This window comes from Apodemus sylvaticus, chromosome 1 (assembly GCF_947179515.1).
Source record: "Apodemus sylvaticus chromosome 1, mApoSyl1.1, whole genome shotgun sequence".
In the NCBI taxonomy this organism is placed as follows: domain Eukaryota; kingdom Metazoa; phylum Chordata; class Mammalia; order Rodentia; family Muridae; genus Apodemus; species Apodemus sylvaticus.
The window spans coordinates 172,912,341-172,984,429 of record NC_067472.1 but is presented as its reverse complement, the minus strand read 5'-3'; the positions used below and the strand labels follow the sequence as shown (position 1 = coordinate 172,984,429).

General features: G+C 37.7%; 1 protein-coding gene and 1 pseudogene across 1 annotated transcript; both read left to right on the top strand.

Annotated features, from left to right (window-relative positions):
* Positions 1-6,788: 6,788 nt before the first annotated feature.
* On the top strand, positions 6,789-7,218 carry LOC127670605 (ubiquitin-conjugating enzyme E2 D2-like; annotated as a pseudogene).
* Positions 7,219-22,358: 15,140 nt separating this feature from the next.
* LOC127694608 (vomeronasal type-2 receptor 116-like) lies at positions 22,359-63,498 on the top strand. The gene is made up of 6 exons (XM_052196178.1): positions 22,359-22,567; positions 31,380-31,671; positions 32,005-32,811; positions 35,552-35,780; positions 36,884-37,006; positions 62,567-63,498. The coding sequence occupies exons 1-6, from the start codon at positions 22,359-22,361 to the stop codon at positions 63,496-63,498; spliced, it is 2,592 nt and encodes an 863-aa protein (XP_052052138.1).
* Positions 63,499-72,089: the final 8,591 nt, after the last annotated feature.

Below are 72,089 nucleotides of genomic sequence, written 5' to 3'. Positions count from 1 at the left end.
TTGCAGCTTTTAATATTCTTTCTTTGTTCTGTGCATTTATTGTTTTGAATATTTTTTATTAGTTATTTTCTTTATTTACATTTCAAATTTTATCTCCTTTCCCCATTTCCCATCTGAAAACCCCCTATCCTAATCCCCCTCTCCCTGTTCACCAACCCACCCACTCCTGCTTCCCTGTCCTGGAATTTCTTTACACAGGGGGGATCAAGGGCCTTTCTTCTCATTGATGTCTGATAAGGCCATACTCTGCTACATATGCAGTTGGAGCTATGGGTCTCTCCATGTGTACTATTTGGTTGGTGATTTAGCCCCTGGAAGCTCTGAGGGTACTGGTTAGTTAATAATGTTGTTCCTCCTACATGGCTGTCAACCCCTCCATCTCCTTCATTACTTTATCTAGCTACTCTACAGGAGATTCTCTTCTCATTCTAATGGATGACTGAGAATATCCACTTCTGTATTTGTCTTTCATTGGCAGAGCTTCTCAGGAGACAGCTATATCAGATTCCTGTCAGCAAGGACTTATTGGCATCCGCAATAGTTTCTGGGTTTTGTAACTGTATATGTGATGGGTCCATAGGTTGGGCAGTCTTCTGATGGTGTTTTCTTCAATCTCTCTTCCACACTTTGTCTATGCATCCCCTCCCATGGGTACCTTGTTTCCCCTTCTAAGAAGCATTTAAGTATCTACAATTTGGTCTTCTTTCTTCTTGAGCTTCTCTTCTTCTTGAGAGTAGGTAAACTATCTAAGCAGGGACATAGCTCACAAGGCAATAGAAGTCATTAAAATCCTACCAACCAAAAATAGCCCAGGGCCAGATGTGTTAAGAGATTTTTTAATGACTGCTTTTATTTCTTAAAGGTTATAGGAATCTTTAGATACTGTATGCAATCTTGATTTAACATAGGCAAGTGGTATCTGTCTAGAAAATCATCCATTTAATTTAGATTTTAGAATTTTGTGGAGTAGAGCCTTTTGAAGTAAGATCTAATGATATTTTAAATTTTCTCAGTGTCTGTTTTTATGTTTCTCCTTCCATTTCTGGTTCAGTGAATTTAAACATGTTCTCTCTATCTTTTAGTTAGTTTGGCTAAGGTTTGTCTACATTGTTGATTTTCTCAGAGAACGAGTTATTTGTTTTGGTGATTCCTTATATTGTTCTCTTTGTTTTTGGTTGCTTTATTTCAGCCCTTAGTTTGATTGTTTCCTGATACCCATTTCTTTTGGGTGTGTTTTGTTTTCTTTTGTGCATTCATTCATTTGTTTGTTTGTTGGAGCTTTCAGGTATTCTGGTTAGGTACTAGTATGAGATCTCTGAAATTTCTTCATGAAGGCACTTAGAGCAATGAACTATTCCCTTAGCATAGATGCTTTCTATCCCATAAGTTTGACATCATTTTGCCTTCGTTTTCATTGATTTTTTAGGAAGTCTTTAATTTTTTCCTTCCTTCTTTTCTAATTTTTTAAAGATTTTATTTATTTAGTATATATAAGCACACTTCAGCTGTCTTCAGACCCACCAGAAGAGGGCATCAAATCTTACTGTAGATGGTTGTGAGCCACCATGTGGTTGCTGGGATTTGAACTCAGGACCTCTGAAAAGCAGTCAGTGCTCTTAACCACAAAGCCATCTCTCTAACCCTCCTTTCTTTCTTTCTTTCTTTCTTTCTTTCTTTCTTTCTTTCTTTCTTTCTTTCTTTCTTTCTTTCTTTCTTTCTTTCTTTCCTTCTTTTTCTTTCTTTCTTTCCTCATCAAGTGATCATTGAGTAGACAGCTGTTCAATTTCCATGATTATGTGAGGTTTCTGTTGTTTCTGTTGTTGTTGAAGTCCATCCTTAATCCACGGGGATCTGATTAGATATAGGGTATATGTCAATTTTCTTGTATATTCCAAAGGTTGTTTTATGATCAATTATATGCTCAACTTTGGAGAACATTCTCTGAGGTGCTGAGAAGGAAGTTATTCTTTTGTTTTGGGGATGAACTTCTGTAGATATCTGGCAGATCCATTTGTTGTACAACATGGGTTAGTTTCATGACTTCTCTCTTCAGTTTCTATTTTGCTGACCTATCCACTGGGAAGAGTGATGTATTGCTGTCCCTCACTATTAATGTATGTGATTCTATGTGTGATTTAAGCTTTAGCAAAATTTCTTTTATGAATGTGGGTACCCTTACATTTGTGTCATAGATGTTTATAATTGAGATGTCATGTTGGTAATTTTTTTCTTTAGTGAATGTGAAGTCTCTTTTCCCATCTCTTTTGATTATTTTTTATTGGAAGCCTATTTTATTTGATAATAGAATAGTTACTCCAGTGGATTTCTTGAATCTGCTTAAAATATCTCTACTTCCAACCCTTTACACTGTGATAGTGTTCATCTTTTTATGCAGGGAAATGATGGATCTTGTTTACATGTTCAGTCTTTTAGCCTGGGTCTTTTTAATGTTGAATTGAGTCCATTAAAATTGAGAAATATTAATACCCAATGATTGTTATTTAGTTCCTGTTATGTTGATGTTGGTTGTGGTGCTATATATGCTTCTATGTATGATTTTCTTTGGGTTTTGCTCTAAGTTGATGAATTTCTTATGTTATCCTGGGTGTAGTTACCTTCCTTGTGTTGGAGATTTCTTTCTAGTATCCTCTGTAGGGTTTGAATAGTAGAATGATACTGTATAAATTTGGTTCTGACATGGAATATCTTGGCTTTTCTATCTATAGTCATTTGAAGTCTTGCTGGTTGTAGCAGTGCAGACAGATATCTGTGGTTTCTTAGAGTCTGCAAAACATCTGTATAGGACCTTCTGGCCCTTAAAGTCTCTGTAGAGAAATCAGGTGTAATTCTGTTAGTTTGGCCTTTATATGTTACTTGAACTTTTTCCATTATAGCTCTGAATATCATTCTTTTTCTGTACACTTAGTGTTTTGATTATTCTGTGGAAAGAATATTTTATTTTGTTCCTGTGGTGTTTGTTAGGTTCTTTTACATTCATAAACATCTCTTTTTGTAGATTAGGAAAATTTTCTTCTATAAATTTGTTGAAAATATTTTATAGGAATTTGAAATGGCAATATTCTTCCTCAATTATATTCTTATTGTTCTTAGGTTTGGACTGTTCATAGTGTCCCAAATTTCCTGGCTGTTTTGTCTTAGAAAAATTTTCAGATTTAGCACTTACCTTGACTGATATATCAATTTCTTCTATTGTATCTTCCATGTCTGAGATTCTGTCTTCTATTTCTTGTATTCTGTTGGTGATGCTTGCATTCTTAGTTCCTGTTCTTTTTCCTAGGTTCCAATCTTCAGGTTTGCTTGCATTTGTGTTTTCTTTATTGTTTCTATTTTGATGTTTAGGTCTTGAAAACATTTACTCATGCCTTTACTTGCTTAATTGTATTACCCTGTATTTCTTTAAAGGATTTATTTGTCTCCTCTTTAAAAGTCCTCTACCTGTCTGAATGTAATTTTGGTCTTTTTAAGGCTTTGCTTATTTCTTCTTTAAAGACCCCATCACCTTCATGAGAAGAGATTTAGGGTCATTGTTTTGGTCTCTAGATATCTCAAGAAATCCATGGCTTATTGTAGCAGGAGAATCAGGTTCTGATGGTAACATACTGCGCTGGATTTTGTTGATTGTGTTCTTGTGCTTGCTTTTAGGCATCTAGTTATCTTTGGTGTTGACATGTCTAGTCACCTTTGGGACTATCAAGCTTCTGGAACTGGTTGTCCTATGTGGCAGCAGGCATCCCAAAACACAGGCAGAGCAGTGGGCTGGTTGTTCTGGGTGGAAGTAGGCTACCTTTGAGGCAGGAAAAGCAGTGGCTGGGATGTGGGATGCTGATTTTAGATTGCAGGTGGAGGTGAGGACCACAAGAAAGACAGAACTCAAAAAGGATGTTATAGAGCTCATAGCCGACGTGCTTGCTGATGGCCAATCAGGCAGGGAATTGGGGTATGGGTGTCTCATCTGATTGTCCCTGGTAGGAGCAGACCTCCAAGGAAGGAGACAGAGATATAAGCTGGGGAGTGAGGTGTTAATCCAGGATGATAATTAGAGATATGACTTAATAGCATTTCTTTATTGTGTTTCTAACATTATTATCGATAATACAAGAGGAAGATACTTTTTCTAATCCTGAGTGTTTGGTGTTCTGTCATCTTTTTGTACTTGGGTAGGCATCAGTTTTATTGAGTTAAAAAATTTTTTTGTGTAACTTAAGTGAAGATACTTTCAATGCCTTTGCTAATCTGTTTTCCTCTGTCTATGATCATAACGTAGAAATTTGGTCTTGTCCTGGTATCTCTACACTCTCATATTCCATTCATACACATTTTAAATTTTTTATTGCCTGTCACTAGGTGATCCAGTTCCTCTAGTTAATCTTCTCTCACCAACTCTGCATTTTCAACAATAAGATTTCCATTTGCATTATTGCATTTTGCTTCCCAGCACATCACAATGCAGAATACATTCATTGTCTTAAGCTCCTTATCACTAGGAAATAGAGCCTGCTCAGAAAAGCTTTCCCTCAGAGTATTAGGTGAAAACACACTCAGAGTATTAGGTGAAACACTGTGATACTTTTAAATAGATTTTGTAGAACATAGAAGGCATTCTTCCACACTCTAGTGTCTTCACAGCAAGGTGATCAGTGGGTGAATTTGCTCTTTTAGATACAAGAATAGCTCACAGTGATACCTCTACTCAGTGATTAATCCAGGATGAAAGCAAATAATAAGAATGGAGAAGTATGAATACCACAATATGAGCAGGGGACTTGATTTTTGCAATGAAATCAAACCGATACATTGGAAGTGAGGAATAGAGTGGAATATCAGTTTTTTTTCATACTGGGAAATGAACTGATTGTGTTGAGTGAAGATATAAATGTATCATACAAAAATTTGGAGACATATATATTCAGGAAGAAGAATAGACTCCACTGGTTATCTTTGATTTGAAAAGCATGGTTCACTTATTTTGCCTGTGCATGCATTGTCATGGGCATTTTTCCAGTCCTTCTCCATATTCACCTTCATGGTAATTTCTGATGTAGTATGATTCCAACAGCCAACACTGCTGGTTTCTGAAACGTTTCTTGCTTCAAAGTTGGGCAGAACAGCCCAATAAGGAAGCTAATTAGGGAGCTCTTGCTGTCTATCTTCTTGCCAGAAATCATGGTGTCTGGGGCTGTAAAAGATCCAAAACATATTCCTAACTTGTTTTTAAGCAGGACATGGTGCCTCATATGATAAACCTAAGGAAAGAAAGAGTTCCGGAACTCACACTGGCACTGGAGGAATGCCAGTAAGAATATGGGGGTAATTAGTGTGACAGCTGAACTCATTAACAAAGTTATTAGCATTTGTGATCACAGACTCTTGGACTCAATATCTACCTCCTGGTGTCATTAGATTTGTATCCATCAGTGTTATGGATGATCATGTACATGCGTTAATAGGTTATTGTGGATTTTTATCTTTGGGCTTCTTTATATTCCCAAATTGTGTTCATGCTTTACTGACAGTGACTCCGTTTTAAAAATCAAGGAATATTTTTGCCATGACAGAGATGTGATAGTTGGTACGCTTTTTCCTACTTCATATATTCTATGCATGGAACAAAATTCCCAACTTAAAGAAACCATAATATTGCAAGGACATTCACATAGTGTAATTACAACTATTCATTCTAAGAATTTAGAATTTTAGTGACTAAATGAACTTATGAATTAAAACTTCCTTGAGTATTTCACAATTACTCTTTTACATCATCAAATTTTCTTGCTGTTTTTTTTTATTTCCTTTATTTACAATTAAAATGTTTTCCCCTTTTCTGGTTTCCTCTCTGAAAACCCCCTAGCCCATCTGCTCAACAACCCACCCACTCCTACTTCTCTGTCCCGGCATTTCCCTATAATGCGCCATCGATCCTTCTCAGGACATCCTCGGTTTGATGTGCAACATGGCCCTCCTATGCTACATATGCAGCTGGAGCCATGGGTCCTTCCTGTGCACTCTTTAGTACATCAACAATTTTTTAAGGATAATTTCATGTGTACATCTTTTCCTCTTTACAAGGAAAAGTGATCATTTGGATGTTATTCATTTCACTTTCCTACATGATTCAGAACATCATGGTGTTCCACATTCATGAGTAAAATGAATCAAATTAAGATTTTTTTTTATGTATGGCGGGTAGGGTATTAGCAGGAGCAGACCATATCCCTCTGTCCCCAGCGCAGCCCTGCCCTGCCTCCCAGGCCAGCCAACCCTGGAGCCTCCTGACCTGCCCCTCAGACTGGGCCCACCCCATGCTCTGGCGGCCCCACCCCAGTGGTACCACCTGCCCGTGTGTCCCTCAGTCCACCTGCACCAGACAGGAACACAGGATCCTGTGGCTCCATGACCATAAGGCGCTCAGCAAGGCCAGAGCTTTGGGCTTTTCCTCCCAGGTGGAGGGATCAACAGGCGGTCTTGCAGCACTGAGCCTTTGAGGCAGGGGCAGCTATGGCAGCGGAGGCTGTGGCAGCAGTGCATAAAAAGGCCACTGCAGGGTAATGTGGTCACCTCTGCTGCAAGTCCATAAGCTGAGTGGGCCTCGTCCATAAGCTTGTTGGATCCATGCTCGTCATCTCCCCGTGTTCTCTCTAGCTCCCTATCTTCTCCCGTCGACTGGGGACCATTCAGGGGAGTCTCAAGCCCCCTTGTCCTTTTCCCCTCTCCCTCCCCTGTCCCCATCCTGGTCCCTGCCCCGGGGGCAGTTGCCCCCATTTCCCATCATGGCTCTGAAAAGAATCCAGCAGAAATTGAAAGACCTGGGCTGAGATCCTCCAGAAGTATTCAGAAGGTCCAGTTGGAGATATGTTTCATTGGCAGGGTACAATAATAGGGCCAAATGATAGCCCCTATCAGTGTAGAGTAATTTTCCTGATAATTCATTTCCCAACATATTACCCCTTCGAACCACCTAAGGCTGAATTTACAACAAGAATTTATCATGCAAAAATTAAGAGTAAAAGCAGCATTTGTCTTGATATTCTATGGTCACAGTGGACTCCAGCACTGTTTCAAAAATATTTTTGGCCATCTGTTCTCTGTTGTGTGATCCCAATCCAGTTGACCCTTTAGTTCCTGAGATTGCTCGGATCTATAAAACGGATAAAGTACAACAGAATAGCTCAGGAACGGACTCAGAAATATGCGATGTAATTAAAGAAATTATTAGATAACCTCTACAAATAAAGCTAGGAGAATTCTGAAAATGAAAGTTCTTTTGATTTCCATTTGACTGCTTTCTATGAGCCCAGACCTCATCTTCTTCTGTGCACATATTTACCTAACACAGCAGTGCTACGTGTTGTACATACTTGGAGCAACACAATAGAAATACTGTACTTCTGTACCAACATTGCCTCCTAGCAGAGAAATGTGTTTGTGTGTGAGAAGTCAGTCCTCTGGGCATAACCAAGGCATGAGACTAAAAGCTTTCCTTATTGACTTAACTTTGGATAATGGCAAAAAGTGAGGGGTAGTGGGTACACAGTGTATGCTTGAATGGGAGGAAAAAGCTCCAGTGACCCATGGGAGATTGTCCTTAAGTGGAATCCATTCAATCAGAAATACCGTCTGCAACAGCACACCGTCTCCAAGTGGTGCAGGAAGCCAGCTATACACCCAGCAACCAGTGAGGAGGAGGTAACCTGCACAAGTGAGACCAGCCCCGCAGATCAGAGGATCCAGTCCAGAGGACTCTGGCAAGATCCTTACAGTTTCCTCCTTCAGGATCAGCAACACCCTCAGCCACAGCATGCCATCTCTGAGCTGTGCAGGAAGGCAGCTATACACCCAGCAGCCAGCGATAAGGAGACAGCCAGCACAGCCTGCATCCAGAGCTGATTCAAGCCACAGAGCTACATACCTAAATACAACTACAAGAGGGTGAGTCTTGGCCGCCATCTTTGCTTCTGTGACTGTGCAACAGATTGGTAGTCAGGTTACACCAGTGTAGAGGATCACCTGGGATTCACCTCACCAGGACTCCAATTGCAACCAGGAACACAGCAGCACCACAACAATTTGTGTCAGGGGAAAGCAGCTCACCCAGGGTTGCAGAGATAGGCCTTCAGGCACACAGGAGGGGCAAGCTCCAGCCAATGACAGCAGGCCCAACTAACACCAGAGATAAACAGATGGCAAAAGGCAAATGTGGGAATATTGCTAACAGAAATCAAGGCAATGTGGCACAATCTAAGCCCTATTGTCCCACAACAACCAGTCCTGGATACCCCAACACACCACGAAAACAAGATTTGGGTTTAAAATCACAGGCCATGATGCTGATGGAAGGCATCATGGAGGGCATCAAGAATGACATAAATAACCCCCTTAAAAAATACTGGAGAACACAAGTAAACAGGGAACTTGAAGCCCTCTTCCCTTGAAGAACTAAGGGAAAACACAACGAAACAGTTGAAGGAATTAAACAAAGCCATCCATGATCAAAAGAAGGAGGTAGAAACAATAATGAAATCACAAAGGGAGACAACTTATGACATAGAAAACCTAGTAAAGAAGTCAGGAGTCATGGATCCAAGCATCAACAACAGAATACAAGAGACAGAAGAGAGAACCTCAGATGCATAAGATACCATAGAAAGCATTGAGACAAAGACAATAGTCAAAGAAAATGAAAAATGCAGGTCCTGACCCAAAATATCCAGGAAATCCAGGACAAAATGAAAAGACCAATCCTAAGGATTATAGGCATAGACGAGAGTGAAGATTTCCAACTTAAAGGGCCAGTAAATGTCTTCAACAAAATTATAGAAGAAAGCTTCCCTAACCTAAAGAAAGAGATGCCAATGAATGTACAAGAAGCCTACAGAACTCCAAATAGTTTTGACCAGAAAATAAATTCATCGATTAACATAATAATGAAGACACCAAATGTACTAAAGAAAGAATATCAAAGCACTAAGGGAAAAGGGTCAAGTAACATATAAAGGTAGACCTAACAGTATTACACTGGATTTCTCACCAGAGACTATGAAAGCCAGAAGAGCCTGGGCAGATATCATGCAGACCTTAAGTGAACACAAATGCCAACCCAAACTGCTATATCCAGCAAATCTCTCAATTACCATGAATGGAGAAACCAAGGTTTTTCATGACAAAAACAAATTTGCTGTTTCCACAAATCCGCTCCTTCAAAGGATAATGAATGGAAAACACCAACAAAGGGAAGAAAACTACACACAAGAGAAACCAAGAAAGTATTCTTCTTTCAACAAACCCAAAAGAAGAAAACCACAGAAACATAAAAATTAAATAAAAAACAACAGAAGGCTACAATCACTATTCCTTAATATCTGTCAACATCAATGGACTCAATTTTCCAATAAAATGACATAGGCTAACAGAATGGACTCATAAATAAGACCCAACATTTTGCTACATACAGGAAACACATCTCAGTGTCAAAGACAAACACTACCTAGGAGTAAAAGACTGGAAAACAGTTCTCCAAGCAAATGGTCCCAGGAAACAAGCTGGAGTAACCATTCTAATATCTAATAAAATAGACTTTCAAACAAAAGTTATCAAAAAAGGTACAGAAGGACACTTTATACTTATCAAAGGAAAAAAAAAAAACTACCAGGAAGAGTGCTCAGTTTTGAACATCTATGTCCCAAATACAAGGCCCAGGCATTCATAAAGGACAGTCTCTTGGTACATAGGACATAGGGCACAAAGGTGTTGCTGTTTGAAAAGTTAATTAATTGTAATTATAAAGAGTAACTGACCAAACATGGAAAATATGAGAACAATTTTGTATTGGAGAGTCTACATTATTACTTTGAACTAACATGTGTGGGATGTCCATTGGTTTTAAATTGTACTCTATGTGACAGTACAATTTTGAAGTCTTCCCTTGACTCTAGTAAAATGTAGTTTGAAATTTATAAACAACTGTTAATGCAGAAACATTCATTTGAACTAGGCAAGTTCCCACCTTATCCCTTCTCCTAACCTTGATGTGAGTCAGGCTAGCTTGAAGGCCATGGCTGATGCTCTCTGGTCCTCGTGACCTGTGAAAAGCTTCTTAAAACTCTTGCACAAAACTGAGAAATAAATGAACACTGCTTTTGGTTTTAAAAAAGATTCTGCTTGTAGAGAGAATCTGGAGACAGGATGCTTCCAGGCTCCACCTGTACTCTGGAACTAAGGCTATTCCACAGCCCTCCAAACCCAAATACCTCCCAGGAGTACTCTCACTCCTGAGCCAAAAGATTAGATCACCACTTTTGTTCCAATAGATGTCCAAAGAGGGGCCCACCAGAAGCAAAAGGACACAGGAACAGTGGAGAAGCTGGGTACAGGATAATCGCAGTCTCCATCTGGTAGCAGTGCTAAGGTTGTCTCACAGGCGTCTGCACTGAAATCACACCCAGGGGAGAGCTGGTCTCCCTAGGAGTGCTGAGAAAGCTAAGATCACAGGTTCACAGGCTCACAGGCTCACAGGCTCACAGGCTCACAGGCTCACAGGCTCACAGGCTCACAGGCTCACAGGCTCACAGGCTCACAGGCTCACAGGCCCATAGGAACTCCTGTCAGAGACAGCAAGACCAACTAACACCAGAGATAACCAGATGTTGAGAGACAAGTGCAAGAACCTGATCAGCATAACACAAGGGTATTTGGCATCATCAAAATCCAGTTTGCCTACCACAAGGCCTGGATACTTCATCATACCAGAAAAGCAAGATTCAGATTTAAAATCACATGCCATGATAATGATGATAGAGGACTTTACAAAGGAAATAAAAACCTCTCTTAAAGGAATACAGAAGAACACAGGTAAGCAGGTAAAAACTCTTAAAGAGAAAACAAAAATCTCTTAAAGAATTACAGGAAAGCACACCAAACACTTGATGGAATTGAACAAAACCACTTGGGATCTGAAAATGGAAATTGAATCAATAAAGAAATCAAATAGGGAAACAACCCTGGAGATAGAAAATCTAGGAAAGTGATATGGAGTGATAGATGCAATCATCACCAACAGAATACAAAAGATAGAAGAGATTATCACAGATGCAGAAGATGTCATACTAAACCTTGACACAACAATCAAAGAAAATGAAAATTCAAAAGGCTCCTAATCCAAAACATCCAGGATATCCAGGATATAATAAAAACACCAAACCTAAGGATAATAGGTATATAAGAGAGTGAAGATTCACAACCTAATGGGCAGTAAATATCTTCCACAAAATTATAGAAGAAAATTTCTGTAACCCAAAGAAAGAGATGACTTTGAGAACACAAGAAGCTTACAGAACTATAGACTGGACCAGAAAAGGAACTCCTCCCATCTCTTAATAATCAAAACACCAAATGAACAAAACAAAAGAAAAGAAAAGAATATTAAAAGCACTAAGGGAAAAGTTAGGTAACATATAACTGCATACCTATCACAATTTCTCCAGACTTCTAACAGAGCCTATGAAAGCTAGAAGATCCTGGCCAGATGTCTTAGAGACCTTCAGAGAATGCAGATGCCAGTCCAGGCTACTAGATTCAGTAAAACACTCAATTACCAAAGATGGTGAAACCAAGATATTCCATGGCAAAACCAAATTTACACAATATCTTTCCACAAATCCATCCCTACCAAAGATAATGGATGGAAAACTCCAAAACAAGGAGGGAAGCTACACCCTACAAAAAGCAAGAAAGTAATTTTCTGTCAGCAAAACCAAAAGAAGACATAAGTCCACCTCTAACAACAAAAGTTACAGGAAGCAACAATCACTACTCCTTAATATCTCTCAACAGCAACAGACTGAATTCCCCAATATAAAAGACATAGATTAACAGACTGGATATGTAAACGGTACCTAGAATTTTACTACATACAGGAAACACACATCAGGGACAAAGATAGGCACTTTCTCAAAGTAAAATCCTGGAAAAAATCCAAGCAAAAAGAAAGAAAGAAAAAGAAAGAAAGAATGAAGAAAAGAAGGAAGGAAGGAAGACAGACAGAAAAAAAAGAAAGAGAAAGAAAGAAAGAAAGAAAGAAAGAAAGAAAGAAAGAAAGAAAGAAAGAAAGAAAGAAAGAAGCTGGAGTAGCCATTCTAATATGTAATGAAACCAACTTTCAACCAAGTTATTAAAATAGATGAGGAAGGACACTTGATATTCTTCAAAGGAAACATATACTAAGATGAGGACACTATCAATAGGAAAAAATGGCAACAAACAGATTGGGAAAATATTTAATAAACCCTACAACCAATAGAGGGCTAATATCCAAAATATATAAATAAAACAAGTTAGACTCCAGGGAATCAAATAACCCTATTAAAGTTGGAGTACAGAGCTAGACAAAGAATTCTCAATGATGAATACTGAATGCCTGAGAAGTACCTAAAGAAATGTTCTACATCCTTAGTCATCAGGGAAACGTAAATCAAAACAACCCTGAGATTATGCCTCACACCAGTCAGAATAGCTAAGATAAAAGTCAGTGGAAAGCAGATGCTGGTTAGGATGTGGCTATAGAGGACTACTCCTCCATTGTTGGCGGGATTGCAAGCTGGTACAACCACTCTAGAAATCAATCTTTCAATTCCTCAGAAAATTGGACCTAATACTACCTGAGGTCCCAGCTATACCACTTCTAGCCATATAACCAAATTATTTTGCAACATATAAGAAGGACACTTGCTCCACTATGTTCATATCAGCCTTCTTCATAGTAGATAGAAGCTGTAAGGAAGCCAGATGTCCATCAACAGAAGAATGGATATAGGAAATGTGGTACATTGACACCATGGAGTACTACTCAGGTATAAAAAAAATGCATTCATGGAATTCTTAGGCAACTGGATCCAATTAGAAAATATCAGCCTGAGTGAGTGAACACAATCACAAAAGACACACTTGGTATGCTCTCACTGATAAGTGGATATTAGCCCAAAAGCTCAGTATACCCATGATACAACTCATAGACCACATGAAGCTCAAAAAGGAAGATGCTTCAGTCCTTCTTAGAAGAAGGAACAAAATACTCAAGGGAGAAAATATGGAAACAATATGTAGAAGAGAGAAGGAAGGAAAGGCCATCCTGAGACTGCCCTACCTGGAGATCCATACCATACACAGATACCATATCCAGACACTATTGTGCATGCTGAGAGATGCTTGTGAACAGGAGCCTGATATATCTGTCTACTGAGAGGCTCTGCCAGAGCCTGACAAATACAAAGGCAGATCCAAACACACACCATTGGACTGAGCCCTGTGTCCCTAATGGAAGAGTTAGCAAAAAGACTGAAGGAGCTGAAGGGGTTTGCAACCCAGAGGAAGAACAATAATATCAACCAACCAACCCCCCCCCCAGAGATCTCACAAACTGAACCACCAAGCAAAGAGGGAGGGACCCATGGCTCCAGACACATACATAGCAGAAGATGGCCTTGTTGGACATCAGTGAGAGGAAAGGCCATTGGTCCTGTGAAGGCTTCATGCCCAAGTGATGGCGGATGGCAGAAGAAGGAAGCAGGAGTGGGTGGATGTGTAGAAGAACACTGGCATAGAAGCAGTAGGAGGATGGGTTGGAGAAGGGATTTCTGGAGGGAAAACTGGGAAATGTAAAACTTTTGAAATGTAAATAAATAAAATATTCAATTAAACTGATTCTGCATATATTACTTAATGCTAGAAATTAATGTGGCACCACCATTTATTTTGTGTCTTTTTAAAAATTCTTTAATACTTTTTTTACAGTCTGTCTTCATAGCTCTCCAGGTTTGCTCTCCCAACCCCTTTCCATTCCATACCTACCCCTCTTAGTTTCCAAGAGCATGTTCGCACACACATCCTGAACACAGCAGACCTTCCCACTACCTAGAGCCTCAAGTCTTTTGACCATTATGTATGTCTTCCGTAACTAAGGACAGACAAAGCTATCCTCCACTTTATATGTGTTGGGGGATTCATATCAGCTGATGTATGCTGTCTTATCGGTGGCTTAGTATCTGAGCGATCTCAGGGGTCCAGGTTAATTGAGACTTCTGGTCTTCCTAGAGGGTCTCCCTTATCCTCTGTTTCTTCCAGTTTTTCCCTAATTCAAACACAAATGCAGCTTCTATTGGTTGGGTGTAAATATTTGTATCTTCTGGCTTCTGTTTGGGTCTTTTGGGGGGCAGTCATGATAGGTCCTTTTTGTGAGCACTCTGTAGACTCAGTAGTAGTATCAGGTCTTGGAGCCTCCCCTTGAACTGGATCCCACTTTGGAACTAGAACTGGCCCTCCTTTTCTTAAGGCTCTTCTCCATCTTTGTCCTTGCATTTCTTTCAGGTAGGAATACTTATGGGTCAGAGGTTTGACTGTGGAATGGTAACCCCATCTCTCACTTGATGCCCTGTCTATCTCCTGGAGGTGGACTCTACTAGTTCTCTTACCCCACAGTGGGGCATATCTTCTAAGGTATGAGTCCTGAGACTCTCTCACCTCAGGTCTCTAGTACATTCTAGAGGGTCTCCTAAACTCCTACCTCTTGAACTTGCTTGTTTCCATATTTTCTACTGGCAGTCAGGGCTTCAGTCTTGTTCTTTCCCCCATACCTGATCATGTTTCTACCATCCTCTCCCTGTTAACTCTCCTACCCATGTTACTACCTCTCTCTTTCCCCCATGAATGCTTTCTTCTCCCTCCCATGTAGGATTGAGGTTTCCTCACTTGGGCCCTTTGTCTTGTTAAGCTTTTTGAATTCTGTGGCTTGTATCCTGGGTATTCTGTACTTTTTTGTCTAATATCTACTTATTAGTGAGTGAATACCATGCATGTTCTTTTAGGTCTTAATTACCTCACTCAGGATGATATTTACTAGTTCCATACATTTGCCTGCAAAACTCAGGATGTCTTTCTTCTTCATAGCTTAGTAGAATTCCATTGAGTAAATAAACAACATCATCTGTATCATTCTTCTGTTGGGGAACATCTGGATTGTTTCCAGCTTCTGGCTATAAGCAATAAAGCCCCTGTGAACAAAGGGGACCATGTGCCACTGTGGCATGGAAGGGCATCTTTTGGATACATGTCTAAGAGTGGTATAGCTGTGTCTACAGTTAGATCTATTTTAAATTTTCTGAGGAAACTCCAGATTGATTTCCAGAGTGGTGGTACCAGTTTTCAATCCCATCAGCAATGGGGGAATATTCCTCTTCTCCACATCCTTGCCAACATGTGCTATCATCTGATATTTTGATATTAGCCATTCTGATTGGTGTGAGGTAGAATTACTGGGTCATTGTGACTTGCATTTCCATGATCCCCAAGAACTTTGAAAATGTCTATAAGTGCTTCTCAGTCATTCGAGATTCCTGTTATGAATTTCTGTTTAGATCTAACCCACATTTTTATTTGGCTTGATTGATTTTGTTGGGTGGTTACCTTCTTGAGTTCTTTATATATTTTGGATATTAGCCCTTTACAGGATGTGGGTTAGTGAAATTTTTTTCCAAATCTGTAGGATGTTGATTCATTCTTTTGGCGGTGTCCATTACTTTACAGAAGTTTTCCAGTTTCCTGAGATCCCATTCATCAATTGATGATCTTACAGCCTAAACCACAGGAGTTCAGTTTAAGAAATCTCCTCCTGTGGCAATGACTTCAAGGCTATTTTACACTTTTCTACTATTAGATTCCATGTACCTGGTTTTGTATAGAGATCGTTAAACCACTTGGACTTGAGCTTTGTGCAAGGATGTCACATCATTTGTCAATGACTCTATGGCTGTAGATGTGTGATATTTGTGTGAGGGTCCTTAGTTCTAATCCATTGTCAGTGAGCTGATTTTTGGCTGTCTCTCAGGACTTCAGTCATTTTCCCCAACCCCCAGTACCTGGTCATGTTTCCCCCATCCCCTCCCTGTTCCCTTTCCCACCAATGTTCCTCCCTCTCTTTTTCCCCCAAGGTTGCTTTCTTCTCCTTCCCAAGTAGGACTAAGGTATCCTTATTTTAACCCTTTGGCTTGTTAACCTTTTGGAGTTCTGTGGATTTTATCCTGGGTATTCTGTATTTTTTGATCAATATATACTTATTAGTGAGTACATACCATGCATGTTCTTTTGGATCTGAATTACCTCACTCAGGATGATATTTTCTAGTTCCATACATTTGCCTGCAAAATTCAGGATATCCTTGTTCTTAGTAGCTGAGAATTCCATTGAGTAAATGAACTATATTTTCTGTACCCATCCTTCTGTTGTGGGATATTTGGGTTGTTTCCAGTTTTTGGTTATCAGAATTTAGGACACTATGAACATAGGGGATCAAGTGTCATTGTGGCATGGTAGGGCATCTTTTGGATACATGCCTAAGAGTGGTATAACTGGGTCTACAGGTAGATTTATTTCAAATTTACTGAGGAAACTCCAGATTAATTTCCAGAGTGGTTGTGCCAGTGTGCAATCCCAACAACAATGGAGGAGTGTTCCATTTTCTCCGCATCCTTGCCAACATGTGCCATCACCTCAGGTTTTGATCTTAGCTGTTGTGTAAGGTGTTATCTCAGGGTCATTTTGATTTGCATTTCCATGATCAGTAAGGACTTTGGAAATTTCTCTAAATGCTTCTCAGCCACTCAAGATTCCTCTGTCATGAATTCTTTGTTTAGTTCTATACACCATTTTATAGTGTTGTATGGTTTTTTTAGGTGGTTATCTTCTTGAGTTCTTTATATATTTTGGATATTAGCCCTCTATGGGATGTGGGGTTAGTTAAATTTTTTTCCAAATTTGTAGGTTGCTGATTTGTCCTATTGCCTATGCCCATTGCCTTACAGAAGCCTTCCAGTTTCCTGAGGTCCCATTCATCAATTCTTGATCTTACAGCCTAAGCTACAGGGGTTCAGTTTAAGAAATCTTTCCCGGAGCCAATGAGTTCAAGGCTCTTTCCCACAGTTTCTTCTATTAGATTCCATGTACCTGGTTTTATTTTGAAGTCCTTGATCTACTTGGACTTGAGCTTTGTGCAAGGATGTCATATCATTTGTCAAAGATATGACCGTAGAAGTATAATTTTTGTGTGTGTCCTCAGTTCTAATTCATCTGCCAGTGAGTTCAATTTTAGACAGTGCCATACTGTTTTTAATATGATAAATCTTGAATTTAATGTTGAACAGGTAATTGAGATGCCTCTAGCAGTATATTTTTTTTAGATTTTTATTGGTTATTTTATTTATTTACATTTCAAATGTTATCCCCTTGACAGTTTCCACTCTTCATATCTCTTATCTGAACCCCCTCTTCCCTTGCTTATATGAGATTGTCCCCAAACCCACCCACCCATTCCTGCCTTACTGCCATAGCATTACCCTACATTGGTGCATCGCGTCATCACAGGACCAAGGGCCTCCCCTCCCATTGATACCAAATAAGGCAAAACTCTGCTAAATATGCAGCTGGAGCCATGGATCCCACCATGTATATTCTTTAGTTGGCAATTTAGTCCAAGACAGAGCTTTGAGGGGTCTGGTTGGTTGATATTGCTGTTCTTCCAAAGTGGTAGGTCCCTGAGCTCAGTCAGATGGTTGACTGCAAGCATCCACATCTGTATTGGTCAGGCTCTTGCAGAGCCTCTCAGAAGGTAGCCATACCTGGCTCCTATCAGCATGCAGTACTTAAACATCAGCAATAGGGTCCAGGTTAGGTGTCTGAAAATGGGATGGATCCCTAAGTGGGGCAGTCTCTGGGAGGCCTTTCTTTCAGTCTCTGCTCCACTCATTTTGTGGAGATTACATTGAATACATAACCTGCTTTTTGTAAGATAGACATTTTCACAAGGTCATTCTCGCCAGTCCACAATCATTTGTACTTCTTCAGCTTTTGGTCCTTTTCAGTGTTTTAACAGTTTCCTCCTTTCTGTTATATCCACATGGCATATGTCTGTTAACTCTGGCATTTCTTTTATTTTTTATTTTTTAGTTTTATCTAATCTTCTTTTTACATTCCAGATTTTATCCTCCTCCCAGTCCACCCTCTGACTGTTCCACATCCCATACCTCCTTCCCCTCAACCCCTGTCTCCACAAGGATGTCCCAACAACCACTCCCTACTGCACCAGACCTCTCCACTGCCTGGGGCCTCCAGTCTCTTGAGTTTTAGGTGCAGTCAGGGTTCTCTGACTGAACGCAGACTCAGCAGTCCTACGCTGTATATGTGTTGGAGACCTCATAACAGCTGGTGTATGCTGCCTAGTTGTTGGTCCAGTGTCTAAGAGACCTCAGGGGTCCAGCTAAATTGAAACAGCTAATCCTCCTAGAGAATCACCCTCCTCCTCAGCTTCTTCCAGGTTTTCTCTAATTCAACCAAAGGATACAGTAACTTCTGCCCATTGGTTGGGTATAATTATCTGTGTCTGACTCTTAGCTGCTTGATGGGTCTTTCAGAGGGCAGATTCAGTAAAGTCTTTTCTGTGACTGCCAGGCCTTAGAGTCTAACCTTGAGCTGGAAATCACTTTGAGTCTGTAACTGGACCTAATTTTTCTCAAGTTCTTCTCCCTTTTGTCCCTGTAGTTCTTTCAGATAGGAACAATTATGGGTAAGAGTTTTGACTGTAGTGTGGCAACCACAGGACACTTGATGCTGTGTCTTTCTGTGGGTCATGAGCTTAACAAGTTCCTTCCCTCCACTGGAGGGAACTTCATCTGAGGCCCCTCCCTATGAATCCTGAACATCTCTCTCCTCCCAGGTTTCTTGTATATTCTGCAGGATTCCCCACCTTAAACCTCCTGTGTTTCCCTGTTTCCATTATTTCGGCTGTCCCTCAGGACTTCAGTCCTTTCCCTCCTACCCCCGCCCCCCAATACCAAATCATGTACTCGTCTTCCACTCCTGGTCCTCTTTCCCACACATGTACTTTTCTCCCTTCCACCACTCCAGTCATTGTTTTCTTTTCCCTCGCAAGTGGGACTAAAGCATCCTCACTTGAGCCCTTCAATTTGTTAACCTTTCTGAGTTCTGTGGACTGTATCTTCAGTATTCTGCACATTTTTGGCTAATATCCACTTAGTAAGTACATACCATGCATGTCGTTTTGGGTCTGAGTTACCTCACTCAGGATGATATTTTCTAGTTCCATCCATTTGCCTATAAAACTCAGAATGCCCTCATTCTTAATAGCTTGAGTAGTATTCCACTGTGTAAATGAATCACATTTTCTGTACCCATTCTTCTGTCTTGGAACATCTGTTGTGTTTCTAGCTTTTGGCTAACACAAACAAGGCCACTATGAACATAGTGGAACATGTGCCCTTGCGGGACATGTTCCACTATGGTGGGACATCTTTGGGTATATTCCACAAAGTGATATAGCTTGGTCTGTAGGTAGATATATCTCCAATTTTCTGAGGAACGTTCAGATAGATTTCCAGAGTGGGTGTACTAATTTGCAATAAAACCAGCAGTGAACGGGTATTTCTTTTTCTACACATTCTTGGCCACATGTGCTGTCACCTGAGGTTTTGATCTTAGCCATTCTAACTCGTATAAGGTGGAATCTTGGCTTTGTCATTTTGATTTGAATTTCTCTGACCACTAAGGCCTTTGAAATTTTCATTAGGTATTCCTTAGCCATTAAAGAGTCCCTGTTGTGAATTCTTAGTTATTTATATAACTCATTCTTTGATTGGGTTGTTTGGATTTTTGGTGGTTAGTTTCTTGAGTTCTTTATATATTTCGGATATTAGCTCTCTATTGGATGTATAGTTAGTAAAGCTTTTTCCACAATCTATAGGGTGCTAATTTGTCGTATGGACTACATCCTTTGCCTCACAGAAGCTTTCCAGTTTCATGAGGTCCCATTTATCAGATCTTGATCACAGAGCATGAGACAATGGAATTCTGTATAGGAAATTTCCCCTTGTGCCAATGTAACCCTGGCATTTCTGAGATTAGTCTATACCATTACTGGAGGCAGTTATGCAGTCTGCCAATTTTTCTTCTCCTCTTGTGCTGATCATAATTATGAGATTTGGTCTTTTCTTTGTATGCCCAAACTCTATCATGCTCCCTTCATATACAGTTTTGAGTTTCTCAATGCCTGTTACTGGGTGATCCAGTTCACCCTTACTTGGTCTTCTGTCCTCAACTTTCTGTTTATAACATCAATGTTGTTAGAGTGGCATTACACTGAGGTTTGTATTTGCTTTATTAGGTTTTCCCTTTGGGAATAGATTCAGTTGGGTTTTCTTGAAAAATTCTTATATGTTCATATCAAAGTTTGAATTTCCTATTTAATTGTCCTTTACTTTGTACTATATTTAAAGTCACTCTATTAAATTCTTTGTAATTTCTTCCTATTAGTCTCCTTGTATCATTTCCATGGGATTTTTAATTTTGGTAGGTAAATTCTTACTTTGGTTTTTCATGTATACAATTTTTTTTTTATTTTTAGTTAAAACATAATAATGTCATTTCTGCATTGGAATATACAAATGTTTGGGTCGTGCTTTTTTTGAGGGGATGGCAATTTTTTCCAAAATAAACTTTGATCTTTCATTAGAAGTGTTTACATTGTTCAGAATGGGGCAATTCAAAGCAGCTTTGGAAAGATTTGAGCAATTTACTATTTTTATTTTGTAGCATTGCAATTATGCCCACATATAAGGTTGTGAAATACTTGCATGCCTGTGGTCTTTCCAGACCAGAAGTAGTCTTTTGATTTCCTAAATTTTAGGTACCAATAGCTGTGAGCTACAATTTCATTGCTGGAAAGAGATCCCAACTCTTCTGCAAGAGCAGCTAGTAGCTTTAAATGCTGAGCCACAATTTCATCTATAATGATGGGGCCTTGATTTACAGTGTCTACTATTTAAGGATATAGTCTGAATTCAGGTATTCTTTTTCATGGCTTAAGCCCCTTTCTTTCAATAGTTAGAAAAAAGAATCTTCAAAAACTTTCCTCTAATAGTGAGAAATGGTTCTGGGACTCAAATGTGGATAGAGCACCTTAAGAATGCTAGTAAGGCATCTTGCACCAATCTATGACTCTGTGCCATGTGTGGGCCTACAGATTCTTTAGGTGTGCCAGTTGGAGTATCTACAAGTTTTGTCATTGTATGAGGTTTTAAATGAGACCCAGAGGAATAGATGTTTTGAGGAAGTATAAATTTAAAACTTTGAATTTACTCTCATAACATAGAAATTGATAGTTATAAGGGTAAGCATAATGTCAACATATGCTGTTCCTGCTAGAGATGTGTACATGAGGATGAGAGCTACACAATTTCACCTTAAAAGTCAGGGCATGACCACATTCTTCACAGGCAGTCTCCTCTGCTCTCTACCTAATTCATTTTCTAAATGTTTACCCTTAACAATAGAATTTTTTATTTTTCTCAGATTATGGTATCTATGTCAGTAATGAAGAGATTGCATTTTCATAGTCACTCACTTCAGACATTTTAATAATGATTTTTGTCATAACATGCTAAGAACAAAAGAGATTTTATAGATGCCAGGTCCTGTTTCCAGGACAATTCCTCAATCCCATGTATTTAAGTATTATGATTATCTGCCAACAAAGAATCTGCTTGGAAAATTCATCCATGTTCTTCCTGTGCTACAGTTCACACCAAAAAATAAACAGTTAAATTGTTTTTTTATTGAAATTAAATAGGTAATTTGAAAGTGAGAAATGTAGCAGGACTATTAGCTTTTCCAAAATAAGAAATAAATTGCTGTGCAGACATCATTATTTTCTGCAGATAAAATATATCATAGAAGAAAATTCTGAGATAAGAAACAGTAAATAGGAAGAATAAAATCCAAAAGTTGTCTTTTGATTGTGACAGAATGGCCCACTGTTTTGTCCTGTGCATGAATATCATGTACATTTTCAGGCCTTCTTCCAATTCATCTACCATTGCAACCTCTGAGGTAGCATGATTTCCTCAGTCAAACTTGTATTAAAAGTTTCAAACTTGGTCAAAACAGCCCAGTAAGGAAGTTGGTCCTTTAGTTCCTGGTGTCTACATAGCTGAAATCATGGTGCCTCTGGCTAGAGTAGAAGATCCAAAGCATATTTTCTGACTTGTTTTTAAATAGAACACAGAGCCTCACATGCACAGCCTAAGGGAAGAAAGAGTCCCAGAACTCTGATTATCTGTGGAAAAAGAGTCATTAAGAACTTGTGGGTGATTAATGTTACAGCTGCACTCATTATCAGTCAGAAGAACAAAATGTTCACAAACATGTGAACTAAATATATACAACCTGGGCGTCATTAGATATGTATCCATCAGTCTTTTGGCTGAGCAGATATATATGTTAATAGAATGTTCTGGATTTTTATTTTGGGGCTCCTGTATATTCTCAGTTTTGTGTGTGCCTTTAGAGACAATGAATGCTATGTAACAAGCAATGATTATTTTTACCACAATGGAGATGTGACAATTGGTGCAATTTTCCCTCTTCATATTGTATACACAGGCAACAAAGTTCCTGATAAATATGTGCCATACAGTTTTCAAGATCTTCATATACAGTGAGTACAATTATTCATTCTAAGAATTCAGAATTCTTATGTCTTAGTAAATATAGGGGTTAAAACTTCCTTTAGTTTTTTTCAAAATCCTGCTCTTCCATTCTCAAATCTCTTAAAGTATATTTTCTTGTGTACTTCTCTTCATCTTTAGAAGGGAAAGTTATGATTTTGTTGTTGTTCATTTTGCTTTCCCTGTTGTTATTTAATATCCACAATCTTTTGTTTATCATGTATATGACACCAGATAATTTGGATATTTTCCATGTTAGGATTTCAGAGTATGGATAAGTTAATCTAATTATGACCTTGAACTGCTGGGTTTCCTTGAAGGCCAGATGTGCTCCTGAACGAAGAGATGATGTAATTGAGTGAAGACACTCATGTGTGCCTAGAATGTTGTGAGAGTGACAAGTGCTGACTATGTTACACCCAGCTGATTTCTGAATAGAACTGCAAAAATTAAAATTTGCAAGCAATTTCTGTTCTAGCTAGCTTTTTGTTTATATTTCCTGATTTCATATCATTGAGCTTTTTTTTTTTTTTTTTTGGTCCTAAACTTTTTTACTCTCAGACAAATTTTAAAAGGTTATCTGCTTACCATTTGTGTTGATAGCGATTTTCCTCCTTCATATGTATGTGCTCACAAAATACTCTATCTGAGATGATCCCCACTTGAGGCAGTTTTAAGCTTTTCTGAAATTTGCTTCAGAATTTAAGAAACAGCTTCAGAATAGTCTGATTTCTTCAGAAAGTAAAGGGAAGAATTAAGTTCTTTCCCTTCATAGAGGAAATAGAGTGTGCCTACCCAAAGCATATATCGGGAATCTCTATGGATCAATGAAAAAATACCATGAAATAGAAAAATAGAGCTTGTAAATGTCTGTGAACATATGAGAAAATCAGTAGGAAGAAAATGGATAAAAAGAAAGAAAACATACTTATGAATGTGTATTGTGCTCAGTGTGACAACTCTGTGTCATTGTTAAATCCTAGGTGGAGTGCTAAGTAAAACAAAAATGAAGGAATGTTCAGAAGGAACAACTCATGAGATATTTGGGGTCTTGACAAATATATAATTTGAGACTAACACAGCAAAGATGGCCATAGATCCAAAATTTTATATCTTAATTTTTAACTTTTTATATTTTATTTTGTGTGGTATGATTTGTACATTTCAGAGGACAAATTGTGGGAATTGAGTCCACTGTGAGGTTTGGGTTTTAAGCTCATATCATGTGGGTTGACAGCACGCATCTTTGTACCTGCTGAGCCATCTTGCCAGGTTGTGGCCCTGGCTGGCCTGGAACTAAGATATCAGCCTGTTTCTCTTCTTCTTCTTCTTCTTCTTCTTCTTCTTCTTCTTCTTCTTCTTCTTCTTCTTCTTCTTCTTCTTCTTCTTCTTCTTCTTCTTCTTCTTCTTCTTCTTCTTCATGTAATTGCTGGTTGCTGGGATTTGAACACAGGACGTTTGGAAGAGCAGTCAATGCTGTTAACCTCTAAGCCATCTCTCCAGCCCCCCAGATTTTATATCTACATGCCATAATTCATATCTCAATGATCTAATTCATGGTAGACACAATTGCTTAAAGATCACATCTTAAATGACATCACAGATATGTGTTATATGCCTAGCAGCCTGAGAACACTGGATGCAGGGTATATATCATCCAATTTCATTATAATTAAGACCTATTCTTCCTCTCATTTTCCTCTTTTCTCTACTTTCAGCAGCCCAGGCACCAATGTATGTGGTAGTTTGTACATCATTTAGCAACAGGCCCATATGTGGAAAGACACTACTTTCTGACCCATGAGCCATAAGTAGCTGGCTTATGCATGATAACTGACAGAATTTTATCCTATAAAATTATTCATTTTTATAGTCAATTTTTATATAGTCAAAAATAAAATCAAAGTGATGCATTACTGGAAAAGAGTATTTTCACTATAATATATTAACAATCATGTATTGATTTAAGTTTTTTTTTAGTTTTTTTTTTTAAGACAGGGTTTTTCTGTGTAGCCCTGGCTGTCCTCGAACTCACTATGTAGACCAGGCTGACCTCAAACTCAGAAACCTGCCTGCCTCTGCCTCCCCAGTGCTGGGCTTGATTAAAAGTGTGTGCCACCACGGTCCAACAACAAACTTGTCTCATACAATTCCCAGACAGTTTTTCTATATACAGTTACATTTGTACTGTATTTTCACAAGTAAAACAATAAAAAATGTAGCTCCTGCAAGTTTTCTAGGACATATTTTTGGTGTCTGAAAGTGATGCAAAGTTGCTTTGTCTAATTTACCATTCTGTGTATTCCCAGTGAAAATAGTTCTATCCCTAAGTGTATCTTTATCATGAGCCCATTTTTCCACTCTTGCCTGTGGCATTATAATTGAGGTCTCTACTTCCATGAATTGCAGCTCTCTGAACTTTGTTACTTACACAGTCAGAATGGTCATTGAATATTCTTTAAATCCTTTGCTGGAAGTCTATCAGTTAATGGGATTGTATTCATTTATTTGAGATGTACAACTGTGGTGTTTGCTTTAGTGTATTCTCTGATATTTTGTCATCTACACTTTATTATTTAACTGGCCCTTGGGTTGTGCTTTCTAGCTTCCCTTTTCTTTGGATAATTAATAAAGAAGCTTTGATATACAAAGGTAATTTCCTGCACAGGAGGAAAGAGAAACACAAGCAGCCCTTCTAGTGTGTACCACTCACTCTGATTTATGAGATTTTGCCTTGTTTTGCTTAGGTGAGTGATGATAGAAGTCATTATCAGCACTGTGGATATTTTCTACCACGTATCTCAAACTATCACTTTCAGAAATAGATATAGATTACAGAAATAGATGTAGAAAATATTTAGAACTTTGTAGGTTAATTTTCTTTTAAATTAAGAGATTAAGAAATTATTGAATTGTATGATGTTTTAATTTTATCTACTCCAATTGAATAAGAAAATAATTCATAAAGTATTCTCTAAATTACAATGTAAGTTATCTGATGTGGTAAACATTTAGAAATAATACAAGAAATTGTTCAGAATTCTGACCATTTCTCCAGATTTTTCTGCATGTTGTTAGTGTTATTATTCCAATAAGAATCTTTCAAGTAACCTATTGTTAAGATTATTTTTTGAGTTTTCATTATCCTATACTTTTATTAAACTATTATTATCAATTTTATAATATTTTCATATTGTCTAAAACATTTATAGATTTTTATCTCATATTTTTTGTTGTGCTGGTTAGTTTTATGTCAACTTTCCAGAAACTAGAGTCACCGGAGAAAAGGAAGACTCAATTGAGTAATTGCTTCAATAAGATCAGCAAAAGGCAGGACTGTAGGGTATTTTCTTAAACATTCCTTGATGTGGGAGGGCCCAGACCATTGTGGGTAGAGTTCTACTACGGCAAATGTGGTCCTGGTTTCCATAAGAAAGCAGATGTTTTGTGAGATATACCAATCCAAGGCTTTCTCTGGGGCTCTAGGGTAAGGAGGAGGAACTGATTTGGCAAAGAATGTAATAGTTTAGTGTCTTTGCCTTAGGAGAGACTTTTCCTGGGGTTCTGACCCCAGGAATAGAGATATAATTCCTTGTCTAAAACCAGGAATATGCTTAGCAAGGCCAGTAATGGCCTGGACCTTGGGCTTTAAGGAAGTTGTGATTTTTGGATCTTGGAAACTCATTTCATCCCCCTACTGAAGGGCTTCAGTTATTTGTCCCAAGGCCACTGTGTCTCTGAGCACTGGAGATATCCTGAGTTCCCTTTGTGCAACATTTCTTGATTAATTTCCTGATAACTTTTCCTCATGTATGATGGATTTCTGCTGATTGTCACATTTTCCCTTGCAAACTTTATATAATACACTATATTTCTTAATAAACTTCCTTTGTATAAGGAATCAGCCTTAAAAGAAAGAAAGCAGACTTAGCAAGCCACAGTAAGCAAACCAGTAAACAGTATTGATCCTTGGCCAGTGGATCAACTCCTGTGTGCAGGCTCGTACCCTATTGGAGTACCTGTACAGACTTCCTCCAATAATGAACAGCAATGAAGAAATGTAAACTAAATATGCTGCAAAGTTTTGTATCAACTTGAGACCTGCTAAATTCATCAAAAAGGAGGGAACCATCAACTAAGAAAATATCCCCATGAGAGTGGATATTTTGTAGGATAAACTGTAGTGTTACCCATTGTGAATGAATCCATTCTGAGGCTGGTAATCATGAATTGTATAACGAAGCAGGTTGAGAAATACATTATGAGAAAGCCAGTATATAGAATCTCTCTGTGTCCTCTGTATCATCTCCTGCCTCCACATATTGGCCTTGTGTTATATTTTGTCCAGAAGTCTTCCAGAGATGTGTCTTTCAGGGATGGATTATAACATGGAGCCAGTCACCTGATAAAATCTTTCCTCCATACTCCCCATCTTGCTTCTGGTCAGGGTCTCTGTTTCTCTGTCTCTCTGTCTCTGTCTGTCTCTGTCTGTGTCTGTCTTTCTCTGTGTCTCTCTGAGTCTCTCTGTCTCTGTCTCTGTCTCTGTCTGTCTGTCTGTCTCTCTCTCTCTCTCTGACTGTCTCTGTCTCTCTCTCTCTGCTTCTTTCCTCTTTCTTTCATTTCTTGAGACATGGATTTCTTGTGTAGTCTTGGCCATTCTGAAACTTTCTATGTACACCAGGCTGGCCTGTAAATCAGAGGTCTACTTGCTTCTGCCTCTTGGACAATGGTATTATTGGTTTGTACCATCAAACTCAAATTCCCTGTTTTTTGAAAGAGGTGTTTGATTCTTTATCAATGTTTTTTAAACACACAAACACACACATGAGAGAAAGAGAGAGATAGAAACAAAGAGAGAGCATGGATCTCAAAGGGTAATAATGTGGTGAGAAAAAAAGAAGTGAGAAAAAAGAAAAAAATCTAGTCATCATAAGCAAATAAGAACATACATGTTCCTGAACAGCAGATTCTTTAAAAATATTAAAATGAATGTTTAATCAATCAATAAAACATATTTTAAACTCACTTAATGAAAATAGGATAAAGTATCATGTAAGATTTTGTTGCATTTAAAGAGTTTTAATTACCATATATGAATTGTACATATTTATAACATACTCTGTTTTTTCAAAATATGAATCTAAAATAAATCTTAAAAATGAAGACCCTATCCCCTTGTCATTGCTTTATGTTGGGAAGCTTGGATTCCCCTGAGCTGCTTCATCATAAAATATGAAGTGGTGATTACACTGGATAGTCTCTTTGCAAGCCTTTGTTTACATGTATGAAATAGCCAAAATGATAGATATCATATTTATATATGTATGCATTTAAATCTATACTGTCTACTAACAAAAATATCTTGCTTCTAACAGTTCTGACAAAATATGCTTTCATTACATATACTTTTATAAATTTAATTTTGCCTTCAAATGCATTTAATTTTTTAGAAGTTTCACACAAAGTATTTTAGCCATATAAATACACACCACCCCATCATCTAATATCCTTTCTTTTGACCCCTATTCTCTTATGAAACTTGTTTCTTTTCATTTTTCCAGTCAAGTACAGTTTGTGTTCTGTAAGCACTATTGTCACTAGAACCTTCCTAAGGGTCACAACAGTGAAGAAATTGAGTATTGCTCACCCAGTAACTCCCTAATCTCAATAGGATCTTGGCTCAGGGTGGCATTTTATACCTATTTCATCAATGTTGGTATTGTGTCTTATTTAAATGAGTACACATAGTCTTGTACATGCTTTCATAATCCTGCTCGGTTCAAATGTGCAACTCTTGAGGACTGAAAATATTCTTTTCTTGCGGTTATCCAGAGCTTCTGGGATTCACAATCTTCCCACTTCTTTTCTGTCAACACCTTGTTGGGAGGAGTATGATATCTAACCCACATTTATGGATTAGCACGGCATAGTCTATTATAATCTGTACCATGATCAGCCATTACTTCATGTATTATTTGTCATTTTGTATAAAAAAGAATTTATCAGGCTGGCTGATGGATGTGCTAATCCATGGGTACAATGATAAGTCATTAGTGGTTAATTTTGTACTTTCACATAATAAGATTATTAAGTTATCCCTGTGGATCTATGACTTACCTTATCACAAAGTCTTGCCATTTTTGTGGTGTGATGCATGTTTTCTATTCTATGGAGTGAATCCTATATTAAATCAGACAAAGTTTGGATCCACATGTAACGTGTATGCCCAGTATAGTACCAGATGGCTTATCAGATAATCCCAGTCATTGCTATATCCCTCAAGGTTCACATCTTGGTGAGAATAATGATTATTTTATTTTCCTTGGTAGCATTCATAGCATCTTACAACAGTATGAAATCTAGCCAGGAGAAGTAAAGTAGGTAAATAACTGTGTGATTTCTCCATGTTTTGTGAGTCAAGTATGTAGTGTCCTCAGAAATGGAGACTTTCCATCAAGTTCTACAGGATCCAATCTTGTATCTTCCTGATACATATTCTAGATAAAGAGTATGAAAGACGTATGATATTTGACTTTCTAATGTGAATGAGAATGGTTATTCTGATTTCATGGAAGTTTACTGAAATGTACATACTCATATTGTGGCTAATTGTCATTCTAGTGCTTTTGATTTAAGAATTCCTTTTTTTTTTTTACTATTCTTTAATCCTCTTTACAGTAAGTCTGCCCCCAAATACTCCCTTTCCCATACCACATCACCCTGTCTTCTAGAGAATTTCCCACCCCCATTCTCCTATCCCACCAGACCTCCCACTTCCTGGGACCTCATTTCTCTCAAGGGTTAGGCGCATCTTCTCTCACTGAAAGCAGACCAGGCAGTCCTCTTCTGGACATATCAGTGGGTGTATGCTGCCTGGTTGTTGGAACAGTGTTGGAAACATCTTGGGCATCCAGGTATATTGAGACTGCTGGTCTTCCCATGAGGCCACCCTCCTCCTCAGCTTCCTCTATAATACATTTTTTACTTAAAATATTTTCATTGCTGCTCTTTCCATTCCTGTCTTAGTCTATAGTCTTTTCTGCTCTTTATGAGTTCTGTGATTGCCATTATTTCATCCTAATAAATACGAGCACATCCTTACATATTTGTTTTAAATTGTGATATACACGAAATCTTTTGTTTAATTTTGTGTCATGTTACTAGAAATATCCACATTGTTTAAAAGAAACACACATCATGGCATGGAAAGAGGTATGGAGAAGGGAGGAACAAAGTGAATATTCTATGACTCATCATACATGTCACATTTGTGCCATACCAGGAGCTACATGAGTGGAAAAAGGAACTTTAGAGAAGGAGTAGTGAAATAAAAAAAAAATACCAGAAATGCAAACATTCATTAAAGCAAAAAAAAAAAGGAAAGGACAAAAATGAAAATTAAAAAAAAATATTAAAAAATGACAAAATTATGCAGAAACTTCTACATCTAAATATGCCCTGTTTATTTTCTTTTCAAGTATATTTAGAGGAGAAATAGTCTCCTTCCCTATATATAGAAAATATAATGCTGCTTTTTTGTGGAAACCCTGAAAATGTCTTATGAAATATTTTTATAACCAACTGAAGAACTATTTGCTAAATACAAGCTTGAGGAAACTGTTTTGGGAACAGCATACTTAGATAATAAATTCAAAGCTCTTTCACTGTATGTGTGGTTTTGGCATCATTAATGGTCTATTTTTTCTCTTATCACATTGTTATTAGACAAATCTACAGCTGCCTTACAAGATAAACTGCTCTAGATTCAATTTGAGGACCTGAGTTCAGACCTCACAAAGATAACAATTATATGGAAGGTAGAATAATAAGATGTGAATCCTGCAAGTTAGCTGGCTAGAGTAGAAGGCTTATGTGCTGAAAACAATAAAGGAACTGCAAAGTCAGTTTGCATGATACTCTTTTTTTCTCTTCTCAGGAGCACTGGGGAAGGAGAGGTAGAAAGTCTTCATAATTTCGAGTTCAAATTTGTTTACAGAGTATGTGCTGGGCCAGCCAAAGCTACATTGTTAGATTCTGTCTCAAACAATCAAATAAGTTAGTCTGTGAGTCAATAATTAAACAATTCATTAAGAGATTGCATGTGAAATCATGTGGACATTTGGGACTGACCCTGGATGTCCTTCTGTCTTGCTTTCATAGTTCATGAAACTGATGAAAACATACCTGCACAAAACCTCACATGCACAAAAGTGGCACACATAACTCATAAACACACACAAAGGTAAAATAAATTTGGGTGTGGTTTCACATAAATTAATCCCATCAATTAGAAGTAGAGCCAGGAAGCTCTTCATTACTCCACAACAGCCAGTTCTATATAGTGTGTTCCAGACCATCCTATGAAAAAGTCACAAACATGACACTTGTGGGAATATATTATTTGAATTAATTTTATGCTAATTTTAAGATGAATATTTTCATAGAAAAGAGGGTGATTGAAACGAGATAATTGTAGAGACTGAAAGTCAAAGATTCAAACAGCAAGAGTTCTGATGTTTTTCAGAACCTAATTCTTTATTCAAAGACCTTTTTCCATACATGAAACATGAATAAAGCAATATGATGATAAAGCATAGTCCTAGAGACCATAATTGATAAGTGTAGGACATTACTAACCTCATCTGCTTAAAATTTCCATTCTGATGCCAGTTATTCATGAGACGATATTATAATAGTGATTTAATAGAAACATTGGCATTTACATTATAAAACCACTGCACTAAATAGAAATCTTGTATGATCTATGGCTTCCTCCTGTGTAATTTTGTGAAATCTGTGCAGGTATATATTTAAGAACTACCAGTTTGTCTTGGCTCTCATGTTTGCCATTGAGGAGATCAACAGAAACCCTCATCTTCTACCCAATACTACTATTGGATATGATATCTATAATATGCCATATACTGAAAAGAATATTCTTTATAGTGTCTTTCTTTGGCGTACATGGATAAGATATCCCCTTCCTAATTGTGACTGTGGAAACAAGAAAAAGTCACCTGTTGTACTCACAGGGCCATCATGGTCAGCATCTGCCCACATTGGAGCACTTCTAAAACTCTACAAAATACCTCAGGTGAGGAACAGGATGTGGCAACTAGGAGACAAGCATCCTTTGTTGACATTATAGGTGTCTGTAAATTTAAAATAGGGGCATTGGACTTAGTAACCTATCAAAGAAAAATAAGGAAATACTTTATATTATTTCCATAATCACATTACTTAAAATAGAATGAAAGGAGAGGTGGGTAAGACTAGCTACATTTTTGCAACTAGAGACCTGTCAGCAATTTTTGTAGGAAAATGTAATGGGTTTACAAGACATGACAATCTTGATCTTGACTGTTTCCATCTGTGGATTTTGGACTAAGATTTTGTCTGATGCCAATGTATTTGGTTATCTCTTCAGCTCACTTTTGGGCCTTTCGATTCTATCTTGAATGACCAAAGTCAGTTTAATTCTCTCTATCAGATGGCCCCCAAGAACACATCTCTGTCACTTGCCATAGTTCTTTTGATGCTTCATTTCAGCTGGTCCTGGGTTGGTCTGATCCTCCCAGATGACCACAGAGGGACTCAGATTCTATCAGACTTGAGAGAAAATATGGAGAGCCATGGCATCTGTATAGCCTTTTTGAAAATGATCTCTGGGACATGGAATGCATTTTCCAATGCATTATGGAAAAATATGGAGAAGATTGAGAAATCATCAGCAAATGTGATAGTTATATATGGAGATATTGTTTCTGTACAAGGTTTAATGCGACATATTGTGCATCTGTTAGTGACATGGAAAGTCTGGGTCTTAAACTCTTCATGGGATGTTGATACCCATTCTGATTATTTTATGGTTGAGTCATTTCACGGAAGTCTCATTTTTTCACACCACCATGAAGAGATGGTTGAGTTTATGAATTTTGTCCAAACAGTTAATCCCTACAAATACCCAGATGACGATTATCTTCCTAAGTTTTGGTATTTGTTTTTCAAGTGCTCATTTTCTAAAGTTGATTGTCAACTTTTGGAGAACTGCCAACCCAATGCTTCTTTGGATTTACTTCCCAGACACCTTTTTGATCCAGCCATGAGTGACGAAGGCTACAATATATACAATGCTGTGTATGCTGTGGCCTATAGTCTCCATGAGATGAATCTTCAACAAATACAGACCCAACCATATGCCAATGGAGAAGATATGGTATTCTCCCCCTGGCAGGTAATATCCCTTCCTGTATTTTATGTCAGCCATGTGGCATTTTTATTTTTTATGAAGGCATTAAATTGAGCATCATTTGTTCTAGGCTATGCTGTCAGTAAGCAAAGGAGTGAATATTGTTTCTCTGTCTAGAGGTCAATGTTAAATCCCAAGTAAGTGTTATTTATACATGGAATGCTAGAAACAAGAGAAAAACTTGAGATAATATTGAATTCATCTAACAATTTGCCTCACAGTTTTGTTCATAATATCTTCAATGTGAAAAGCTGAAATGTCCTGTATATATTTCTCAGAGAAGAGAACAGAGCAGTAGATCTTAGCGTTAAGATGCCCCTGAGCACTACCACAGGGTTATACAGTGAAGCATTACTTTAAAGTATAATTAAGATGTTCAGGCCCTATCTTTAAGGACAGAAATTCTAAATATATTCCAAAAGTGCATCGGTAGGGTTAGCTTATCAAAGAAATATGAATTAGCTCAATCCATGTAAATTGTTTCCTGTGTGTCTTGGCTGTGTTCAGTTCAAAGATTTATATTGTATAGAATGAGCCTTTTGAAACTTAATGCACTTCAATCTAAGTATCCTTCATTTACTCAGTATGTTTGAAAGCTCCTTTCATGATTTTTCTTTCTTTTTTTAAATGTTTTTATTTTCTATATTTTTTGTTTACATTCCAAATGATTTCCCCTTTCTCGGATCCCCCCTCCCCATATGTCCCATAAACCTTCTTCTCTCCATCCCTTATCCAATCACCTCCCTCCTTTTTCTCTGTCCTTATATTCCCTTCTCATGCTAGATCAATCCTTTCCAGGATCAGGACCCTCTCCATGCTTCTTCATGGGAGTCATTTGTTATGCAATTTGTGCCTTGGGTATTCAGGGCTTCTGGGCTAATTAGCATCCATTTATCAGAGATTGCAATCCATGTATATTCTTTTGTGATTGGGTTACCTCACTTAGGATGATATTTTCTAGATCAAACCATTTGCCTAAAAATTTTGTGAATTCATTGTTTCTAATTGCAGAGTAGTATTCCATTGTGTAAATATACCTCATTTTCTGTATTCATTCCTCCTTTGAGGGGCATCTGGGTTCTTTCCAGCTTCTGGCAATTATAAATAAGGCTGCTATGAACATAATGGAGCAGGTGTCTTTATTGCATGCTGGGGAATCCTTTGGGTATATGCCCAGGAGAGGTATAGCAGGGTCCTCTGGAAGTCTCATGTCCAGTTTTCTGAGGAACCTCCAGACTAATTTCCACAGTGGTTGTACCATCTTACAGCCCCACCAGCAGTGGAGGAGTGTTCCTCTTTCTCCACATCCTCGCCAACACCTGCTGTCTCCTGAGATTTTGACCTTAGCCATTCTGACTGGTGTAAGGTGAAATCTCAGGGTTGTTTTGATTTCATGATTTTTCTTATCATGTGGGCTTAAAAGAATGAGGTCCAGGGCCAACACTGTGAGTTGTTAGGGTTTCTCAGGAGAAGATAATGTGTCTGTGAGAGAGGAGACCCAGACATGATTATAAGGGGAATCACAAGTCTCTGTCTAACTAGCAGCCAGGTTGGTTCATCATTCATATGGATTCCACAGAAGAAAGACACCCTAAAGATAATACAAGAAATATAGATAATATAATTTTGTCTCCAGACATGGTTTTGATTTTTTCAACACATCTTGGGGTTCAGTCAAAATTAGAAAAGAACAATGAGAATAGATTTTATTTTTATTATCTTATCTAAATCATCAACTCAATGAATTTAGGGAATGTACCCACCAAAGCAAGTATATTACATGGTAGCCTGCTTTTGAAAAAATATTTTTATTTTCTATATTCTTTGTTTACATTCCAAATGATTTCCCCTTTCCCAGATCCCCCCTCCCCATATGTCCCATAAACCTTCTTCTCTCTGCTTTTAGGCTGAGAGTGTTTACACTTTTAAAGCACTCCAGACAAACAGAAAATTTTTGAACTAGTTGTTTCATGAATGGCGATACTAATATATAATGTTTTTATATCATTTTATCATGTCTACTCTTAAATAGTAAAAGTTTATTTTAGTCAATCTAAATTTAGTTAATACTTACTAAGTTCTGATACTCAACTAGTATACCAAATACGATGCCCTATGCTTAAACTACATTTTCAGACAGCTCTAAGTCTGAAAGTAAAAAAAAAAAAAAAGGTCTAGATTCAGTTACCAGTTCTCCTGGCCAGTCAGAGTTTGTCAAATATTTGTAAGTTTAATCTGTTCCATCTATAATGTTTGGGTTTGCTTAGGGGGCAGATAATCAAGAAGATTGCTGGAGTCACTGCCTCACTTAGAAATTTCTAATTTTGTGCTTATCTGTGTTTCTCACAATCTCCAGGACATAAGGAAGACTTCCAAATAGAGCCAAATGAAATTATTTTCTTAAAAATCAGAAGGACTAGTAAGTTTATGACTTTCCTAAAAATTTAGACAAGATTTTCTCAGGAAAAGACATATTATGAATCATAATGCAGAAAGTTCCCAATAATGCAAGAGGCAGAGACCAAAACCAGAATGGAAATAGAATAACACTGACCCAAGCATTTGGCTTACCTTTGCTGGAAATATGACAAACAGCTGTCCTGGCTTCATGACTTTCACCATTTCCATTGCACATGGCTGTTTCAGATGAGATTATTTGTAGTGTTTTTAAAAATCATTTACTATCTTAACTGTTTTAAAACGTTTATTTTTGCATTTTTTTTAGCTTCTCCCTTTCCTAAAGAAAATGGTAAAGAAAAGTCATGTGAGAGGACACACAGTAATTGATGCAGAAAGAAACTTAGACACATATTATGACATTCTTAATTTTTGGAATTTCCCAAGTGGTCTTGGATTAAAGGTGAAAGTGGGAAGCTATTCTCTAAGTGCTCACCAGGGTCTACAGTTTTCTTTATTTGAACAGATGATACAATGGCCTATGGGATTTACAACGGTGAGTTGTGACTTCTCTTACTGTTCTGACCTTTCATAAAAACTAAGGTAATTCTCAGGATGTCATGATCATTGGACTCTCACTCAGTACCAATAAACTTTGAATTACCAGTAAAAATCTTCACATAAAAACAGATAACATAACTAACATATAATATAACTATTACTTATTCCTTGTTTGGATGAATGGATATGTTTATTTTAACTTTGTTAATGCCCAAGCATTTCTTTAAAAAAGAGTGTCTATTAGTTACTGCCTCAGAACACTGATAGGTTCATTTTGTTACCAAGATGAAGAAATTACATTAAGTAAAGTGACATTTTACTTTCCAAGCCTCTGAAAAGGAATAATTGCATGACAAGTGTGTGTGTGTGTGTGTGTGTGTGTGTGTGTGAGTGTGAGTGTGTGTCTGTGTGTAATGCTTGACTTGCTACTTCATGTAAATTGTCCACAAAAGCAACTGAGGGGGGCAGGTTGTTTCGCTGACTCTGTGAGCATTCATTATATTGTGGGAAAAGGATGTTTTAAAAGCCAATGGAGGTGATGACAACATATTCATAGAGAAGAATTAGAGGGAAATTAGAGATCAAAGAATGTGGTTGCACACTTCTGTCACCTTTTCTTTCTGTGTGTGACAGTATCCAGTGAAATATTGACCTCGATTTTGTGGTGGTTTTTCTTATCTCAGGTAAGTGCATGTGTAAATCTGCTCATAATGATATGTAAGATTTACTTCTATGATGAATCCAATTCCTGTAAAGTTGTCAGTCAACATTAACAACCACTTTCACCATAAACATTCTCCCTGGCAGCCAATAAGCATAAAGACAAGTTAAATCTGAATGAATAGCATTACTTCCTTGTCCACTACTTCAAACACCTATACTTATCAATGTTTTCAGGAATTGGTCCAAGAGTTAAACATGTGAGCCATGTAACCCCAAACCTGATAAAATTAGTAATACCATCAACCATTAGCTTCAATTGTAAGTGTAAGCTGATGTAATTTGAAAATTAACTGCTCAATTATACTTACAAATTCTCTATTACTCAAAGTATTCAAAGAAGTCCAGGTATTTGCTAATAGCTTTTATTTCTCTTACATTCCTCGGTCTGTGTGTAGTGAAAGCTGTAGGCCTGGATTCAGGAAAGCTGTCCAGGAAGGCAAGGATGTATGCTGCTTTGATTGTACTCCCTGTGCAGACAATGAGATTTCCAACGAGACAGGTAAATACAGGCTTACAAACAAGTTTCCAGATTGTCCTGGGAGTCTGCTGTACCTAAGCCAATGGGAAAAGACTGGAGATAAGTTAGAGAGTATCTCTTATTCACTGATTAAAAAATTAAGCATTGCTATTAGTTGCATTTCCTTTTGAAATCCCACATTCTAGATACTGAAATCTTCCTCGACTTACATTGTTGACCCATTGTACATATTTTCCTCTGAACACTCACCTTTCCCACAAATTAATGGTCTGTCTTATTTCACCATGGACACAGTGTTTTTGGAACCATTTCTTTATATTTTCAAACAGCATACAGTCACATATAAGATTAAAATTTGAATTCCTCACGTCTTCTATTTATCATTATTTCCAGTACTGGGATTTTTGTTGTTGTTGTTGTTGCTGTTGCTGATGCTGTTCTTGTTTTTGTTGTTGTTATTGTTTTACACAGTAGGTGACTAAGCAGGTAGATTTGCTTTCTCCAGTACATATATTTTAATGTTTATTATTGCTAAGTTTACTTTGTTTTACTTATGTTATCTGTTCATTTAAAATGTTAGTCTCAAGCCAGACAGTGATGGAGGAAGAGATAAGCAGAATTCTGAATAGGAGGCCAGCCTGGTCTACAGAGTGAGTTCTAGTACATCCAGGGCTACTCAAAGAAACCCTGTCTCAAGAAACCAAAGAAACAAAGTGTGTCTCCCTTTTATTGAACATAGATTCTTTTCTCACACAATATACTCTGAATATATTTCCCCCTCCTCCATTTCTTCCAGATTATTTACCACCTCCTCTCTCATCCAGATCTACTTCTTATCTGCCTGTCACTAAAATTAAATATTTTTCTATAAGATAACAACAAAATATAATAAAATAAATAAATATACATATATATATTATAATATAATAATACTTTTAAAAAAGCATCATGCTGAAGTTGGAGAAGAAAAGAGAGTAGTAAAATAAAAGTTCCAAGAGAACATTCAAGAATCAGAGAGTCACTTGCTTAGGAGTCACATAGAATCACTAAACTGAAAGCTTTCATCTATATGCAGATGACCAGTACTGATTTGTTTAGACCATGATTCCTGCTTCATTCTTAGTGTTCATGTAAGCATTTGCATACATGAGTACACATGAAGCAACCCATGGCTTCAGACACATATGTAGCACATAATGGCTTTGTCAGTCATCAAAGGAAAGAAAGGCTCTTGGTCCTGTGACGGCTCAGTGCCCCAGTGTAGAGGAATACCAAGGCAGGGAGGTAAAAGTGGGGGCATAGGTTGAGAAGCAACCTCATAGAAGCAGGAGTATGGGGGATGTGATATGGGGTTTAAGGAGGGGAAACCAGAAAGGGACATAACATTTGAAATGTAAATAAAGAAAATACTCAATAAAAGAAAAGAAAAATGTGGTTGAAAGAGTGAGCCTGGCATAAACTGAGGTGCCCTGCACATATGTAGCTGAAGGGAGCTTGTTAATCATGTGGAACCTCCAACAAGTGCAACATGGACTGTCCCACCATTCCATGTTCGATGAGTTGTGCTGTGCTATCTGGAGCAGTGTGAGTTTGCTGTCAGTTTTTGCAGAGCAACCTATTATCAACAGCCTGTTTGTTTTGACTTTTTTGTTTTTATTTTTATTTTTATTTTTTTTTTTGTTTTTGGTGGGGGGGGGAGAGATTCTACTGCACCTTTTTAACCATCATCTCATATTCATAAAATCCAGTCCAAGTACTCTGAGCTTCATTTGTTGACCAGAGATGACCAGTGTCATTCTATTTCCCTCACTATATGGAAACTTCATTGGGATCACTTTCATATATTATAAGATGTTTCAATTGCATCAAGTTTCCATGTTGCTTCTTCAATTGCCTTTATTTCTAGCTGTTCTTGTCCTCATTCCCTCCCTCAATTCCATCTCCCCTCCCTCCTCCATGATCATCATATTTTTATACCCCTTGGCTCAGTCCACCCAGAAATTCTATCCTCCCATGCAGATCAATGAGACTGCCTAGTCCTTTCCTCTATTCCTAACCACTACAGTGTGTATCTTTATTGTAATCTATTTAAAAGCTAATATAAAGATATAAGCAAATACATACAATATTTATCTTTCTAATATTTCTATACCTTACTTGGGGTTTCTATTTCCATATATTTGTCTGCAAATGTCATGGTATCTTTTTTAATATCTGAGTATTAATATTCTATTAAGTAAATGCATTATATTTGCTTTATTCATTTTTCTGTTGGGGGACAACTAGGTTGTTTCCAGTTTCTGGATTTTGTAAGTAGAGCATGAGTGAACATGGTTAATCAAATGTCCCAATAGTAGGATGATGCATACTTTGAATATATTCCCATGATCAGTTAAGCTAGATCTTGAGATAGACTGATTCCTATGTTTCCGCAGAAATGGCATTCTGATTTAATATTACTTGGTGATACCAATTATATTTTCTTACACATATGTACATATTTTAAGGAACTTCAACTGTACTTGTTTGCAAATACAACTCCTCAAATGAGCTCTCTATATAGCTCCTCATTCACATATTCCATATTGTATTCCCCTCTTCTCTCCATTTTTTATTTGATCTTCCTACTCCAGTCTCACATCCAATTCATTCATATCTATTCATTTTTCTGCTTCATTTCTTCACTCTCCTAGGCCATAACTTTACACCTAACACCAGTAGCTATAGGGAATTTTATCCTGCTGCATTAATACTTAACAGATAAAAGCCTCTTATAAATGATTAGACCGCACTTTTGTCTTTTTTTTTTTTTTGTCTCCTCTTACTCAGGATGATTTTTTTGCACCTTTAATTTACCTTGTAAATTTCACAGCATGTTTAAGATCCAAGATTCATTCTCATTGTCCTGTTTCACTTGAATAAAAACAGTAAACTCAGCCGGGCGGTGGTGGCGCACGCCTGTAATCCCAGCACTCTGGGAGGCAGAGGCAGGCGGATTTCTGAGTTCGAGGCCAGCCTGGTCTGCAAGTGAGTTCCAGGACAGCCAGGGTTACACAGAGGAACCCTGTCTCTGAAAAAAAAAAAAACAAAACAAAACAAAAAAAAAAAGCAAAAACCAAACCAAAACAAAACAAAAAAACAGTAAACTCAAGATCATGTGATCAGTCTCCAAAGAAATTTATTTTGACATCTGACATGTGATATACAAAATACTTTGGGAAATACATATAAAACATATTTATGACATCACCCATGATGAAGAAAAATATTTTCTGTATATATTTTATATATTATGTTAATTCTATACTTGGGTCACTTCTAACATTTCTCTAATGAATGTCACCCATACAGGTGAAGGTCTTTAAGCCTTAAAAAGATGATAATAATCATTAACTCATCCATACCAATGTGTTTAAAATAAGAACAGTATTAACAGAATGTTTGACTCTTACATAGATTAATATAGAATCTTGTGACAACTAGGAAAAATGCAATAATGTCATGTAACTGAATTATTGAATGTTAGTTGAATATCTATGTAAATATACATGTCTTGAGCTACTGAAACTAAACACACTGATATGAAAACATTGCTAGTTCTTGGCCAGGATGTTCACAATAGAAAATTCTAGTATCAAAAGGAATTCAGTGAAAATAAATCTTGTACAGAGTAAGTGAAACCAAGGACCTGGATGTTGAGAATTGAGGAAAGATATTGAATAGAAACAGAAATGCTAAATCAACCATGTATAACATCTAAATCATTAATCAGAATGTATTTAGATACTGAAAATTTTTATAAAAAAGTATTTCTCAGAAAAAGATTTGCATTACTTTGTCTTTCCATAATTTATTTTTTATTTGAGATGCCTCTATTGAAAATTCTCTGTTTAGCTCTGTATCTCATTTTTTAATTGACTTATTTTACTTGTTGCTATCTAATTTCTTGAGTTCTTGGTAAATTTTGGATATAAGAGCTCAGTTGAATGTATAGTTTGTGAAACTCTTTTTCCGTTCTCCAGGCTGCTATTTAATCCTATTGATGATATCCTTGACCTAGAAAAAGCTTTTTCATTTCATGAGCTTAAATTTATTAATTGGTGATCTTAGTCTTGGGCTATTGGTGTTCTCTTCAGAAAGTTTTCTCCTGTACCAATGAGGTCAAGGGAGTTCCCCATTTTATCTTCTATTATATTTATTTTGTCAGGTTTTATGTTGAGGTCTTTGATCCATTTGGACTTGAGCTGTGTGCAAGGTGATAAATATGGCTTTATTTTCATTTTTCTACATGCAGATATCCAGTTACACCATCACCATTTGCTGAAGATGCTTTTTCCATTGTATACTATTGACTTCTTTGTCAAATATCAAGTGTCCATAGTCATGAAGGTTTATTTTTGAATGTTTACTTATATTATTTTGAACACATGTCGGTTCTATGTCAGCATCATGCAATTATTACTACTATTGTTCTGTAGTATACATTGAAATCAGGGATGATGGTACTTCCAGTTTTTTTCTTGTGCAGGATTGTTTTACATATCCTGGTTTTAGTTTTTTCAGATGAAGTTGAGAGCTAGTCTTTTAATATCTGTAAAATTTGTGGAATTTTGGAGGGAATTGCATTCAATCTACAAATTGCTTTAACAAGATATGTTTATTTACTATGTTACTCCTCCTGGTACATGAGCAAGGGTAATCATTTCATCTTCTGAAATCTCTTTCTACCTCAATTTATTTCTTCATCAGAGGCTTAAAGTTCTTATCATACAGTTCTTTCACTTCCTTGTTTATAGTTACAGCAGGATATTTTATATTATTTGTGGCTACAGTAAAAGACGTTTCCCTAATATTTTCTTAGCCTAGGTACTGTTTGTTTAAAGAAGGGTTATTGAACTTTTTAAGTTTATTATTTTTATTCGATATATTTTTTATTTCCATTTCAAATGATTTCCCCTTTTCTAGACCCCCACTCCCTGAAAGTCCCCTCAGCCCCCTTCCCTTCCCCTGCTTTCCTACCCAGCCCTTCCCGCTTCCCTGTTCTGGTTTTGTCCCATACTGCTTCACTGAGTCTTTCCAGAACAAGGGGCTACTCCTCTGTTCTTCTTGTACCTCATTTGATGTGTGGATTATGTTTTTGGTATTCCAGTTTTCTAGGTTAATATTCACTTATTAGTGAGTGCATACCATGATTCATCTTTTGAGTCTGGGTTACCTCACTTAGGATGATGTTCTCCAGCTCTATCCATTTACCTAAGAATTTCATAAATTCATTGTTATTAATGACTGAATAATACTCCATTGTGCAGATAAACCGCAGTTTTTGCATCCACTCTTCTGTTGAGGGATACCTGGGTTCTTTCCAGCTTCTGGCAATTATAAATAGGGCTGCTATGAACATAGTGGATGTATCCTTATTACATGCTGGGGAATCTTCTGGGTATATGCTCAGGAGTGGTATAGCAGGATCTTCTGGAAGTGAGGTGCCCAGTTTTCGGAGGAACCGCCAGACTGCTTTCCAGAGTGGTTGTACCAATTTGCAACCCCACCAGCAGTGGAGGAGTGTTCCTCTTTCTCCACATCCTCACCAATATCTGCTGTCTCCTGAATTTTTAATCTTAGCCATTCTGACTGGTGTAAGGTGAAATCTCAGGGTTGTTTTGATTTGCATTTCCCTAATGACTAATGAAGTTGAGCATTTTTTAAGATGATTCTCTGCCATCCGAAGTTCTTCAGGTGAAAATTCTTTAACTCTGTACTCCATTTTTAATAGGGTTATTTGCTTTTCTGGAGTCTAACTTTTTGAGTTCTTTATATATATTGGATATTAGCCCTCTATCTGATGTAGGGTTGGTGAAGATCTTTTCCCAATATGTTGGTTGCTGATTTGCCCTTTTGATGGTGTCCTTTGCCTTACAGAAACTTTGTAATTTTATGAGGTCCTATTTGTCAATTCTTGATCTTAGAGCATACGCTATTGGTGTTTTGTTCAGGAACGTTCCCCAGGACCGATGTCCTCAAGAGTCTTCTCCAGTTTCTTTTCTATTAGCTTCAGAGTGTCTTGCTTTATGTGGAGGTCCTTGATCCATTTGGAGTTGAGTTTAGTACAAGGAGACAAGGATGGATCAATTCGCATTCTTCTGCATGCTGACCTCCAGTTGAACCAGCACCATTTGTTGAAAAGGCTATCTTTTTTCCATTGGATGTTTATAGCCCCTTTGTCGAGGATCAAGTGGCCATAGGTGTGTGGGTTCATTTCTGGATCTTCAATACTGTTCCATTGATCTGCCTGCCTGTCACTGTACCAATACCATACAGTTTTTAACACTATTGCTCTGTAGTATTGCTTGAGGTCAGGGATAATGATTCCCCCAAAATTTCTTTTATTGTTGAGAATAGTTTTAGCTCCCCTGGGTTTTTTGTTATTCCAGATGAATTTGGGGATTGCTCTTTCTAACTCTGTGAAGAATTGAGTTGGGATTTTGATGGGTATTGCATTGAATCTGTATATTGCCTTTGGCAAAATAGCCATTTTAACTATATTAATCCTGCCGATCCATGAGCATGGGAGGTTTTTCCATTTTTTGAGGTCTTCTTCCATTTCCTTCTTCATAGTCTTGAAATTCTTGTCATACAGATCTTTCACATGTTTGGTAAGAGTCACCCCAAGGTACTTTATACTGTTTGTGGCTATTGTGAAGGGGGTCATTTCCCCAATTTCTTTCTCAGCCTGCTTATGCTTTGAGTATAGGAAGGCTACTGATTTGCTTGAGTTGATTTTATAACCTGCCACTTTGCCGAAGTTGTTTATCAGCTGTAGAAGTTCTCTAGTGGAGTTTTTTTGGGTCACTTAGGTAGACTATCATATCATCTGCAAATAATGATAGTTTGATTTCTTCCTTTCCAATTTGTATCCCTTTGACTTCCTTATGTTGTCTAATTGCCCGAGCTAGTACCTCAAGTACAATATTGAAAAGATAAGGACAAAGGGGCAGCCCTGTCTAGTCCCTAATTTTAGTGGGATTGTTTCAAGTTTATCTCCATTTAGTTTGATGCTGGCTACTGGTTTGCTGTATATTGCTTTTACTATGTTTAGGTTTGGGCCTTGAATTCCTGTTCTTTCCAAGACTTTAAGCATGAAAGGATGCTTAATTTTGTCAAATGCTTTTTCAGCATCCAATGAAATGACCATGTGGTTTTTTTCTTTGAGTTTGTTTATGTAGTGGATTGCCTTGATAGATTTCTGTATATTGAACCAACCATGCATCCCAGGGATAAAGCCTACTTGATCATGGTGGATGATCGTTTTGATGTGTTCTTGGATTCAGTTGGCAAGAATTTTATTGAGTATTTTTGCATCGATGTTCATAAGGGAAATTGGTCTGAAGTTCTCTTTCTTTGTTGCATCATTGTGTGGTTTTGGTATCAGCGTAACTATGGCTTCATAGAAGGAATTGGGTAGTGTTCCTTCTGTTTCTATTTCGTGGAATAGTTTGAAGAGTATTGGTGTTAGGTCCTCTTTGAAGGTCTGATAGAATTCTGCACTGAAACCATCTGGTCCAGTGCTTTTTTTTTTTTTTTTTTTTTTTTTTTTTTTTTTTTTTGCTTGGAAGACTTTCTATGACCCCTTATATTTCTTTCGGGGTTATGGGACTGTTAGATTATCTATTTCATTATGATTTAATTTTGGTATTTGGTATCTGTCAAGGAAATCGTCCATTTCCTCCAGATTCTCCAGTTCTATTGAATATAGGATTTTATAGTAGGATCTGATGATTTTTTGGATTTCCTCAGTTTCTGTTGTTTTATCCCCTTTTTCATTTCTAATTTAATTAATTTGGATACTTTCTATGTGCCCTTTGGTTAGTCTGGCTAAGGGTTTATCTATCTTGTTGATTTTCTCAAAGAACCAGCTCCTGGATTTGTTGATTCTTTGTGTGGTTCTCTTTGTTTCCACTTGATTGATTTCAGCCCTGAGTTTGATGATTTCCTGTCTTCTACTCCTCCTGGGTGAATTGGCTTCTTTTTGTTCCAGGGCTTTCAGGTGTGTCGTTAAGCTGACAGTGTATGCTCTCTCCATTTTCTTTTTGGAGGCACTCAGGGCTATGAGTTTTCCTCTTAGCACTGCTTTCATTGTGTCCCAAAGATTTGGGTATGTTGTGCCTTCATTTTCACTAAATTCTAAAACGTCTCTGATTTCTTTCTTTATTTCTTCTTTGGCAAAGTGTCATTGAGTAGAGTATTGTTCAGCCTCCATGTGTATGTGGGCTTTCTGTTGTTTTTGTTGCTATCGAAAACCACTGTTACACCATAGTGATCTGATAGTAGGCATGGGATTAATTCAATCTTATTGTATTTGTTGAGTTCTGTCTTGTGACCAATTATAAGGTCGATTTTGGAGAAGGTATCATCAGGTGCTGAGAAAAAGGTATATTCTTTTGCTTTAAGGTGAAAAGTTCTATAAATATCAGACAAATCCAATTGGTCCAAAGCTTCAATTAGTTTTAGTGTTTCCATGTTTAATTTCTGCTTTCCTGATCGGTCCATTGAGGAGAGTGGAATGTTGAAGTCCCCCACAATTATTGTGTTAGGTGAAATGTGTACTTTGAGCTTTAGTAAAGTATCTTTTGCGAATGAGGGTGCCCTTGCATTTGGTGCATAGATGTTCAGAATTAAAAGTTCTTCTTGGTGGATTTTTCCTTTGACCAGCAAGAAGTGTCCCTAAGTGTCTCTTTTGATGACTTTAGGTTGAAAGTCCATTTTATGTGATAGTAGAATGGCTACTCCGGCTCGTTTCCCGAGACCATTGGCTTGTAAAATTGTTTTCTGGCCTTTTACTCTTAGGTAGTTTTTGTCTTTGATATTAGGTGTGTTTCCTGTATGCAGCAAAATGTAGGGTCCTGTTTCCTTATCCAGTCTGTTAGTCTTTGCCTTTTTATTGGGGAATTGAGTCTATTGATTTTAAGAGATATTAAGAAATAGTGATTATTACTTCCTGTCATTTTTGATGTTCTTTTTATATTTGAGTGGTTATCTTCTTTTGGGTTTGATGAAGGAAGGTTACTATCTTGCTTTTTCCAGGGTATCGTTTCCCTCCTTGTATTGGAGTTTTCCTCCTGCTATTCTTTGCAGAGCTGAGTGTGTGGAAAGATATTGTGTAAATTTGGTTTTGTCATGGAATGTCTTGGTTTCTCCATCTATTGTGATTGAGAGTTTTGCTGGGTATAGTAGTCTTGGCTGACATTTGTGTTCTCTTAGAGCCTGCATGAGATCTGTCCAGGATCTTCTAGCTTTCATGGTCTCTGGTGAGAAGTCTGGTGTGATTCTGATAGGTCTTCCTTTATATGTTACTTGGCCATTTTCTCTTACTGCCTTTAATATTCTTTCTTTGTTTAGTGCATTTGGGGTTTTAATTATTATGTGGCGAGAGGTATTTCTGCTCAGATCCAGTCTGTTTGGAGTTCTGTAGGCTTCTTGTATATTCATAGGCATCTCTCTCTTTAAGTTGGGAACGTTTTCTTTCATAATTTTGTTTGAAATATTTGCTGGCCCTTTCTGTTGTAAATCTTCACTCTCATCTATACCTATAATCTTTAGGTTTGGTCTTCTCATTGTATCCTAGATTTCCTGGATGTTCTGGGATACAAGCTTTTTGCATTTTGCATTTTCTTTGACTGTTGAGTCAATGGTTTCTATGGTATCTTCGGCATCTGAAATTCTTTCTTCCATCTCTTGTATTCTGTTGTTTATATTTGCATCTATGGCCCCTGATTTCTTCTCAAGGTTTTCTATCTCCAATGTTGTCTCCCTTTGTGATTTCTTAGTTGTTTCTACTTCTGTTTTTAGATCCAGGATGGTTTTGCTCAGTTCCATCATTTGTTTGTTTGTGTTTTCCTGTAATTCTTTAAGAGATTTTTGTGTTTCCTCTTTCATGACTTCTGCCTGTTGACTCAAGTTCTCCTGCATTTCTTTAAGTTTTTTTTTTTTTCGTTTCTTCTTTATTCGTTTCTGTCTCTTCAACCTTATTCTCCTGCATTTCTTTAAGTGATTTTTGCGTTTCCTTTATACGGGTTTCTAGCTTATTCATGTTCCCCTGTATTTCTTTAAGAGATTCATTCATGTCCTTTTTGTGTTCTTCTAGCAGCATCATGAACAGTGATTTTAAATCCAAATCTTGTTTCTCTGGTGTGTTGGCATAACCAGGACTTGCTGATGTTGGAGAGTTTGGTTCAGATGCTGCCATATTGCCTAGATTTCTTTTAGTAGCATTCTTGCGTTTGCCCTTTGCCATCTTGTTCTCTGGAGTTAGTTGGTCTTGTCTCTCGCTGGTATTTGAGCCTCCTGAGGGGCTCTGGGGCTATTTCTGCAACACTGGATGGCTGGGTTTCCCCTGGAGCAGATTGCTGATGTGCTGTCTTCCTCTTGGGTGTCCTTGCAGCCCTAGTGTGCTTTGCCCCAGATTGTATCTGTGAACCATATATTGCCCGTTTGCTCTTTCAGGGAGTGCTGAAGGGTGTATGCTGCGGGTTTATTTCTTAACCACTTTTGTAAAGGTGGTTTTCAGTTGTAGAATTTCTCTGGTAAAATTTTTGGGTCACATATGTATTTTATCATATCATCTGTGAATTGTCATACTTTAACTTCTTCCAGTCTAATTTGTATCACCTTCATCTCCCTTGGTTTTCTTATTGCTCTAGCTAGTACTGCAAGTAATATATTGAATAGATAGGGAGAGAACCGTGTCTTGTATCTGATTTAAATGGAATTGTATTAAATTTCCCTCAATTAATTTAATCTTTGCTGCTGAATTGATATATATTGTGTTTATTATGTTTAGCAGCTCAGATTGTACCCTGGATTTCTCCAAGATGTGTAACATGAAGGGGTAATGGAATTTCCAAGACTTTTTTTCAATATCTAGTGAGATGATCATGTGACTTTTATCTTTTAGTTGTTTATATGGTAGAATACTGCCCCCTATTCAAGTTGACTGATAATTTTAAATGTTTCTCAGGGTAACCAATCACAATTGTCCAACTCAGGCAACCACTGCACTCCCTACCATGATGTTCATAAAAAGGGTGTGCTTTGTGAGCTCAGGGTCTCCTCTTGCCTGTGTGCTGAGGGACCCCAGTGTACATCGGAACAATAAACCTCTTGCAGATTGCAGTGATTCCAGTCTCTGTGGCCTTATTGAGTGTGGGGTCTTCCAACAGACTCTTACAAAACCTTGGCAGATTTTTGTATATTTAACCTTCCCTGCATCCCTGCAATGAATCCTCTTAATGATGATGGATGATGTTTTTGATGCCAACTTGTATTCAGTTTGTGAATATTTTAATGAGTATTTTGTCATCAATGTACATTAGTGAAATTGGTCTGAAGGTCTCTTTGTTGAGTGAGATTTAAGTATTGGGGTGACAGTAGCCTCGTAGAATGAGTGTGACAATATTCCTTCTGTTTCTATTTTATCGAATAGTTTGAGGAGTATTGTTATTAGCTCTTCTTTGAAAATTTGGTAGACTTCTGTGATAAAACAATCTGACCCTGGACTTTTTTGGTTGGTATACTTTAAATCACAGCTCCTAATTACTCAGAGATTATAGGAATGTCTGAGTGATTTACCTGATACCTGATATTGATTTAACTTTAGTGAGTATCTATATAGAAAAGTATCTAGTTGTGTACATTTTCAGATTTTGTGGAGTGATGGCTTTTGGAATAGGACTTAATTATTCTTTGAATTTTTTCAGAGTCTGACCAAGGCCAGGTTCAGCTTGTACACGAGTTGCTGAGAGAAGGGGTATCTGAGAGTGGCAAAAGTATGTCTTGAAGTCAAATTGTGGTTTCTGAGCTGATAGCCTATATTCTGCTTCAGTTGGCTCCCTAGACAGCCCTCTAAAGATAAAAGTAATCCTTGGGTTTTCTGATTAAAATCAGAAAGTTACCAGAGACCTCCATTGGTGGTACAGAAGATAGACAATGTAGTCAAGATAACTCAACCTCGATCATAACTGTCTGGTGGTACCTTGAATTCTGCTTCTTTCACCCATCCTATGTGCCTATCTGCCAAACCTGTTACATCACTCACTGTCTAATTTCTATTGGAGTTGGAGATGCCAGGAACAGCCAGCAGGACTTGTACTCTGGTCTTACAAGGGGAAAATTATGACAATCTGAGGGCAGCCATTCGTTTAGATGTAGAGAGACTAGAAACTTCCATCAGTGACCTTCAAGAATCACTAACTTTATTATCAGAAGTAGTACTGCAGAATAGGAGAGCTATACACTGCCTTAGCTGAGTAGTGCTGCTTTTACAAAGACCTTTCCAGGGTTGTTAAAGTGTCAATGGGCAAGGAAAGGAAAGGGCTAGCCAAGCAGAAAAGAGAGAACAGAGTCATGGCTGGTTCGAGTCTTGTTTAACCACCTGCATATCTACCCTATTATGATGCTTAATTGTTCTCCTATTGTTGACCTTTGGCTCATATATTTTAAACTACTTGGTCGCTATTGTGAAGAAACACATAGGTACAGTACAGCTAATGATCATAAAGCAGAGAACTATATACAAAAGACCACAAGTACGAGCTATCAGAACACCTGCAATTGCTTTAGGATTAAGCATGTATAAAGAGAAGGGGGTCAGCACAGGAACTTTGGAAAACTGATGGAACACTTGCCTCTCTCAGAATAAGAGGCTAAATTATATTCCTCAGAAAACAGGGAGGATGTCCCTGCATCTAAGGGAGGCCCAGAGTTTTTCCAGGACTATTGAACACCTACCTCATTCCCTAACAACCTATTAGTTTAAAGGTAACACTGTTCCACCAATCACGTTGTGCCTAATAGCCACTGCCCTTAAGACTGTATAAAGTCCTACTGTGCATAGGCTGCACATGGTCATTCTTTCCCCATGTGCAGGGCAAGCCCAGCATGCTGCATTAAATAAAATTCCTCTTGTTTTTTGCATTGAAAAAAAGAAAACCAGAAAGCCAGAAAACTTTCCAATAATGTCATGTTCTCTCTTCATACTTCCTTCTTTGAATAGGAACTAGAAAATATTCTAAAAAAAAAAACCTGTTGTCAATCTAAGTAATTCTTGGGATTTCTAGCCAAGGTCAGAAAATCAGTTAGAAAAAAAATATTTTAAAAGAGCTATGAAAAGTTTTAAAAGAGCCGTGTTCTTTCTCCGTGGATATTTTCAACCAAAATCAGAAATCATGTTTGAAAAAATCTTGAATATCTGTGTTCACACCCCAAAGATCTCTAGATAGCTCAGCTCTCCCTAGAAAAATATTCTATAAAAGAACCGCTATTGCTCTCTGTCAGCCCATCACATGCAGACCAAAAAGCCCTGTTTTATATTTACAAATAAATTCAGTCTTTTTTCCAGGTTCCCTCTTCGACATCCCATGAACTAGCTCTCCAAGACCTTAGCCCAGTGACTCAGGATAAGGACAGCAAGTACTTTTTGTAACATTGCAAAAGAATTCAGAGATCTCCTTACCTTTGTAAACTAAGCTGGATGGGACCTTGCCCTGGTATTAATACTCCATAAATATATTTTCCTCTTCCTTTAGTATCTATTTGACAAAGTGATTCATAGTGCTGTGGCACATATTTTTCTAGGTCTGTGAGTCCCCTCATATAAATATTATTGCATAGTTGAGAAATCATCATTTTGAACTAATGTTTTTAGAGTTCTTTCCCACAGCCATATGGGCTATCCTGATGGTCACACCATTCTACCATTTTGCTGAGAATTTACACACATCCTTGCCTCCCACCCTTGTGCTGTTTATGTTTATCATGGAGTCATTCACTTTAGCACAATAGCCTTCAAAACTCATGGAGGGGCTCCCTTGGGTGGCAATGATTTCATTAAATCCCTTAAGTGGGCTAGCAGTGTCTGTTGTTAGGTCTCCCTTTTCTTTTTTGATTTTGTTAATTTGGATCCTTTCTCTCTGCCTTTCATTTAGTATGGATAAGGCTTTGTCTATCATGCAATTTTCTCAAAGAACCAGTTCTTCATTCTGTTTATTCTTTGCTTTATTCTTTTGTTTCTAATTGGTTGATTTCAGCCCTAAGTTTCATAATTTCTGGCCACATACTCCTCTTAGGTGCATTTGCTTTTGTTCCATAGCTTTCTGGTATACTTTGAAATTGCTAGTATGAGAACTCTCCAAATTCTTCATAAAGGTACTCAGTGCTATAAAATTTCTTCTTAGCGCTCATGGTTGAGTAGAGAGTTGGTCAGTTTTTCATGATTATATGGGCATTATGTTGCTTCTGTTTATCTTAAAAATCCAACTTTAGTCCGTGGTTGTCTGACAAGATACAGGAAATTATTTTTAATTTTCTTTATTCTATTGAGACTTGCGTCGTAACCACCTATATAGTAAATTTTGGAGAAGGTTCCAAGAAGTGCTAAGAAAACACTCTTCTTTTATGTTTGGGTGAAGGAGTATATAGATACCTTATAGATCTATTGGATTCATAACCTCAGTTAGTTTCTCTATTTAGTTTCTCTCTTGATCACCTGTCTTCTGCTGAGAGTGGGATGTTGATATCTCCCACTATTAATGCATGAGGTTTGAGGTATGGTTTAAGCTTTAGTAATTCTTTTATAAATGTGGGTGCCTTTGAGTTTGGGGTGTATATGTTCAGAATTGAGATGTCATCTTGGTGCATCTTTCCTTTGATGAGTATGAACTGTACACACTCATATCTTTTGCTTAATTTCATTGAAAGCCTATTTTATTAGATATTATAACAGCTACTCCAGCTTGCTTCTATACCCCAACCCTTTGTCTCTGGCACTTACATTGAGACTCCCCCAAGTGAGATACGGAGACTCAGATCGATGGAAAAACAAGAGGTTTATTATCTGGCATGTTGGATTTGACCTTCAATTAGTCTTTGAAGGCATGTGACTCGAGGGTGATCCCAAATGTCTATTACAAGCAGTTTTTATACTTTTTAGGGTCACAAGTTTTACACTTTAACTTAGTGGCTAAGCATATTGGCCTTCAAATCTATTGGCTAGCAAGCATGGGTAAGTCGTGACTCAAACTTACATTCTACCTGGAACTTTCTGAGGGTCAGGTGACTATCAGTCAGTACATTCTGCAGTTTGTCTGAGACTATTTTACTCCATAATGTTCCTGTGTGTGGTGTGGAGAATGTAACTTGGCCTAGCCTTGAACCAAGGTGGGTGGGTGTAAGGCTGGTGAGAGCCCCTAGGGTCCTCTCTTCTTTGGTCTGTTTCTTCAGAAGCATATTTCCAGCACTTTACTGTAAAGTAATGACTATCTTTGTTGCTCGAGTTGTATGCAGCAGAACAATGTTGCTACTCTAGAGTGTGGAGACAGTGCTATGATATGGGGAATGCTGGCCTTAGCAGGGATGGCAAGTTCTGCTTGAACAGAGAGGGGGAAGCTGGACAACCATGCCTGTTCCCCAGGAACAAAGCAGTGAGATGATGGGGTGTTGGATACGGGATGGAGACTGTGGAGGGGGGCTGGACTAGTATCAAGGACAGGATCATTGGGTGGGAAGTGACTGTGGAGAGCAAAGGCAGCTCCCAATGTTGAAAGCTTCACGAGGAAACTCTCTGCCCCAGAAAATATTACAATTAGATAGGTTCGGTGTGTTGTTGTTGTTGTTGTTGTTGTTGTTTAACAGCGAAAGACCAGGGAGAAGACAGGGTCTTTCAAACCTGGATGGGGTGAGCCTGTCTCAGCTTGAGTTGCAAAGTGGCTAATCTGTTTATAATAGTTAGTTGCCTGTTTTGTTTTTGTGTGGAAAAGTCTTTTTGGCCAAAGAGGGTATCAAAAACACTTTGGGGTGTCACCTCAGTCTCAATTTTGTTTGATAAATGGTGAAGACATTTATCCTGAGATAGTTTTTTTCATTGTAAAAATATGGGAAGGGACAGGGAGGAGTGACATATATAAATATGTCTTTTGTCTAATACCTTATGTCTAAGGTGTGTGGATGTGATTTTTTTGTCTGAGTTTTTTAAGTCTGAGGCTTGGAATGGGTACTAGTTGAGTGCTCTAGTTTGATTGGAGTTAATATTAATGGGGAACATTTAGGTGTTTGGGGATTTTAGTTCTGTATCAGTGTCTTGAGTAGTATGGAAGGCAGGGTTTGTTTTTTAAGGGAGCCAAGAAAAGTATGAAGTTGTATGTTAGGTGGCTAGGGTGAGGACTATGGAATTGTTAGGTTTTTGTTTAAGCTTTGGTATGGTAGGACTTTGGATTTTGTGGTGCTGGGAAGAGAGAGGAGAGATGCATGTATCTCATTGGGTGGGGGAAGGTGGAGTACAAGGAAAGACCAGTGGAAGGCCATTTTTATTTTAATGGAGCCCTGTGTTTGGGTGAAGGAAGGAAGATCAGGGAGAGTAGATGGTTCATTTTGTGCTTTTTTGAAGGATAATGGGGCAAGACTGGGTAGATGGATTTTATTTTTCTTGTTAGTGCTGTAAGATCTGTGACATCTCGAAGAGTGTGGTCTTTAGGACATTGATCTTTGGACTCATCTGACTGAGGGAACCCTGGAGCTATGTTATTAACCTGCATTGTTTTAGATGATCTTATATATTGTTAAATTATAGCTAAGTTTGACAAAAAAAAAAAAACAGGAGGGTTTTTTTTCCTTCTTTATTATCTCTCTTTCATATGAGAGAAGTTACTTGAGTCCATAAGTCAGGGCTGTAAATATTACCATTGGTCATATATGGTGCTATCTGAAGGACTTTTCCAAAAATAAGGAGGTTTTGGTTTGGGCTACTTTTATTTTGTGGGCTTTTAGTAGGGTATATATCTCCCTAACTTGGAGGTATTTTTATGTTATTACAAGTTATCTAGGACAGAAAGAAAGAGAAATGTCTTGTCCAAAGTGAACGTTCCTTTGGCCTGTTGGCTTTGGGGGAATTTTACACAGATCTAAACCACTAAGCCTTGTAAGTGGCTGTTGTTTTAACAGATTTTTTTTGTTTTTGTTTTAAGGAGAAGTTAAATAGGGAGTCTTCTGTCAGTGACTTTTATGGGCTGTGGAGTTTCAGACAGGTGCTAGAAGGACCTTTAGACAACAACAGAGAATAGCTCTGGCCAGAAGTCATTAGCAGTCTGTTTAATTTTCCTAAATCTACAGGATGTCACTTTGTCTCTAGAGTTGGGGTGAGGGAGGAATGCTCCCCTTCCCTTCATATTGGTTTTAGTGTGTTTTCTGTTCTTGCCCCATGTGGTTGCCAGTTGTTATTCTATTTTACCAGTTTGTATACACTACCCAAAAAGATCTGTGGGAACTCTGCTCTGGCTAGAGTAGTCAGAAAATTATTCTCTCTGATGGGGAGAGGAGAGTCAGCTCAAGATAGCCACTGTTCTCTTCTCCGCTATTGCTACCCTAGAACAGAAATATTACTACAAGGCAGATGGGCTGGCACAATCAGAGACGACCATTTCTACTCATCTGCCTCTGCTGATCTGACTTCTTGTCTGAGATGTTAGGAATGCCTCATCTACAGAAGAGATTGGGATGGAGCCCCTATGTAAAAGATTGTCATGACCCTCCCCATATGGTGCTGAGGTCACATGACAGGAGCATGATCAGGAATAGGTGAAACACCTACCATCCTCTGCTATGACATTCAAGGGCTTCCAAACTCACTCATGCTTTCTAAGTTTCCTGACACTGCCCACTGCCCAACACTTCTATTTTATTTTTTCATTGGTGTACAATCACATATTACCTGTACTTTCTTGTGTGTAGTTCACCTTCTAGTGTTTGAGTTTTCCTTCTAATATTTTCTGTAGGGCTTGATTTGTGGATATTGTTTAAATTTGCTTTTGTTTTGGAATATCTTATTTTCTCCACCTATGGTTACTGAGTGTTCTGCTGGGTAGTATTTTAGGTTGGCACCTGTGATTTCTTAGAGGCTTCAAGACATCTCTCTATTCATGTCTTTCTAAACTTTAGAGTCTCTGTTAAGATTAATAAGTTGTGTGTAATTCTGATAGTCCTTTGTATATTGCTTGATATTTTTCTCTTACAGCTTTTAGTATTCTTTCTTTGTTTTGTAGATTATTATGTGGTAGGAGGATTTTCTTTTCCAGTCCAATTTAGTTGGTATTGTGTAAGCTTCTTGTATGATTATAGGAATCTGTATTTTTTTAGGTTGGGGAAATTTTCTTCTATGATTTTGTTGAAAATAATCTTTAGAGCTGGTACTGTTCTTTTTCTTCTATTCCTATTTTTCTTAGGTTTGGGCTTCCCTAGATGTTCTGTTACAAGAATTTTATAGATTTCCTCAGATTGTGCTTTCTTTTTTTGTTTGTTTGTTTGGGGGTTTTTATTCTTATTTTTTGTACACTCTAGATTTTATTCCCCTCCCAGTTGACCTTCCAACTGTTCCACATCCCATACCTCCACCCTGCCACCCTGTCTCTATGATGATGTCTCCCACCTCACCACCCACCCCACCAGACCTCTAAACTCCCTGGGGCCTGCCGTATTTTGAGTGTTCTCTGATTGGACATGTTCTCTAATTGGACACAGACCCAGTAGTCCTCTGTTGTACATGTGTTGGGGGCCTCATATAAGCTGGTGTATGTTGCATGGTTGGTGATTCAGTGTTTGAGAGATCTCTGAGGTGTAGGTTAATTGAGGCTGCTACTCCAACTACAGAAACAGCCTCCTCTTCAGTTTCTTCTAGCCTTTCCCGAATTCAACCATAGAGGTGAGCAGCTTCTGTCCATTGGTTGGGTGCAAATATCTGCATTTGACTCTTTCAGCTACTGGTTGGGTAGACTTTACTTTGTGTGGTCATTATAGGTCCCTTTTTGTGAGCACTCCATAGCCTCAGTAGTAGTGTCAGGCCTTGGGGCCTCCCCTTGAGCTGGACCCCACTTTGGGCCTGTTGCTGTATTTCTTTCCCTCAGACTCTTCTCCATTTCTATCCCTGCAGTTCTTTCAGAGAGGAACAATTATTGGTCAGTTTTGATTGTGGAAAGCAACCATATCAGTCACTCAGTGCCCTATTTTTCTGCTGGAGGTAGGCTCTATTCTCTTTCATCTAGGGTCCTTCCTTTTCAGCCCTGAGAGGCTCTCACCTCCCAGGTCTCTGGCACATTCTGGAGGGTCCCCCAAACTCCTACCCACATGGCTGCTTGCTTCCATTCTTTCTGCTGGCCCCCAGGGCTTCAGTCCTTTCCCCCCAACACAATACCATATCATATTCCCATCTGGTCTCCCCATCCCTTCACTCTTGTGGTTTCTCTCCCAGCTCCCTCCTTCCAGTCCCCCTGTGGTTGATTTCTTCTTCCTCCAAAGTGGGACTTAGACATCCTTACTTAGGCCCTTCAGCTTGTTGACTTTTTTGAGTTCTGTGGACTGAATCTTGGTTTTCTGTACTTGTTTAATTTTTTTGTTCTGTTTTGTTTTGTTTTGTTTGTTCTAATATCCACTTATTAGTGAGTATATACCATTCCTGTACTTTTGGGTTTCAGTTTTATAGATTTTGTGTTTTGATTATTATGTGGTGGGAGGATTTTATTGTCTTGTCCAATTTATTTGGTATTGTGTAAGCTTCTTGTATGATTATAGGCATTTGTTTCTTTAGGTTGGGGAATTTTTCATCTATGATTTTGTTGAATTTTTTTGATTTTGGTTTTATTTTGCAGTCTTTGGAGGTTTTACTGTTCACCTTCTTCTATTACTATTTTTCTTAGGTTTGATCTTTCCTTGATGTCCTGTCAGTAATTGAGAAGATTTTTTCAGATTGTGTTTTCTTTATTGCTTCTATTTCCATTTCAGGTCTTGTACTATTTTATTCATTTACTTTACCTGTTTAATTGTATTTTCCAGTATTTCCTTAAGGGATTTATCAGTTTGACTTTAAAGGCCACTACATTTTTTATTTTCCTAAGTTTTTAAAGGGACTTATTCATTCATTTTCTCTTTAAAGGCATCAATCATATTTATGAGGGTAGATTTAAACTCATTTTCTTATGCTTTGGTTGTGTTAGAATATCCAGGTCTTGCTGAATAGGATATCTTTGCTCTGACAGTTCCATGCTGCCTTGGCTCCCGTTGTTTGGGTTCTAATGTTGGCCACTGACCATCTGGCTATCTGAGGAAATTCCTAATGTACTAAGTATTGGAAAGGGAGGCCAAATCTGGATGTTCTTTGTGTAGGCAGCCTCTAGTGGTCAGTTGTGTACCAGATGTTCATGGTGTAGCAGATCTGGATATTCCATGTTTGTTGGGCCTGATGGAGGCCAGCAAAGTTGAGACCAAATAATGGAGCTCAGAGGTACAACCTGCATCTAGCTCAGGACTTCTGGGCATGACCTCAGATATATGCAGTGGAATTGGGCCAAAGGGATAGGGGGATATGACCTGTTTGTTTCCTGTTTAAAGGACCTGTATTTATCTTGTTCAGTAGGCCTGACGGAAGCTGGCAGAGTAGCAGCTAGACAATACAACTCTGAGGACAGGACAAATCTCTCTCCTTGAAAAATAAAACCATATTTAAATTGGATTTCCTCTTTTATATTGTTAAAACTCTGTTAATGAACAAAGATTCCACTTCCCACATAAATGTTGGATTGTTAACTAGTATTGCCATTGTGCTGGTCCTAATTAGATGATGATGTTGTATGGAGTTTCATTCCTCTGGCCTCTTGTTGAAATGCTGTATTGAAATCATTCATTATTACTGTAAAGCTGTGGTTTTAGATCCAATATTTTTAAGGTAAATGGGAAGATCACATCTGGATATATCTCTGTGTAAAATCATGTGCTATTCTTGGCTTCTGCTAAACTAACATGTGTAGTTTGTTTTTATATTTTGTCATTTTCCTAATTTTTTGAAATTATTCTATGATTAACTCATTCTTTTATTTTATACCCCCATATTGTTTCATAAATTCTTCCTTGCCTTTTTTTCAAATTCACTGCTAATTTTATTTTATTTTTTATTTTCTTCTTTTAGTGAAAACAATTTTTTATACAGTATATCCTGAGTATAGATTCTCCTCTCTCTATTCCTCTAGGTTCTTCCCCACATACGGATTATGTATTTATTTTCACCATAGAGCTTCTGCTATCAGTTTTCTGTTAAGAAAGTCTTCACCTGTTCCAATGAATTCAAGGATATTCCCCACTGTATCTTCTATCTAGTTCAGTGTATCTTCTTTTACATTGTGGTTTTGGACCATTTGTAATTGAGGTTTTTGCACAGCAATGAGTATGAAATTATTTCCATTCTTCTCTGTGGAGAGATCCATTTTACCATAATCATTTGATGAAGATGCAACCTTATTCCCAGTACATATTTTTGTACTCCATCAAATTCAGATGTCCTTATGTATTTGGGTTTTCAGTTCAATTCCATTGATCAAAGTGTCTGTTTTTATGCTATTACCATCTGGTTTTTGTTATGATATCGCTGTAAAACTGGGTTTGGTCTAGGATAGTTCTACCTCCAGCAGAGATTTTATTGTTCAGGATTGTTTGTCATATCCTGTTTTTTTTTTCATGTTATGTTGAGAATTAGCCTCTGAAATTCTAAAGAACCATGTTAGAATTTTTAAAGGTGTTGCATTGAATCTTTAGAATGCTTTTGGTAGGATGATCATTTGAATATACTAATCCTATAGACACACAAGAATTGAAGAATGTTCCATCTTCTCATATCAACTTCAATTTCTTTCATTAAGCAATTGAAGTTATTATGACAGAAGACTGTAACTTACTTTATTAAAGTTATGCTAAGATATTTAATATTATTTGAGGCTTTTGTGAATTGGTTCTAATTTCCTGATTTCTTTCTGAATCCCTTTAGGTATATAGGAAAACTACTGATTTATTTTTAGTTAATTTTATATTCAATCACATTGCTGAAACCTGGTGGAGGTTTTATGGTGAGTTATAGTATCATATCATTGGCAAATAACAAAACATTCACTTCTACTTTTCCAGATTTTATTCCCTTGGTCTCCTTCAGTTGTCATATCGCTCTAGCTAATATTTGAAGTACTATCTGAATAGATATGTAGAGAACACACAAATTGGTCTTCTTCCTGATTTTACTGGAATTACTTTGTGTTTCTTTCCATTTAATTTGATATTTGCTAAATGCTTGCTGTAAATTGCCTTCCTTAAATTTATGTATGGCCCTTGTGTTCCCTAATCACTTCAGCATTTTTATGATGAAGGTACATTGGGTTTTGTCAAAGACCTATATTATATCTAATTATATGAGCATTTGTTTTGATCTTTTTCTTCATTTATATATGTTGAATTTACTTATTCTTTGTATGTTACCATTACTGCATCTGTGGAATAAAGCTTAATCCATCATGTTTGGTTGATATGTGGTTACATTCAGTTTCAAGAATTTTATTTATTATTTCTGCAACCATGTACATAAAAAATTGCTCTGTAATGCTTTTTGTTGAGTCTTTAAGTGACTTCAGTATCAGGGTCATTGCAACTTATCAAATGAATTGGCAAATATTCCTTCTCTTACTTCTTTTAGAGTAACTTGAGAAAATTTGGCATTAATTTTTTTTTGAAAATCTAGGAGAATTCTGGACTAAGATCATCTTTCACTGAAATGTTTTGTTTGGGAGATTTTAACGACTGCTTCGCTTTTGCTGTGGGTTACTGGTCTATTTAAATTATTTATATAATCTTGATTTAGCTTTGGTAATAGTATTAAAAAGTAAAAATTTCCATTGTATTTAGAGTTTCCAATTTGGGAGAGTATACATTTTTAAATAAGTGTTTGTTAAGCCTTTTTTTTTTTGTTTCTTTTTTTTTTTTTTTATTTGAAATGTCTCTGAAATACTCAACAAAGGTAAGAGAGAGGCTGGAGAAACCATATCCAGAGGTTAGGCACGGCTCCTGGTTGAGAGTTGGGACCAGCAACCCATAACAAAAATATTGATTCAGAATTGCTTCTGTCTAAGGGAAATGCAGTGACAACGAATAGGGCAGAAACCAGAGGCCATCCAGAGAGGGTCCTACCTAGGGATCCATCCAATCTGTATCCACCAAACCTAGACACTATTGCTGATGCCAAGGAGTGATGGCTGACAGAAGCCTTGTATAGCTGTCCCCAGAGAGGCTCTGCCAGAGTCTGACCAATATACATGCAGAAGCTCAAATGCTTGCAACCAACCATTGGAATAAGCATGGGGACCCCAATGGAGGAGTTAGTGAAATGACTGAAATAACTGAAGGGGTTTGCAACAATATCAACTAACTAGACCCCAAGTCCCAGAGCTCACAGTGACTAAACTCCCAACTAAAGAGGACACATGGAGTGACCCGTGGCTCCAGCTGCACATGTAGCATAGGAATGCCTTATCTGGCATCAGTGGAAATGGAAGTCCTTGGTTCTATGTAGCCTTGATGCCCAAATTATGGGGAATTCTGGGGCACTAAGGTGGGAGTAGGTGGTGGGTGCACCCTCATAGGATGAGGGGGTATGGGGAATTGTTTTTTTTTTTCCATATCGGCACATTACCAATTGGTTTAATCATGGTCATATTCATTACCATTTGGATTAGACTGTACCTACAAACACAGTGCAACCATCAATTGTTACACATTAAAATTATTAATTCCTTTCTTTGACTATCTTTGAAACAGTTTAGCAAAAAGGATAATATAAATTTCATTTTTTACAACCCATACTTATGCAGAACCCACCAAGAATCTTATCCTTAATTGTTGAGAGCTCCTTAAAGCAATGCATATATTGCCCAGAAGCAGGCAACTCTCAGTCCACATCTTAAAACTGTTATGCATTTATTCCACTAAACCTTACAATGGATAGTTATTATATACTTTTTTTATGGATAGAGATTAAAGCATCATTGATTTCTTGGTCTTCCACAGGTATATATCAAGGCCTTCATCACACATGACTATTAAGGATCATTGCTTGGAATAAGGATGAGAGTGTCACTCATTGATTTAAATAAAACAAAACATTTATACAGTTGTTTGACAATAAGTAGATTAACCTTAATGGGACCAATGAGTTTATCCTAATGTGATTCAGATTCTTACCGCCATGAAATTTCATATGGGTTCATAGTAACAAATATGAAATAATCCTTTGATAAATATCAGTTCCCTGTACTACTATATAGTAGCTCCACAGAAATATTCAGTATATGCAAAATAAGAGAGCTTCAGTCATGAATACAAAATACTGAAAATCTGATTTTAGAGACTATATTTCAAGGAAATATAGTCTTAAGGAAAAATATGGTAAAAATACACATGATAACAAATTAAAATTTAAGATATCACTGGTACAAAATGTAGAAAAATTAAAACCTAATTTTGAAATAAAGTGTTATCCTCCTATAAATTAGTTAATGAAACAGACATTATGTTCCTTAATTAAGTCAAACATGGAATTCTATTCTTTGAGTTTTTTGTTTGTTTGTTTGTTTTTCGAGATAGAGTTTCTCTGTATAGTCCTGGCTGTCCTGGAACTCACTCTGTAGACCAGGCTAGCCTTGAACTCAGAAATCCGTCTGCCTCTGCCTCCCAGAGTGCTGGCATTACAGGCGTGTGCCACCACCGCCCAGCTTGGAATTCTATTCTTGAAACATACATTGTACAGTAAAAAAAAGCAACAAAAAACACTCATAATAGAAACAAAAGGACGAGTTGTTAATGTGTAAAAAAACTTGGTGAAAATGAGTAGTGTTCCATGGTCATAAAAGTAAAAAGAATTAAATAACAAGGAATCACAGGAGAAATTTGATTCTGCTGAAATTAAACTCAATATATGTTAGCTCAAAATATAAAACAAAGACAATCCCTTGATGAGGTGATAGTTTTCAGAATGAGACAAAGGTTTAATGTAATTGAAAATTGGCATCACAAAGGGAAGGGCATATATTTTTTAAATCAAGGTAAAACTCGCAAATGTTTAGGAGCAGAGTATTCCAAACCTATTTTTAATACCTAGTAATAATTCAATCTCTACATGTTGACAAATAATGACATTGCTAAAAGTAACAATATAATACTAGTTAAAGATTTAAGCTTCAAGAATGTAATGGCATTTATTAATTTGAAATCATTCAGACTGTTAACCAAATTGGAGTATCCAAGGGGCTATATGAAAATAAATAATTATGGGCACCAAATCAAGAAAACATCATTTAAGAAATGAATTTCAAACAATAATGTAAGTATTGTACAAAATATTTGTCCAGAATTAGACATTTTTTCATAAGAAGATGAAAGAATCAAGTTACAATAATGCAACACTTTTTTCTAAACTGTTTTGAGTCATAAAATAGATGAAACAGAGTTACAAATTGAGGCAAAGCATACAAGAACAGAGGAAAAGCATTGGATTTTTATTTTTATCACCATAGGCACTGTATAGATTTGAAAAGAGGCAGAGTACACAAAAATGTCTTTCTGAAACAATAAAGAAGGGTGACTCAGGAAACATTTCAATGAGCTAGGAGTAATTAATATATCAGAGGGGAAGAAACACCTGAGGATTGATTCACAGTCACTTTCATTTCTGAACAGATATGGATCGGTGTGTAAAGTGTCCAGAATCTCACTATGCCAACTCGGAGAAGAACCACTGCCTTCAAAAATCTTTCACCTTTTTGGCATATGAAGAACCCTTGGGGATGGCACTCACCATCACAGCACTGTGCTTCTCTGTACTCACAGCTGTGATCCTTGTAGTTTTTGTGAAGCACAGAGACACACCCATTGTCAAGGCCAATAACCGGGCTCTCAGCTATACTCTGCTATTGACACTCTTCATCTGTTTCCTCAGTTCCTTGCTCTTCATTGGCCAGCCCAACACAAATACCTGCGTATTGCAACAGACAGTATTTGGAATTTTGTTCACTGTGGCTCTCTCCACAGTGCTGGCTAAAGCTATTACAGTAGTTATTGCATTCAAGGCCACTGTTCCAGCTAGAATGGTGAGGTGGTTAATGGTATCAAGAGCCCCTAACTTCATCATTCCCATCTGCACAATGATCCAAATTGTTATCTGTGGTATCTGGCTTGTGACTGCTCCACCCTTTATTGATCAAGATACTCATGCTGAGCATGGTCATATCATCATTGTGTGCAACATGGGTTCAACAGTTGCCTTCCACACTGTCCTGGGGTACCTCTGCTCCTTAGCACTTGGGAGCTACACAATGGCCTTCTTGTCCAGGAATCTGCCTGACACATTCAATGAAGCCAAGTTCCTGTCATTCAGCATGCAGGTATTCTTCTGTGTTTGGATCACTTTCCTCCCTGTCTACCATAGCACAAAGGGGAAGGTCATGGTGGCTATGGAAGTGTTCTCCATATTGGCTTCTAGTATAGCACTCCTTGGATTGATTTTTGTCCCCAAGTGCTACATTATTTTGCTAAGGCCAGAAAAAAACTCCTCTCTTGGCATCAGGCACAAAAAACATTCAAGAAGGAATATTCATTTAAATTTTCATTAAAAATCAAAGTTTATCTACAATACTAAGTTATATGTTATGGTTTAAACCAGTTCCAGTGGATTCTAAATGTCTTATTTGGGTATAATATCATGTGATTGTGTACATTTATCATTTCTTCATCTAATTGTATTAAGCTCTCTTTGTATTGAAACCATTGTTTTTCTTTATGTTTTAGATTTATTATGTGCTTTTTGTAACATAGTTTCACTACGTGTCTTTGTTGGCATACTATCCCATAATTATACCAGTGTGGCATAAATTGATAGATACAAAGTGCTTTCCTCTGCATATAAAGTGCTACTGCGGAAGATGTATCAAAATGTCGACCATGTCGGATTCATTTTTACTTCTTTAATCAAAAAAAAATCATGTGATTGATTTATTTGTTTTCAGCTCCCCTTTCCCAGTTACACCCTCCCCATATGCTCCATAAGTCCTTTTCTCTCCATCCATTCTCTTATCTTTCCCTTAATTCTTTGTAAACTGAGCATTATTAGAGCAGTGTCTCTTAAGATTTAATTTCACAGTTTCTTATTTCCAGTTATCAGGAAAAAGAAAATGCCATAGTTTTTAATGACAGTAGAAGATACTTCTATTTTAATACATCATTATTTTGTTACATGAGAGAAAATAGATCTACTTACTCTGTAGAACTACAAAATCTGAGTTAGAATTAGCATTTATTTACAAACTTCAAGTTTAGGAACAAGGGTGTGAGATCAGGTGTTTCATAAGCTGTTAGAGCACATCACTTTGGATAGAGGCATGCAGGTTCAGCTGAGATTAGCAAGAGCATTATGGAAGATAGAAGTACTAGAGATCCACAGCTGATGTAATATGGATGTATACTTCATTGAAAATTAAGTCTTTCTTAGAAAAGTGGAAGTAATGGATAATTGACAATGATTGTTAAAAATTATGTAACAACTTTAAATCTGATCATAGAAATAATGATCAGATATTTTATAACACTGAAGAAAACTTATGACTCTATGAAGATGGGATAGAGGGAACATAGGCCTTCCACACATAGATAAGCATTTGGAAAGTTAAACACACAGCTTACGTATTCAATGAAATGAGGTACATAGCTACTCTTCCTGAAATGCCAAGAATTAAATAGTTTTACAATCTGATGATCCTTTGTCTCTTGACAAGATAGGTTCTGCCCCCATATCTACCAGAATTCATGTTTTTTACTTGCCCCAGAGCTATGTTCCCAAATCTTGAGCATTGCTTTTAGACCATAAACCAATTCTTATGAATGATGTTATTTGTGCTTAACAATAGCCTAAGTGACTTCTATTTTGTATTACTGCCAGAAAAATTCTGACACCTCTGGTCATTATGTCTCAGTGATTTTTAGACTCTAAACCTTGAGCATTGTCTCTGAGTAAACTATACCCATTCTTGTGAAAGTAGCTAGATGTTCCATATAAAGAATCTCAATCTAAGCATGTCTTAAATCATTGTGCACTTGGGGATGAATTCAAATTTTTTATAAAATTTTACTGTCCTTAATATGGCTAAAAGGTGATCTGGGCCAGACTCTAGAAGTCTTCTTTCAGCCCTGTTACAAACCAGGTGGCACTGAGTTTTATTCATACCTCACCCTGATTGTTTTTTCCTCTGCCTGCTATAAACTTGCAGTGGAATCACCACATTAATGTCTCTTATTCTAGAAATACCCTAATGTGTCAATATAAACCAGCATAAGGTGATGTAGTTTGGACAAGTCAGTTACTTATTTTTGGTGTTTGAAGCATTCTTATTTTTCTAATATGATTGAAAAGATGGACTTTTTCAGAGGTGGAGTGGTGGATTTTTAGTTGAATTGATCCTGTTATATTTCTGATGTAGTGTAAAAAGAAAGAAAGCAGAAGACCAGTCTACCCTCAGCAGAAGTGACTATTAATTTTCAATTACAAAGACAGACATTCTCCAGTGGGAAAATGGGTATCTGTGAAAAGGGAAGGTCTCACAGAGAGTTTCTGTAGGGAGTTTTCAGGAGATGGAAATTTAAATGCAGATTCAGGTACCTACAGTTTAGTTTTCATGTTCTGGTTGTTCTTCTCATATCTCTATTATATCTTTAAAAATTGAAGAGGTGCTTCCGGGCAGCCAGCGGGGAGAAGTCGGTGTGCTCTGGTGAATCCAGCAGGCCCCAGCGGGAGCCTCCGGGTGCCTGCTTTGGGATCTGAATGGCCAGGGCCACAGCATTCAGTCTCCAGGAAGTGCGGGAGACCCGGTGTGCACCCAGAGGCAGTCTGGGAGCTCGCAGCGTGGCTTGCTCCTCTGGCTCAGAGCTTGGGCTCCAGTCCTGAGGCCTCTGACAGGAGCCCTCAGCTCAGCTCTCTCTGCTTCTGGATCCAGATCAGCCTGAGAAGCAACACCACATCTCCAGGTCCTGGAAGAGGCAAGAGGGGCTTCCGGGCGGCCAGCTGGGAGAAGTCAGTGTGCTCCAGTGAATCCAGCGGGCCCCAGAAAGAGCCTTCGGGTATCTGCTTCAGGATCTGAACAGCCTGGGCAACAGCACCCTGTCTCCAGGCAGTGCAGGAGGTAAGCTGTGCACCAGAGGCCACCTGGGAAGGGGCAGCTTGCACTGGTGAGTCCAGCATTGACAAGACCAACTAACACCAGTGAGAACTAGATGGCAAAGGCAAACACAGGAACATCACTAACAGAAATCAAGGCAATATGGCAACATCTGAAACCAATTCTCCTCTACCAGCATGTCCTGGATACACCATCACACCAGTAAAACAAGATTTGGATTTAAAATCACTGGTCATGATGCTGGTACAGAAACACATAAAGGACATACTTAAAGAAATTCAGGAGAAAATGGATCAAAAGTTAGAAGCCCTTGCAAGGGAAACACAAAAATCATTGAAAGAAATCCAGGAGAATACAAAAGACAATAATGAGGAAACACAGAAACACTTAGAGAAATACAGAAGAACTTTGGTCAACAGGCTGGGGTCATGAAAGAGGAAACACAAAAATCTCTTAAAGAATTATAGGAAAGCACAAACAAGCAAGTGAAAGAGCTAAGCAAAACCATCCAGGATCTAAAATCAGAAGTAGAAATAACTAAGAAAACTCAAAGGGAGACAACTTAGGAGATAGAAAGCCTTGGGAAGAAATCAGAGGACAGAGATGCAAATATCAACAACAGAATACAAGGAATAGGAGAAAGGATCTCAGATGCTAAAGATTCCATAGAAATCATGGACTCAACAGTTAAAGAAAATGCAAAATGTAAAAAGCTTGTAACCCAAAATATCCAGGAAATCCAGGACACAATGAGAAGACCAAACCTAAGGATTATAGGCATAGATGAGAGTGAAGATTTGCAACTTAAAGGGCCAGCAAATATCTTCAATAAAATTATGGAAGAAAACTTCCCTAACCTAAAGAGAGAGATGCCCATGAATATACAAGAAGCCTACAGAACTCCAAACTGACTGGACCAGAACAGAAATACTTCCCGTCACATAATAATAAAAACACCAAATGTTCTAAACAAAGAAAGAATATTAAAGGCAGTGAGAGAGAAAGGCCAAGTAATATATAAAGGAAGACCTATCAGAATCACAGCAGACTTTTCACCTGAGACTATGAAGGCTAGAAGGTCCTGGGCAGATCTCATGCAGACTCTAAGAGAACACAAATGCCAGCCAAAACTATTATATCCAGCAAAACTCTCAATCACCGTAGATGGAGAAACTAAGATATTCCATGAAAAAAACAAATTTACCCAATATCTATCCACAAACCCAGCCCTACAAAGGATAATAGGAGGAAAACACCAATACAAGGAGGGAAACTTCACCCTGGAAAAAGCAAGAGAGTAACCTTTCATCAAACCCAAAAGAAGTTAAGCAATCAAATTTAAAAAATAACATCAAAAATGACAGGAAGTAACAATCCCTATTCCTTAATATCTCTTAACATCAATGGACTTAATGCCCCAATAAAAAGACACAGACTAACTGACTGGATACGTAAACAGGACCCTACATTTTGCTGCTTACAGAAAACACACTTCAGGGTCAAAGACAAACACTACCTTAGAGTAAAAGGCTGGAAGACAATTTTACAAGCGAATGGTCTCAGGAAACAAGCTGGAGTAGCCATTTTAATATTTGATAAAATTGACTTTCAACCCAAAGTCATCAAAAGAGACTCTGAGGGACACTTCTTGCTGGTCAAAGAAAAGTACAACAAGAAGAACTCTCAATCCTGAACATCTGTGCTCCAAATGCAAGGGCACCCTCTTTCGTAAAAGAAACGTTATTAAAACTCAAATCACACATTGCACCTAACACAATAATTGTGGGTGACTTCAACACTGCACTTTCCTCAATGGGCCGATCAGGAAAACAGAAACTAAACAGGGACGCAATGAAACTAATTGAAGCTTTGGACCAATTAGATTTAGCAGATATATATATATATATATATATATATATATATATATATATATATATATATATATAAAACATTCTATCGTAAAGCAAAAGAATATACCTTTTTCTCAGTACCTCATAGTACCTTCTCCAAAATCGACCATATAATTGGTCACAAGACAGACCTCAACAAATATAAGAAGATCGAACTAATCCCATGCCTCCTATCTGATCACTATGGAGTAAAAGTGGTCTTCAATAGCAACAGAAACAACAGAAAACCCACATACACGTGGAAACTGAAAAATATTCTACTCAATGATACCGTTGTCAAGGATGAAATAAAGAAAGAAATTAAAGACTTTTTAGAACACAATGAAAATGAAAACACAACATACCCAAATCTATGGGACACAATGAAAGCAGTGCTAAGAGGAAAACTCATAGCCTTGAGTGCCTCCAAAAAGAAAATGGAGAGAGCATACATTACCAGCTTAATGACACACTTGAAAGCCCTGGAACAAAAAGAAGCTATTTCACCCAGGAGGAGTAGAAGGCAGGAAATCATCAAACTCAGGGGCGAAATCAATCAAATAGAAACAAAGAGAACCATACAAAGAATCAACAAAACCAGGAGCTGGTTCTTTGAGAAAATCAACAAGATAGATAAACCCTTAGCCAGACTGACCAAAGGGCACAGAGAAAGTATCCAAATTAACAAACTTAGAAATGAAAAGGGAGATATAACAACGGAAACTGAGGAAATCCAAAAAATCACTAGATCCTACTACAAAAGCCTATAATCAACACAACTGGAGAATCTGGAGGAAATGGACAATTTCCTTGACAGATACCAAATACCAAAATTAAATCAGGACCAAATAGACCATCTAAATAGTTCCATAATGCCTAAAGAAATGGAAGGAGTCATAGAAAGTCTTCCAACCAAAAAAAGCACAGGACCAGACGGTTTCAGTGCAGAATTCTATCAGACCTTCAAAGAAGAGTTAACACCAATACTCTTCAAACTATTCCACAAAATAGAAACAGAAGGAACACTACCCAATTCCTTCTAAGAAGCCACAATTACGCTGATACCAAAACCACACAAAGATCCAACAAAGAAAGAGAACTTCAGACCAATTTCCCTTATGAACATCGATGCAAAAATACTCAATAAAATTCTTGCCAACCAAATCCAAGAACACATCAAAATGATCATCCACCATGATCAAGTAGGCTTCATCCCGGGAATGCAGGGTTGGTTCAATATACGGAAATCCATCAATACAATCCACTACATAAACAAACTCAAAGAAAAAAACCACATGGTCATTTCATTGGATGCTGAAAAAGCATTTGACAAAATTCAGCATCCTTTCATGCTTAAAGTCTTGGAGAGAACAGGAATTCAAGGCCCATACCTAAACATAGTAAAAGCAATATACAGCAAACCGGTAGCCAGCATCAAACTAAATGGACAGAAACTTGAAGCAATCCCACTGAAATCAGGGACTAGACTGGGCTGCCCCCTTTCTCCTTATCTTTTCAATATTGTACTTGAGGTACTAGCTCGAGCAATTAGACAACATAAGGAGGTCAAAGGGATACAAATTGGAAAGGAAGAAGTCAAACTATCATTATTTGCAGACAACAAGATAGTCTACCTAAGTGACCCAAAAAACTCCACTAGAGAGCTCCTACAGCTGATAAACATTTCAGCAAAGTGGCAGGTTATAAAATCAACTCACACCAATCAGTGGCCTTCTTATACTCAAAGGATAAGCAGGCTGAGAAAGAGATTAGGGAAATGACCCCCTTCACAATAGCCCCAAACAGTATAAAGTATCTTGGGGTGACTCTTACCAAACATGTGAAAGATCTGTATGACAAGAACTTCAAGACTCTGAAGAAGGAAATGGAAGAAGACCTCAAAAAATGGGAAAACCTCCCATGCTCATGGATCGGTAGAATCAATAGAGTTATAATGGCCATTTTGCCAAAAGCAATATACAGATTCAATGCAATACCCATCAAAATCCCAACTCAATTCTTCACAGAGTTAGAAAGAGCAATTATCAAATTCATCTGGAATAACAAAAAACCCAGGATAGCTAAAACTATTCGCAGCAACAAGAGAAATTCTGGGGGAATCAGTATCCCTGACCTCAAGCAATACTACAATAGTAGAACAATAGTGTTAAAAACTGTATGGTATTGGTACAGTGACAGGCAGGAGGATCAATGGAACAGGATTGAAAACCAGAAATAACCCACACACCTATGGCCACTTGATCCTCGACAAAGAGGCTGAAAACATCCAATGGAAAAAAGATAGCCGTTTCAACAAATGGTGCTGGTTCAACTGGAGGTCAGCATGCAGAAGAATGCGAATTGATCCATCCTTGTCTCCTTGTACTAAGCTCAAATCCAAAATGGATCAAGGACCTCCACACAAAGCCAGACACTCTGAAGCTAATAGAAAAGAAACTGGGGAAGACCCTTGAGGACATCGGTACAGGGAGAAAGTTTCTGAACAGAACACGAAAAGCGTATGCTCTAAGATCAAGAATTGACAAATGGGACCTCATAAAATTACAAAGTTTCTGTAAGGCAAAGAACACCATCAAGAGGACAAATCGGCAACCAACAAATTGGGAAAAGATCTTCACCAATCCTACATCAGATAGAGGGCTAATATCCAATATATATAAAGAACTCAAGAAGTCTGACTCCAGAAAACGAAACAACACTATTAAAAAATGGGATACAGAGTTAAACAAAGAATTCTCACCTGAAGAACATCAGATGGTGGAGAAGCATCTTAAAAAATGCTCAACTTCATTAGTCATTAGGGAAATGCAAATCAAAACAACCCTGAGATTTCATCTTACACCAGTCAGAATGGCTAAGATTAAAAATTCAGGAGACAGCAGGTGTTGGAGAGGGTGTGGAGAAAGAGGAATACTCCTCCACTGCTGGTTGGGTTGCAAATTGGTACAACCGCTCTGGAAATCAGTCTGGCGGTTCCTCCGAAAACTGGGCACCTCACTTCCAGAAGATCCTGCTATACCACTCTTGGGCATATACCCAGAGGATTCCCCACCATGTAATAAGGATACATGCTCCACTATGTTCATAGCAGCCATATTTATAATTGCCAGAAGTTCGAAAGAACCCAGGTATCCCTCAACAGAAGAGTGGATTCAAAAAATGTGGTATATCTACACAATGGAGTACTATTCAGCCATTAGAAACAATGAATTCATGAAATTCTTAGGCATATGGATGGAGCTAGAGAACATCATACTAAGTGAGGTAACTCAGACTCAAAAGGTGAATCATGGTATGCACTCACTAATAAGTGGATTTTAACCTAGAAAACTGGAATACCCAAAACATAATCCATACATCAAATGAGGTACAAGAAGAAAGGAAGAGTGGCCCCCTGTTCTGGAAAGACTCAGTGAAGCAGTATTTGGCAAAACCAGAAAGGGGAAGTGGGAAGGGGTGGGTGGGAGGACAGGAGGAGAGAAGGGGGCTTACGGGACTTTCGGGGAGTGGAGGGCTAGAAAAGGGGAAATCATTTGAAATGTAAATAAAAAATTATATCGAATAATAAAAAAAAAGAAAAAAAGAAAAAATTGCTTTGCCCTGCCTACCATGGCACATGGCATAGTTAGGAATAATTTGAACAAGTGCAGCGAATGAGGAGGGCCTAGAATTTTAACATAGAATCTCTAGGTTTCAGCATACCTTAGTAGCATCAAAAGTGTCTTGGCTTGCTGTAGGAATCAGCACTTTCCTAGCCAGGGTTACCTGATTATGATCATGGGAAATTTCATCTATTAGACATAGGTCAGCAGAACCATAGAAATGCATGCAATCAGAGTTTATACATTCTTATAAGAAACTGAAAATAATAGATTTTTCAAGAAGAATACAGTTGTAGTTGCCAGGAGTCAATGACACTTGCAAGCTGTAAAGGGTATGCAAGATTAATATCAAAGACTAATTGTTTTGCCAAGTTTCTATATGCTTTTCTGACTTTAGGGAATGTAAAGATATACCAGTGGCATGAATGTTCCACTGTCTGAGGCAGTGCTTCTGGTCTCAGGAATTGAAAGGGACTTAGTACCCCAGCAGTTACAGACTCTAAACTGAAAATTTTATGGCAAG

Bases quoted from the DNA above. Each gene is read 5' to 3' on its own strand.
- LOC127694608 (XM_052196178.1), top strand. From the start codon at position 22,359: ATGTTCTGGATTTTTATTTTGGGGCTCCTGTATATTCTCAGTTTTGTG. The intron at 32,812-35,551 runs GTAATATCCCTT...CATTTTTTTTAG, and splicing joins TGGTATTCTCCCCCTGGCAG to CTTCTCCCTTTCCTAAAGAA. The intron at 35,781-36,883 runs TGAGTTGTGACT...ATTTCTCTTACA, and splicing joins GCCTATGGGATTTACAACGG to TTCCTCGGTCTGTGTGTAGT.